At 45.4% G+C, this 72,089-nt stretch overlaps 1 protein-coding gene across 1 annotated transcript; it reads right to left on the bottom strand.

Moving 5' to 3' along the window:
* Window positions 1–35,447: 35,447 nt before the first annotated feature.
* On the bottom strand, window positions 35,448–64,843 carry LOC116075403 (collagen alpha-1(I) chain-like). The gene is made up of 3 exons (XM_031348521.1): window positions 64,808–64,843; window positions 61,202–61,664; window positions 35,448–35,482 (listed from the first exon to the last, which is right to left on the bottom strand). Exons 1-3 carry the CDS (start codon window positions 64,841–64,843, stop codon window positions 35,454–35,456), a joined length of 528 nt encoding a protein of 175 aa, XP_031204381.1. The 3' UTR covers window positions 35,448–35,453.
* Window positions 64,844–72,089: the final 7,246 nt, after the last annotated feature.

Below are 72,089 nucleotides of genomic sequence, written 5' to 3'. Positions count from 1 at the left end.
TTGGGGGAGGGGGGAGTGAGGACCGCGGCGCGTGAAGGGAGAGAGAGAGGAGAGAGGGGAGAGAGAGAAAGATGGAGTACCCATATATATATATATGTCGTGACGTAGCAGTCCAGGTAAAGGTGGGAGCTAAACCCAATGGATTCTGGGAATATGGTTGCCGTTGCCCTGGCGACAGGTCTGTGGACCCGCCCACATATCTGCTGCAGGCAGGTTCTGGATGCTAACACTGAGCCTTCAAGTGAATACCCAGCAGCTATTAACTCTAAGGGTTCAGTTTTAGACACACGGCGACACAGGGATACTTTTTTACGATGTGTGGGTTCACTTGAGAATTTCTTTAGACTTGCTAAGTTGCTAGAATGACAGGGAATAAATAATTTTAAGTTGTCAAATTGATATTCAAAAGCAAAGACTTTAAGCATAAAATAGTGTACAACAGCTGATTTGCTGGTGGGAGTGGCATTCACATAGCACAGTGTTCAAACCTACAAACGTAAGCCTAACCAACAGCAAGCAGCACCGCTGAGCTTCCTTCCGTACGCTCTATCCTCATGGAATCCAGTTCCACCAAGAGACTTGTTTGAGACCAGAAGGCACAGTAAGGTTTCTCTGTTCACGGCTTCTCAGACTGCACCTTCTGAGTGACTGCCCCATCCCTGCCCCTTTGAAGTCTTTCTGCCTACAGTTCCGCAGCAGGGCATGTGACTGTAGATGATCGGACAGAGGTCAGGAACTGACTTAAGGCCTATTCCTCTGTTGGATAGGATCCTAGAAATGGTATGGCCTGGCATACAGTGAAAAAGTTAAACCAAGCAGATTGCTCTACAAGGAATCTGGAATTGAAGGCTGATCCTGCTAAGCTGACAGACAATGCATCCTTGGGTACTGTGGGATCCATTGGGGCCAGGTCCCACAGGGCTACAGCTGCTCTACAGACCAAAGAATGGAGACGACAGACAAGAAGACACAGGATATGCAAGCTGCGAAAGCAGCCACAGAGAGTGGTTCTGTTCTAATGACTTCCCAGGTCCCAAGAGGCTCTTCAGTGATAATTTCTGTTCCTAAATTCTTTGAGATCTCTTTCTTTAAGAGCTACAAACTATATTCAATCAATCACCTACTTTGTAGATGAATATAGTCCTTACCCTCATTTTCCCTTAATTCTCTTTGCAACACAGACCATTATAGAACACCACAACCAATCAAAACGGACTGCTGTGGAATCCAGTCCCAAAGGGATCATCTACAAAACACTCCTGGAATGATTAATAAACAGGGGAGGAAGACTGCAGGCAGAGACTCAGGAAGTTTGCTATGAGACTGTGCCTTCTAGGGATGTCAACAGTTCTTAAACAAGAGCCGAACAAAGAAGGACAACAAAATCGAGATGCTAATGTGGATGGCTACACAAAGAACCACAGGCAACATAAGAAATGCTTAAGAGTGGGGGAGAGCGTCTTCCCTAGGGAGAGCACATCAACTGGTTATCCGATACTGAGTGGCCAGCTCTGAAAACATACATCCAAGTTACATTATATATGTTTAGGACACACACACACACACACACACACACACACAAAGACATTTTGTAAGTACAATTAATGAAAAAAAAAGAGGATATGAATTTCAAAGAGCAAGGAGTATATAAGGTGGTGTTTGAAGGGAGAAAAGGGAAGGGGAAATAATGTAATTATATGATAGTATAAAAGATATACTATATTATATCATATATACTAAATATATATAATATAAAATAAATATATTAAAATATATAGTAATATATACTATATAATATGTAAAATACACATATTTAATATGCATAAAATAGATACTATATAAATATATAAATATATTATATATATATATATATATATATATATATATACTATATACTATATACTAAATATATAAGAGGTAATTTTGTAAAGAGCAATTAAACTCTTTACCTGAAGTAACTTGATGGAGCTCTGGTTCTGGCAACCGAAAACAAGTTCTGACTAAGACAGTAGCCCACTGGGTCTCACAGGCTAATCTGCAGCATGAACCAGAGTGATATGAAATACAGTAACAGTTGGCCAAAGGAGGCTGGCAAGGCTTGGCACGGGTCCTCGTGGTTGCTGACTGAGCATGCTGCTGACTCTGTGTGTGTGTGTGTGTGTGTGTGTGTGTGTCTGTCTGTCTGTCTTAACTTTAGATTGAGAACAACAGTAAGTAGAAATGACTGTGTTTGGGGTAGAAAATGTTTCTATAACTATAACAAATGTTGGCCCAGCGAGAATATTTGAAAAAGGAATACTATGCACATGAATCCCTTAGTGGACATCGGGAAGAAGCTTGGTGGTCGGTGCATCTGACAGTGGCTACTTCCAGGTAGCCCAGCTCACCAGGCACGCTGGCTTTGAAACCACATTCAGAAGAAAGCTTTGTTGTGATGCCCAGTGAAAATGCTCAAGGACCTCAGTGTGTGGGCAATGAACGCTCAAATGTATACAAAGAACCACATGGAACTGAACCTGCCCAAGAACAGCTTCCTTAAGGGCTGTCTAATCCTCACGTGGAAGCCAGACAGGCCTGGAGCTAAATGGGTAGAAGTGAGAAACAGAGAGCAGCTGCAATCAGTGCTATCTCCGTGACTATGTGAGAGGCCTTAGGGAGAAACCGGCCATGGCTGGGTCGGCGGGAGGGGAAGGTGCCAGGCCTCTGGGAGGGGGTGGCAGATGGTGATGCCCAAGGCAAAACCCTAGACTCTTTCATCTAAATGAACGTGTTAATGGCTCCTGGGGAGCGGGTATGGGAGGGCTTAGCACACATGCTCTACTGTACTGCCTGGAAAGATCCCATGTGCTTGTCTGTGCCTTCTGCTTGGTGTGCATTTTATGGAACTGTGTAGAAAAAAAAAAAAACAAGGCAGAGCGAGAACAAATGGCTACTAATATTTAAGTTGATATGCTGAAAAATCCAACATGCTCACACAGCCAAGTGATCTCACTTCCTCTAAAGGGGTTAACTAGGCCAGAAGTGTCCCTTTTTCTTCTTTTATAGGGGTGAAGGCAGGGCAGTGGGTAGAACAGAGCCTCCTAAAGGTCAAAGATCAGAACAAGAACAGAATGAAGCTACAGAGAATCTCCTATTACTGGATTCATGCATCTTGGATTAATTACATGTAACCAATCTAGGTTACAATTTCTTCATCCATACTTGAGGGCTGTGTGCTCCTTGCTTTCTTAGTAATATTTGACAGTCATCTCTAAAATACTGTGTTCTTTAGATAAAAGACATTCTGAACATTTGCTGTGTAGAGGGAGTCACACCCTCAACAAAGTGCCTACTGCAGATGACTGAATATTAATTACCTTCACAGACACAGTGAGGCTGCTCACACACGGTTTAGTGCCTCGAAATTAGATAGATACTCTAACCAATCCATCTTCCAAAACGACTCTCCGTGAGCATTTACATTACTTTTTATTCCTCGCTTTAGCCAGAGGGTACCTCCAAGAGTGCACAAACTCAGTGTGCTGCACATAATCCGCAAGCTGGGCTGGTATTTTCAAGCTAAAGACTTGGCATTTTCCCTCTTACAGATCTGCAATCACCTATACGTAACCTATATATAACCTCTTACCCATGTAGTGACTAGAAAGACTGTACAAGGCCCTGTACGAGCCAATGACTGGGTTAAGAGCTGTAACCGTGACAGTGAGTCAACCCTGGGTCTCATCTTGGTGGGATCGACAGAAATAACTTAGGTTGAATCCCAGTACAAATAAATGGAACCCCAGGGTTACTCAAAGGCTTCGGCTGGCTTTCAACTCTGGCCCTACCAGAAGGTGCTTGGAGAAAGATGCAGAGAGTAAGGTAATTAAGAGCTAACACACGTGGCTCCTCAGACAGACCCCACATTTAGATAAATAATTAGCTACAGTCTTAAATGAAATATCTCATCTCTCCAGATCTGAATTGTCCTCTACAAAATGGAGATAATCATAACTCTCACTCGCAGGATTTCCAAGACGCATCAGTGACTTAATGAAGGCCTTCACATGCAAACTTGTGTTACCTGGACCTTCACTGTGTGGGTGCAAGAAGCACCATGGATACTAAGATGCCAGAGGGAAAGAGGTCTTAGCGGAAGTCTGAACAAGCATGAGGATGAGTAGGGAGCACCTACTGCTAAGTTCTCATGACAGAAAGGCCAAGAAACTGAGAGACAAGAGCTACAGGCAGACTGCAGGGCACCCTGCTAGCAGTTCTCGTAAGCCCTCATTTCTAGTCCTAGCCCATGTGGATGCCCCACTGCCATCTTCATCTATGTGCATGTGTGTTAGTTCTGCAAGAGAAGGTGCAAAGCTTGCTCTAAGGAGCTGAAAACTAAGGGGAAAATCCCACAACACACTCAAACACCATTCTTAGGAAGGACTTTAAAAAATAGGTCAAAACAGACAGGCATGGCGACATACGCCTTTGGCCGCAGCATGCAGAAGGAAAAGGCAGGAAGCTCTCCGAATTCGAAGCCAGCCTGATTCACATAGTGAGCTGCAGTCTAGGGAGGGCTACACGCTAAGACCCTGTCTCAAAAAAAACCAAACAACAACAACAAAGTGAAAGGACAATAAAACATAACTATTGGGTAAACTTCCATATAAGAAGTTTAGGGCTTATGAATTAAGTTTCAACTCAAAAGACATAAAATGGGGAGTAGAACGATAAAAGTGAAGTGGGAATGCCACTTGCACGGATGAGACCTCAAATTCTCCACAAGAAGAGAGCAGAGTGAAACCCTGAACATGAAGAGGGGACGCTTTGCTTTTTATTTTCCACTGGAAGCTTTTAGAATCAACTAACAGAAAGATATAAAATACTCACTTTGTATGAGCCTTTAAACCAACTCAGTCCATGTGTGGATGTTTCTCTTTGTGTGTCTATGTGTGTATATGTATGTGTATACATATGCATGTGTATGTATATTGTATGTGTGTATATGCTTTAAAGACTTCCCAATGGTTTCTCTGAAAAAGGAGCTTCTCTTAAAATAAATCTGGTAAGACAAGGTTCCCCGAGATGTTGGTGCTGCCATTGCCACCATCAAAACTGAGCACAGCTTCCAGTTTGTGGACTGGTGTCCCGCTGGGTTCAAGGCTGGCATTAACTATCACCCTCCCTCTGCGGTACCTGGTGGAGACCTGGCTAACATATAGAGAGCTGTGTGCATTCCAAGAAACACCATGGGCATTACTGAGGCCTGGGCTTGCCTACATCACAAGTTTGATGTGATGTCTGCCAAGCTTGTCTTTGTGCACTGGTATGTGGGTGAAGGCATGGAGGAAGGGTGTTCTCTGAAGCCCATGAAGACACGGCTGCCCTACAGGATTATGAGGAAGCTGGTGTGGATTCTGATGAAGAAGCAGGTGTGGAAGGAGAGGAATACCAATCCTTTCCCTGAATACCAATCCAGCCCCTGTAATCATGTCAGGCTTCCAGAACTTGAGCTTCAGCATTAGCTGGCAGGCATCAAAGCTTCTGATTATGTTCATTGTGTGAACACGTCTATCTGTTCCATGTGAAACTGTAAGGTTTTTTCTAGGGTGTCTCAAAGTAAAAGCTTTAAGAAAAAGAAAAAAAGAAAGATAAGGAAAAAGAAAAATCTAGAAAGATGCAGAGTAGGTGCCTGTCCTGGAAGGCTGCAGTCAGAGACTACAAGTCTCTCCACAAGCCCCTGGGAGCTGTGGACGGGCTTCTGCAGCAATCCCCACCCAGCCGACCAACTGTTTGAACACTTCCCAAAGAACAAAGACAACAATCATATTATTGATTCTGACTGCATAATAAGCAGCAGATTTGAACAGTGAGTTAGGAAGTTATAAATTTTAATTGTCTAAAAATATTTTCAGCTACATTTAATCTGCAGTCTAATAAAACTTTTGCTAGTAATAAATAAATAACACAAAATTACTTATTAAAGCATGTCCAAAAAAAGAAGAAGAAATAGGAGGAAGAGGAGAAGGAAGGAAGGAAGGAAGGAAGGAAGGGAGGGAGGGAGGCAGGCCGGCCGGCTGGCCTGGGAAACTGCACCCTCTCATTGCTGAATGAGATATACCCATTTGCTCTAATGTAAAATGTGACATATGTTTAATATGTTCCTGCTTCTATAAAGTATGAAGCTAGACACAGACACTGGATATTTTTGAATTTCAGTAAAGGATTCTCTCACTTTCAGAGTATTCCTCATCATTGAAATTTCCTATAATAGTTAAAATAATAAATACGGTGTTTATTATTTTAAGTTGTTGAGAGTACAGAATCTTTCTCTTGATAGAATTGCCTAGCTTCACAGAGTGGGGACCCCCTATCCCTTTACGTGTAAAAGCAGGAAATTTACACATGAGGTAGGAACTGGAATTTAGGTAAATTCATCTCATAACTGCTATGCTACTGCTGTGCTGCACATGTGGCTGGAGGAGAGGAATCCCAGTATTTGTAAAAATATGCCAGTACTACCTAGCCAAGTAGGAATATGAGTGGAGATAATATACTTCTATTTACCTTCAATATTTCAATGAACTATTTCTTAAATGCCTTTGATTTTGTTATGTTTTTAAAAGTACGGGGTCTGAAACATAAGGTTACCAGTACTAAAACCAGCTCCACTTGAGGTATGACCTTACGGCAGCGACTGTAATGGACAACCTTTCTTTAACTCAAACCTGACCTTGAAGAAGGGAGGAACAACAACACAAAAACTCTCTCTAGGAGAAATAAAATTAAGACTCAAAAAAACTGGTACTCCATAGATCATATGAAGTCACGGTTCCTCGAGTACAGAAGCTTGTTGCTGTATCATCAGAACTCAGCATGGCAAGGAAGTGCCAACTACAGGGCTGGCACAAGAAATAAAAGGAACTCTGGTAAATGAACAGCACCATATATAAATTACTGAGATTCAATTATACAACTGAATTTAAACATTTGTAAGTATGAGGATCTAGGTGATCGGGAAGCCAACTTAAGAAAATGGTGCCAGGTCCTACAAAAGTAACAGAGCTCTGCCATTGGCTGACATATTATCTTTTTTCTTTTTTAAATGGAGTATGTGGAATATTTCTGTATTTTCTGTGCAAATGGTAAAGTTGTTGATGCTTCTGATGCATAATCTACTGCCATGAGTGATCTTTTTTGTTTGTTTGTTTGTTTTTTGGTTTTTGTTTTTTTTTTGAGACAGGGTTTCTCTGTGTAGCCCTGGCTGTCCTGGAACTCACTCTGTAGACCAGGCTGGCCTTGAACTCAGAAATCTGCCTGCCTCTGCCTCTGCCTCTGCCTCTGCCTCTGCCACCCAAGTGCTGGGATTAAAGGCATGCACCACCATTGCACAGCAATTGATCTTTTTATGTAAATATCTACATGGATATATTGTTTGAAGTCTTAGAAACATTAGCTGTGATGTCAGCTTTGGGGTAAGTATCCCAGTTTATTGTGTTGAGCTGACATTGTACATAAATTAACAGTCATACTGATCTAGAAACACCGACATTAGTTTTTCCCATTTTTAAAGAGGTGATGCAAATGAAATTGTAATGAAAAATAATGAAAAATTGTAATGTAAAACTATATTCAACAACCCCAAATCTACAGTGCTTTATTAATGTGTTCAGAATAGGTTGTAAACTAACATACAGAGTTCTAACCCCATGAGGAAACCCTTCTGTATCCCTTATCTACAGAAGCATTTCTCTAGAGCAAGGAATGGGATCCAGATCATTTTACTTTTTCCTCTCTGTCTTACAGTACTGTTTGGATTTACAAACAGTGCTCACACACGTCCTATTGATTGTCGGTGGCCCTGTTCTTTAAGTGCTGTCCCCACCATTCAAGCTTTGGGGGATGCTAATCACATCGAGAAATGGCTGACAAGGAGGACAAACTTCAGACAATGTCTTCTTGATTTCTCCAATACTCTGTGTTTTCTGTGTCTGCAGTCCTCTTCTCTGGGAGTTCCTCCTAGGACACACTCATCACAGAGTGAATAGAGGCACATGCATTTTAAAAGCACAGATGTGCTGCTGAGGTACAACACAGCTGTTTCACCAGCCATGACACTGTCCCTTGTGCTGCGCCTGGCCTTCTTAATGCTCTGGCTGACCATCACAACCCAAGGATGATCTCCTCCTGCATTCCGTATTTATCCAAGTGTATTCACCATTGATGGTCTCCATCTGTTAGCTCCACACACAAAGACCTCAACTTACTTAACAAAGGAAACATTGCTTTTCTTGAAGGCTGGATGAGTTTGAAAGCAGACGGCCTGTACTGAGAACCCATGGTTTATGATCATTCTTCTCTTTCAATCTAAGAGAAAATGCAAGCATTGCCTGATAAACAAAAGCTAAGTGTCTCTTTGCGGATTGCACTGACAGCAATGTGTGTCCTTCACTAGGGCACTAGCCTGGTTCTGACAGTGCTGGGCTGCAATTTGGACCAGCCTCAGGCCAGGCTCTGAAACCCTGTATCTATGCACATGTGCCCTAAAGAATCAGCCAACTGTGAGAAGGGCAGAGAGAACACAGAGGGACCAATGACTGGCAAGCATCCTGCTCTGTGTGCCATTTATCTGAATTACTGAAGTGTGATGAAATTTACACATGCCAGGCTGAAGCACCGGGTTCACCGTACTGAGAATAAGCATCGTGTTTTCAGTCCTGTACAGAGATGGCAGCGTGGAGGGCTGAAAGAAACAGAGCTCCACTGGCTCTACACATGTCCCCTAGCTCCTAGGTGCAGCATCAATCCAGTGGGAAGGGGGTTCCTGAGGATAGCTACAGCATGTACCCAACACGCACATCATTCTATATAACTGAGGCAGAAGAGTGGCTGGGTTAATCTGATCAAACTGTTTATGGCCTTAATGACTTGAAATCAATCCTTTTTCCCCCTTGCTTTTGAGACAGGGTCTTACTCTGTAGCCTAGGACCTCCTGGAAGTACACAACTCAAGCTGCTCCAGTTTTCTTTCTCTTTTAAAGTCATGTCGGTGTACGGTAATAACCCCACGGGCGTGAGTGCCGAGTTACCTTCCACTGGAAGGGACAGTCTTTGCCACCAGGCTCCTTTGATGTCAGCAGTGTTCGTTTACAGGATGCTGGTTAACCCAGTAACCGCACTTTCTGACTGCTGGCATGGGGTCCTGGCTGTGGGCTGCCTCCGGGGTCTGGTTCGACCGCAACAATGGGACCTGACCCTGGGCCTTGCAGCTGTAGACTTGCTCACTAGTTTCCTCTGATGCTGCTGTCATGTGCCTTCTCTACCGGAGCTGTCTACTTGGGAGGCACAGCTATTTCCTTAGGGATAGAAAACTCAACAAACTGTGAATAAACAGCACAGAAGACCTCAAGCTGGCAGGCTCCTGTTCTGTTCCCTCTCCTAACTGTGTGTGGCGTTGACTCTGGCAGTTCTGACTTACAAGCATCACTTTCCTCTTTTCCGTTCCATTTAATTCCCTGAGTCCTCAGGGACCTCCCCATAGCAACCCATCACACCCACTCCCTCAAACCCTGGCTCTCAAGTTCATCAAGCTTCAAAAATCGTGATCTTATAAACTTGACTATCGACCTCTGAACTTCTGCTCCCAGCCTCAGGCCTGACTTTTAAAGTAGAATGACTTCTCTCACCATCTTGACTATGATCCTCTCTTGCTGAAACCAACCCCCTCTCTCTTCCTGTTCTCATCAGATGTCCAGAAAACAAGAGCAAGTCAAGTGTTCCTCTCTTTTGCCTTTTCAGTTCTCCTACATCCGACCAGCCACTCATAATCCTACAGAGAAGTAAAGTAAGCTTTTCCCAGAGGAGCTAGTAAACCCCTGTCCACATACAGGCATCTGCGTGCTGTTTCTGTCATTTAAACATCTCTTATTACATCATGTCATCTGGACTCAAAGTCTCCGACTCTAGTCTGGTGATAGATACTGAAGTCTTTCCTCTCTGCCCACCTTTGAAGAGCAGCTTTCTCAAGGCCTTCACCATAGTAAACAGAACGTTTTACCATCCTGTAACCCTGAAGCAGATTTCACTCTTACACACACACACACACACAGCTGAGGTCCTTGTGGACCCAGTTTCCTGTTTCTTTCCTGTCACATTTGTGCTTCTTTACTTGTTTTTTAAATTTGTTCAAGTAGAGAACTACACGAGCAATGGTTCTAACCCTGTCCTGGTAATAGTCCCACCTTCCCTACTTCCTCAAATACGTGAATAAAATTTTAAAATATTCCCACACACTCACCCTTGGTGTCGCCTCCAGAGGGTCTAGTGATGAGAGATTTTGAGATGATTTAAAAGTCTCATTTCAATCTCAAGAGAAAGAAACTCATGTGCTTCTAGAAAAAGAGATTAAGGACTAACTCTAAACACCCAGCCCATAAACCCAGGACCACTGCGTGAGTGTGGCACAGGCCCAGAAGGCATCCCACAGCTAGCACATGGTAGACGATTGCACTGGCTTCTTCTTTAATCAGAGCTAGTAACAGCAGCAGGGCACTAAATGGAAATAGACTCAGATTGTATGTGACAAGGCTCGCTTCATGAGCCTCAGCGACTTCCTACTGAAGAGACGCTGTTCTACGGTAAGCCGGCTTCTCCAGCCATTGTGCCTTTATACCGTCCTTAAAGACAGATGATACTTTTATGAAGAATGAACTACATACAAAATACTTTCTGTTTTGGCAAGACACTGAAACATAGACTTGTTTAAAACCTTCAAAACCAAACCATCAGATACCACTACTTCTTACAACCCGAACAAATGACATGCAAAGTTCTCTGTTGAACAAGTTATTTCCATAGAAAGGGTGAAGAGATGAAAACACATCCAGGGTTAATCATGGTTAGTCTAGAAAAGGGAGTAGAAAGATGGTTTTAATTCATCTTCTGGATAAGAGTGTTTTGCCTGCGTGTGTGCCTGGCACAGTGCGTGCCTGGTCCCTATGGAAGTCAGGAGACAGTGCTGGGTTCTTTGGAACTGGAGTAAAGGGCAGAGGCCAGCTGCCATGTGGGTGCTCTGAACTGAAGCTAGGTCCCATGCAAGAGCAACAAGTAGCCCTAACTGCTAAACCATCACTCCAGCCATGAAAGGGGCTTCTAAAAAGGACTATGTTCTTGCTGTTTTTTTTTTTTAAAACCTTATTAACCTTCTTTTTTTTAAGGTTTTATTAAAGTTTTTTTTTAAAGTATTTGCTATATTATTTTTTAAAGATTTGAAAAGTAAGTTTTGGGTATAATACTTGAATAATGATAAAAAATAATTGTTGAAGACAACAGAGGAGGCAGCAAAGTAGAAGAGGCCGGAGTCGCTGGGAGCAGGAGAGGCTGGTGCTGGGCGTGGCAGCAGACTAAGCAGGCCATCTCTCTGACCGTGGGGGCCACAGACTCCTTACCTATGGTCAGGGACATGGCTGTGTCACTGTGACTGCAGCAGGGTGAAATGGCACAGGAAATGAACTGCGGAAGATCAAATGCCACAGGACAGGGGACATCTTGAGCCAGGGGAGCTGGGAACAGTGACACCAGGAGACTGTCTCTGTCTCTTTAGTGTTTGTTACTAAACTAATCGTAATGTGTTTGTGAATAACCAACACTTGTGGCCAGAAGAAGGAGAAGGAACCCAAGAATCACTCACAAGGGAGACAGCCAAGAGACTGGCTCCAAAATGGCAAATCACCCTCTTTTAAAAGAGAGAACATAAATCTCGATTATTTTAATATGAAATATCATGTTTTTTAAATATTGGCAAAAACCACCTAGCAAAATCAAAACATGTCCGAGTACTGTCTCAGTACTGAGACATCCTAACGGCCAGGGACCGAGAAGAAAATGTATTCAAAAGTATGATCTCCCACCCTCTTCCCTTCTTAGGAATGAACACTTTTCACACAGTGTTCTTCCTTTCAAACACATGCACTATTTGAATTTAAAAGTCCCCTCCTCTTCCTCTCAGGATTCTACACTCACAAGCTCTGACCTTTTACATCATGCTAACATGACAGACAGCTGGGGGCTGTCGTAACTGTTAAAATATGTGTCTGGGTGGGACCCACAATTAACTAGTAAAAATTTAAAGGACAGCAGAAGGAGGGGCAGAAAAATCCCACACACAAACGTCTGTACCTTCAAGCTAACTTTCTGTTTATCAGACTTCCTCAGGAAACAGCTTCCCATTTGTAGCTGACTACAACACACCCAACGATTTCATTAGAATGCTATTTTTAATCAACTCAGCATATCAGTCGCTTGCTCGATGTGCCTCAGGACTTGGAGGCAAGCACACAGTGTCATTACAGGCCACTGGGAGGTACACAGCTCTGGTAACTGGAAGCAGTTTTAACAGGGTAGCGTCCTTACAAAGAGCTGAGACTCTCATGGAAGTGTGTGCGCTTCAAGGACCTCACTAGGAACGCTGGAAAATGGAAAGAGGTCTGGTTTAAGATGTGTGTTTAGTGATGGCCCCTGGGCTGGCATCAGGGTTAGCTGTCACTGCTGGACCTCCCCTGCTTCCCTCTGGTCTTCATGGCATATTAGGGTACAAATACGGGATGATGATAAATGAGTGGGCCTACTTCCAAATGACCTTTCTCCTGGAACAGCAAACACAATCTCAGGCATGTGGAAGGACACCTCTCTGTTCACCAGGGCAGGGCTGTCTAGTGGAATCTGTATGAGATCCCAGAGGGCAACCCTGAAGAGAACAGAGAGGCTGCCCTATTTTCTTAACACTGGGGACATGGCTGCCCAACATCCTCTTCTTGCCTGTGTACCAGGCATTCCTGTCTCACCGTTTTCAACTCACACTCAGTCCTGTTCTGGGTCATCCCCCTGCCTCACCTCTTTTGCCTTACTTGCTTTCATTCACTACTCTGGGTTTCCCTTGCTGTCTGCTCTGGGTTTCATTTAATTATTTCATTTAAAGTCTCTTCTCTGGACTTTCTTCCTCCTTCCATTTGATGTTCTTTCCCTACCACCTCCCTGCCTAGTCAACACCGGCTTTCAGCCAAGGTGCTGCCACCAAATGAACTCTGGTGCCGCTTCAGCGCATACAATGGGCATACATCATAAATGGGCCCATGCGTTTGCCAGAGACCGTCTTTAGCCTCCCATGCTTCTTATGTAGAGGAGCTGTCTTTTTTTCTGTGCACTACAAGCACTACCTGAGTGGTCAGACCATGCTGGTGTTAAAGGCCAGAAGGAGCCAGTCACCTCTGACTTGCTGGAACAGGGCTCCACAGAAATCTCTTTGGACTGCATTTTCAAACAAAACGAAAGCTCTATTTCCTAAGGCTTTGCCTATAGGTTTTTGTTTTTAACTTACCTACTATGCTTCCAAGATGTATGCTAAAATATACTTAGCTGCTTCAATGCTAAGAACAAATAGTTAGGATTTTGATCTGGTAACTGACAGAATGTGGAGTATTGAAGGCTTGTGTTATTTAGAGGTAGCATTATAAAGAAGAAAGATGGATGATTCTATGACCAGAGAACTGGGCTCCCATTCCGGCATTTTCTCTACCACACAGTACTGGTCAGCTTCCTTCCCATTAGTTAGCGGAAGATGCCAACACCTGCCACAGCACGTTTCTGTGAGGATTACATTCCATGTGGTAATTTAGACGGGAACCTAAGCAGCCAGGACCAGCAGCTGTGAGGAACGAGCATGCGTGTTCGTCCCCGGGCTGCCTCTGCGCAGCTGCCTCTGTGAATTCTGGTGCCTTTCTCTGCCCATCCTTTGGGAAGATCTTTGCTAATTTTGGCCTTTTGGTGATGTAATCAGGAAGAAAGGTGGTAGGAATGTGAGCCTTGGTTGGGAAGGCTTTGGACACACAGTGAGAGGGTTGGAATGTGTGGGGAGAGCTGGAAGGACAAAAGAGGCCTTGGCCTAGGTAGAGTCTGTCCTACGATAGCACTAAGAAGTCCAGTAAACAGTTTACTGTTTTGAAATTATCTCTAGATTATGTAATGTTTTACACTATCATCATAAAATAAGTCAGAACAGTTGAAGTGAATATCATGCTCATTTTTTTAAACTAATCATATAAATGTGGGGGTGGAAGTAGTGGAAGTGGGGGCAAAAAGAAGGGGAGGTGAGAACTGGGCTTTCACTCTGGTAAGAGGAACTTGGGGGACACAGGAAGGTGGCCACTGCCAGTCAGAGGCTGGAGGCGGGGCCCAGCTCCCACCTCTGACTCACGGCTAGCTTGAGTCATTAGCATCTCTGTGCCCAGTCTCCTTCCTCGTAAAATGGCAGGATGGGAGGACTGTGTTGTTATGGCATCCTAGTTGGCCTTTACAAACTGGTGTGGAAGAACACCAAGAGCCTCTGCTGCATTTCAAGCAGTAGAGTCATGCATACATGTGCATATGTTTACTCATCTAGACGTGTGGGCACACTTTGAGAACACACACACACATTTTGGAGGTAATACTGCACAAAGCATGAGATCATTTAAGAAGAAAGCTTTCTAAGGGATCATTTGACTGAGATGATACACACTTATGGTCAAACAACAAAACTCTGAATCTAAAATAAACAGATTCCTAAAAGCCTCACAGGGGGGTTAATAGCCTCCCTCACCCCTGGGGCATTTCCCTTTCTCTTACCAGAATACTTTGTTTCCGTGTCAAACAGAAACCTTCTTACACTGCTTCAGTCTTGGAGATCCTGCCTGTCTCTCATCTCTCTTCCCCAAGCTAAGTGGTCTTATTCACTAATTTAATCCAAATACCTAGAAGAGCCAATGGCAGCCACCCTGCTCACCTTTACAGTCAGAAATTGAATTCTGTGTTTAATTTTTGGTAAAAGTCACAAAGCCATAACACTAGAAGACATCGTAGGCTATGCAGAGATGAGAAAACAGGCTTGTGCAAGAAACTTGCTGGAGTTTACAGAGCTTCCCTCAGTGCCTCCATATACACCTCTGATCCTGGGAAACAGAACCTGGGTGGGAGGGGGCCAATGCGCTAGGCCAGCTCTGACCTTACTTGAAGAGGAGTCAGAGAACAAACTGTAGTGTTTATTTACAGAACAGCAAAGCCCCATAACATGATGACAGTCTTGCTAAGTGGCAGCTTTCATCTAAGGATCTGGGGACTTACGAGGGCCTCTCTTCAGCATGTGCGGTATCATCATCTATCTGCTCTTGGTCAGGTGGGTTAGGAAGCCAAGTGTGCCTTCACCTTACCGCATGCTGGTTAGAAGACACTCCGGGGCGCTGAGTCCTCATCATGGTTTTTCGAATCCTTATCTACATCAAACCCAGCTTCCTAAGGCTATCAAAGAGACAGCAGTTTGTCTTCTCTGGGGTGTCCCTACAACTGCTGCATCCCATGCTACTTTTGGGTGTGGAGAACTGAGATCCCTAGACTCGGCGTGCTGGGTCTTTCCTTCCCTCCTGCCAGGTCCACAGAGCCTGGAACTTCTTGAGCTTACCCTAAAGACCAAGCATGGCACATCTGGGGTCCGTGGAAGACAAAGCAGGGGAGGACTGTCAAAGCAGGAGCAATGACAGTGCTCTCAATTATTCCTTAGTTCTTTAAGATTTCTACAGCAGGCCAATGAGAGGGAGTGAGGATAGCAAGCCTGCAAGAGACCTGGCTAGACAACATTCGTCCTTCTTCGGGGGAATGAGCAAACAGTAGATTGGAAGCTAAAGCCCACCTCACCAAGCCCCTTCCTCACAGGCAGAAGGGCTCAGCCCTCACTCCCCTGGCCCGAGATGACAGAGGCCACCAGTGGAGACCAGTGCCACGGGGCCCATGTTCGCATGCTGTGCTCACAGCCCTTGTCTCCCGTGGTAGGTGGCTGTGCATTCTTTGGGCTCCTCTCTTCTTCACGGTTTCTGGGACTATGCTGTTGATCTTATACTCAGGCCAAGAGCATCATGACCCAGCCCCTAGCCTTTCTCCTCTGGCTCTGGCCCTTGAAATAAGTAGAGTTTTTTTTTTTTTTTAACTAAGCTCAAGACTCCCCAAGGTTTTTCAAGACACCCATATTCTGTGTTTATCATGGGAAAGATAATTTTGTGGCCAAGTGAGTTTAAGAGACCTGGGTATAAAACATATGAAACAACTGTGGACTCTCAAATAGTTTAAAAAGTTACTATAATATCATGGTTTGAATATGAGAAAACTTCCAAAATCTCATGTTTTGAACACCTAGACCCCAGTTGTTACTTTTTTGTGAGGTTTCAGAAATTTTAGGAGGTTAGACCTACTTGGAGAGGAAGCAAGCTACTAGGAATATATTATACCTTTGGCCTTCCCTTTCTCTCTGTGTGTCCTGGGCATTGTGCTGTGAAGTGTATAAATATTCCACTAAGATACACTTAACTGAGGTACCTAGAATCAGAATAGATACAAAGAGAGAGCAGAATGTCTACTGTCAGGGCCTAGGCAGAAGAGGAGGTTACTGTCTTGGAGGAACAAGGTTTCAGCTTTACAAGGTGAAATGTCATGGCTGCATAGTACCACAAATGTCCCTAACAACACTTACACACTGAAAAGTTTTCCATCATGGGTATTTCACCTCAGACACTTAGATGGTGTTCTTTCCGTATGAACTCTCGGAGCCTTTAAATGCTTCATGCAACAGGAATGCTCGAGACCAGAAATGCATTCGTCCACCTTGCTGCGGGATCCGTTTTTCACAGATGTCTCCAGGGACCTGTGTGCTTCAGAACTTACTGTAAGAATGAGATGCTGCAGGAGACACTGCTAGAGAATACCAGCTGCATCCCTCACTAGCTAATGGCCTGCAACGAGTACAGCTTTTGGCCTATAACCCCTCACCTGATACACAATCCCGTGGACTAATAGCCAAATCTAGTTTTAAAAGAAACGACACACACACACACACAAAAGAACCTGAAGCACACCAAAGGCTATCCAAGACATCGCTGACAATTGAAAGCAGACGCGAGCCCCTCCGCCTGGTCTCCTAAGGAGCCACTGGGTATCAGAGGGCAGAGCAGCAGACTGGGAAGAGCTATGGCCTGCGCATTTGTGTTACAGCAAACAAGGAGAGTGGGTCCTAAAGGCTGAGGCTAAGGGGCTTGCTGACTTCACTGCTGTCTGACCTGGGACAGGTCATGTGCCCACTCTGACCGCAGCTTTCTCGGCTGTCAAAATGAAGGAGTCGGAGGAGATAACCTCAAAGGTTAATCCTAGCTACGTGTGTCTATGAGATACAGAGAAGCTGTGGGGACCTGTCCAGCTCCTTCCTCAGATGGTAAGGGGTGGACCTTGTGCCTGGCTGGGTGTTAAACTGAAGTGTCTGCACTCCCTAGTTAGCCAAGAGGAAGTCACTTACTCCTCACGAGTAAGTGCCAGAATCAGGAGAGGACAGAGAGGGCACTGCCCACGCCAGGGTTTTGTCTTCTAATTCTCTTGGTACTTCTCCCTCTCAAACCTCTAAAAGTGTTTCAAAATTGTACGGATCCCAGTGGAGCCAAACAGACATCATAGGAGAGCCACTGAGTGGACAGAACTACAGGCCTACACAGGCACAAGGATGCTTGGAGCCATCTCCCACAGAGCGCAAGGACATTAACTCCACAAGGTGTGGGATACCCAAGCACTGCCACAGACTGGCAACCTGCCGAGAGATCTTCCTAGTCCAGCAATGTGTCAGCAGTGCAGAGAGATGGAGTACAATTTCCCAGAGGAAACCTAGGGAAGCATCCTGGTGGTTCTAGTGAGAAGGGAAAGAGATCTGCATCTGCTGCAGACAGACAGACAGACCGACCCACCAAAGATCACAAGGAGTGGGAAGCAAGATACCACACCAGGAAGGACTCAGCTGGCAGCGCGTGCCTGGATGAGGCTGTAAACGGGAGTAGTTTAGGGATAGGGGCAGGTACCAGGAGACTGAGACAGATTAAAAGACAGACGGTGAAGGCCTGCACTAAAGTAGCACTGAGATAAAGATGGCACTGCTGTCAAAGGAGCACACAGCAGTCGTGCCTGCCCAAAGGGAGCTCTACACGTCCCAGAGGCTGAGCAGAGCATGATGTCTGTCACTGTCTATATGACTGAAGAAGCAATGGAGTATACTGGAAGACCAGGGGTGTGAGAAAGAATCTGTTTCTGTCACACTGAAACGTAATAAAGATAACTGGGTAGGAGTGTCTGACCTGTAGGCAAGCAGACTTCTGAGAGAAGAGGTGATGGGGAACTCCGCACAGATCGGTACAATTTGCCTTTCTAGAGCGGATGTCTGTCTTCTGCTCTTGAATAGGCATTCAGGCTATCTAGCTACTTTTTGAAGTAGTACATGCCATTTATTCTTGGGCATTTCTCTTCTATTTGCTTGAAAAATCTCCTATGTTAGAGTGCATTAAGATTAATCTATCAAGTCAGGTGTGGTGGTGCACACCTTTAATCCCTGCACTTGGGAGGCAGAGGCAGGCAGATGCCTGAATTCAAGGCCAGCATGGTCAACAGAGTGAGTTCCAACCAAGACGACCCAGAGAAACCCTGTCTCAAAATCCAAAAACCGCCACCGCCACCGCCACCGCCACCGCCACCGCCACCACCACCATTACAAATACTACTATACCACTACTACCACTACTAAAATTATCACCAAGCTTGAGAACCATAGACAAGTTCTATGGCTGCTGTGGTATAAAGCCCCAAAGACAGTTGATATTGATTTAATTGGCAAGGATTTACTTCAGAAGTTTAACACTAAAATGTTAAAAAGCAGCCTCTTTCTGACAGGGCCCTGCCACGCTATTGGTGACGAGCTTACAGGGGCACAGCACCCTGCCCAGTGTGCCCCTCTTTTTTTTTTTTTTTTTTTTTTTAAGTGGCAAAGAAACAAAAGACATTTTTATTGTTTGCCAAGATCTAATTAACTGTAATATCTGCACATCCTTTTGGGGACTGATGCAGTGTCTTAGTCTCCACTGAGCCCAAAATAAAATATCAACAGGCTGTCCTCCACAGCTAGATAGGACTGCACAGGGCAGAAACCATTCCTGAAGTTCCTGTGTTGAAATAACATAAAATACGGTCACACATTGGCAGGGAGTTAAACTCCAGGTTGTGTCATCTACTGTTTACCTATCTGAAGGAACTAGGCACCCGAACATGCACATCTACACTGCAAGCCTCCTTTTCTAAAGCCCGAGACTTTATTCACAGGAAAACCCTACAGTCTTTAGCCTCAACCCAACTTCTCCCTTTTTAAAACACTTTTTATCGACTCTTAGTGAATTTCACATCATGCACTACAATCCCACTCACCTCCCTTTACCCTCGAAACCTGCCTCACAAAAAAAAAAAAAAAAAAAAACCAAAAAAAAAAAAAAAAAAAAAAACCTAAAAAACAAAAAACAAAACACAGATAAAAACCCATCTTGTCCTGAAAGCTGTAGTGTGTCACAGCTGTAGTCGTCCCACAGTATACCCTTTTGTCCATATATCATCACTGACAAATGTTCACTGCAATGAGTCCCTGATCTACTTCGTGGTCTCTGGCTTCTGCTGCACTATAAATATTAGCTTCTCAAGGGAACTCCTCTCAGATATCCCCTGTTGACCTGTGTCATGGAGCTCCTGCAATGTTGAATCTGTAGAATCAGCCCCTTCACTCGCTCCAGCAGTTCACAGACAGGGTGGATATTGGGGTGGGTCAATTCAGAGCCTTGGATCCGGGCCTGAGTGGTAGCTAAGCTGGTTAATCCGCCAGCACTCCCGTATGCTCACCACCACTGGCCAGCTGCAGCAGCCAGCAAGGAACAGGGAAAGGTCTTCCAGGCTCACTGCCCCAGGGCTGGCTCACCCACACCTACACACAGCTTTACTGTGCTTCCAGTCAAGGTGCAGGCTGCTCTCCCAAGTACTGCAGCCACTGGTTGAGGGGCAGGGCCAGCTCTCCTGCCTGCCATAGGTGTCGAGGATCGAGGGGGTGGCCTCTCTCCCTTAGCCATGCCACGGCCCATGCCCCTCTTAAAAACACATTTAAGCTTTTGCAAATATATGTTTTGTGTAAAAGCTGGTATGGATGACCTTTCCTAACCTTGATCTGTTAAGACCTATATTCACAGCTAGATCAAAGACAGCCAAAACCAGCCCCTGGCACTACTTTTAACAGTTCCAGCCTTTTAGTCCCCAAGAGGATGCAATCAAGTGGAGTGTGCAGTAATGATGACAAATGTGACGTGTCTGTGTTACTATAAATAAGTGTAACATATTCTCCCCAACCCATTTAATTACTTCTTGTGTAAAGCAGTGTGATGAACCAAACTGTCTGGATTCTGAAAGTGGGAGAGCCCTCCTGTCTCTCTTAGGTAGTTTTACAATCCTAATTTTAGACTTAACAAAGCCTTTTAAAAGAAAGATGGTTACATTAAGATGACGGAAGTATGTAAAATTTATCACAGGGATCCTCCTGTTATCTGATGGGTTTAATGGTTCAGTCAGACTCTAGAGAGGAGGAAGAAAGGATAAAGACAAGTCACAAGTGTCTGGGGGAGCATCATGGGCCTGAGACACATCTGTCTCTGTAAGCCAATGGGACTATGCCCCATACCAGACGTTCAAGAGAGGGATGTACAACATATCAGGTGACTCATGAGACGTCCTGAGGAAATGTGAGCTGATGTTAGAGATCCATTTCTTGATAAATCCAAATAATTATGCAAGCTAATGTAACACTTTTCCCTCAGACACTAGACAAAAGAAAACAAGCCCACATTTACTTCCTGGTGAGCTGCTGTGGCTCCTAGAATGTGGTGACATCCTAACACCCAAAGACAGCACCAATTGACTGGTTTGTATGCAATTCCCATCCCTGTATTCTGGTTTGCTTCATACTAACTTGGGCTGGCATAGGGCCGTGAGGAAATGTGGCCTTGCTCAGAAAGGTGCTATCCCCACCAACCCACCTACAGCAGAGCCTGGGACGGGAAGTGACTGGAGCTTACTGTTGCTGATCTCCTATGATTTTAATTAGTTAACACATTCCAAGATGCCAGCACTTAAAATACACAGTGGAATCGCTGAGTCATTTTTGGACTCTTGTGATAGGAGGGCCCTAGAGATTCTAGCCCTTATCTGACTCTCGACATGCCCAGTAACTTGCCCCAGGTCAGCCAGAGGCAAACGAAGAGTGCCATTCTGGAGGGGACATAGGGAAGAGATTTGGATGCTACTCTGAAAAAGAGCAAGATGTACTTCTGCTGCTTGCTTGTTTAGATTTCACAAGTCTGGGGAGACCTCAGATGCTCCAAGTACGATCTAAGTAGACAGAACAACTTGAGCCCACATGAATATGGCTTTTACAGAACAGATAGGTTCTAAAGATATTCCCGAAACCTAGGGCAAGATTATCCAGGGTTTCTGGTCAAGCTATCGCTGGCTACTACTATTCAGAAATTGGTTTCCTTCTTGTATCCTGAACAAACTTACTCTGAGGTACATGAGACTCTCCATCTCTGTGACCTCTGGTCCTGTTCCCAGCAGCCTGGGGTCTCAGCAGTACCACCTCTGGGCTCACATTCAGCCCTGGAGACTTTAGCTATCAGTGCCTTTCTCTTCAAAGAATCTAAGTCAAGAACACTAGCCTGGCCCGGTGGTGGTGGCACACGCCTTTAATCCCAGCACTTGGGAGGCAGAGGCAGGCGGATTTCTGAGTTCAAGGTCAGCCTGATCTACAGAGCGAGTTCCAGGATAGCCAAGGCTATACAGAGAAACTCTGTCTTGAAAAAAAACAACAAAACAAAAAACAAAAAATGAGAAACAAAAACAATACTAGCCTGTTTAGCAAACACACATTTGTTCCTCACCAAAGGAAGCTAACACGAATGCCCTCAGGTTAATAGGAATGCCATTACACACATATTAAATATGTGTATGTCAAAATACACATTGAAAACAGTTGAAATAGTTATAGAAAATTCAGTTTTCAAATTTCCCCTCTTGTGGTAGTCACTGTTCTATTGCTGTGAAGAGACACCATGACCAAAGCAACTCTTATAACTAAAACATTTCATTGGAGGCTTGCTTACAGTTTCAGGGGCTTATTCCATTATCAGCATCATAGCCAGCATGGTGGCCTGCAGACAGACGTGGAGTAGTAGCTGAGGGCTAAACCCTGATCCATAGGCAGAGAGAGACTCTGAGCGGTGGGCTTTTGGAACATCATCAGAGCACACCCCAAGAGAACCACTTCCTCCAGCAAGGCCACACCTCCTAATCCCTTTAATCCTTTCATACAGAGCCACATTCATGACTATCCATCCAAATACATGAGCCTATGAAGGCCATTCTTATTCAAACCACCACATCACATAAGGCCAAGTAGTCTTTCCTCCTCCTCAATCATTTCTCTAAAATTACCATCAGTTGTCAGTGCTAAAACAGAAGTCTCCAGAGGGCGGGCGTAATCAGAGCCACGCCACAAGAGGACAGAACAGAAACCAGACAAAAGGACGTGTTCACAGCTTCTGGGTGCGGCTAGTTTCACCAGGGAAGAGTGGAGAGAGGGGGCTCTGGCAGGTCAATTGACAACAGCTTTGTGAATGGGGTAGATGAAACATCTTTTTAGTTCCTGAGGCGCCTGTGCCAAGCAAAGATGTTTGCCCATCGTCAAAGAGCTGGTTAGTGGGAGAGCAGCAACTGAAATCCAGCTAGACTTCCCTTAAACCCACCCTTCTAATTAATTTTATCATAAAACTCTATAGTCACATTAGCAAGCACAGACAAGGAAATCCCATAATCTCATATGCCAAAGACAACTGTTAGCATTCCAGTGTGGTTTCTGTAGGCTTTTCCCACACAGGAATTTTGTTTTCAAAATTAAGCTTATATTCCACAAGTGATTTCCTCTCCTGCTTTCTTCTTATTTAGCCACCTAAACAGCTGTCCAACTTTCTTATTAATTTTGGCAGTCAACGTTTTAACTAAGAGCGCGCCTTTACTTCATGGGGCTTTACAGGTTAAATGAGGCAAACTCAAGTGTGGGACATTAGGGTTCTTTTTCACCTTTCTGGCAGTGTGCAAGTGTTAGTTACAGAACACCATGGTATTTCCTCAAATTGGAAATATCACCCTCAAAAGTGTCTAGCAGGCGATACTACTAGTCAACACATAATGAGAAGCTACAATGTATTTATCTTGAAGATGCAGCATCAGTGATCTCGCTGGCCTGGACTCAAATGTATCTGACGAATGTTATTAATAATGAAGAGGGTTCAAAAATAACAAGTTAAAAAAAGCTGCCCTTCTCGGCCTCCAGAGACCACGTGCTTTTAATGGTTTAATGCTCTACTTTCCAATTCAGAAACAGCAACAAAAGAAGCTTCACATCCCCTAGTCTACATTTGGAAGAATAGGAATTCTTTGAAAAGCAAACATACCCCTCTGGCTTAAAAATCAGTGGTCAAACCCTGCTGAGTCAGTCAGTTACTAAGGACTGGGTCACAGCTCAGAGTCATTTGCTTTTCTTCACACCAGAGACATTTGGTTTTTCTCATTCTGGTCAAGTGAATGAGGAGCCCCTGGGAACTTCTGACTTTTCATCAGGTAGGAAGTAGAAGAGACTGCAACGTGTAACTGTGCATAAGTGTAAGTGTGTTCAATAGGAAAGACACAAAACATGGCTGGCACAAGGGGCCACTGTGACTGGAGGGAGGTAACTGGCCAAATATTTGCATGCTCCTGTGGCTGCTGTGAGAGCTTCCTCAGAGTCTGAGACCATCCACCTGACCTGGCTCCCAGACCTCTCTGAGCCTGGCAGCACCTGCTCCCAGACAGAGCCTACAGGTGAGGAGAGAACTGGGCATGCCCACTGCAAGCAAGATGGACTCTGCTCCTTTGGGGCCATGTGACTCCTGTCCATGAGGTAGCTTGCTACTGTTTCCCAGTGACAATTTAAAACCCTCTCGCTCTTCCTCAGTATCCTACGGTTACTCCATTCCTCAACTGGAAGCTGTACTTCACCACAGCCCGATGCTGTCCCTTTCCTGTCAGCTGTACTTCACCACAGCCCGATGCTGTCCCTTTCCTGTCCAATGTTTAGCTAAGCCTGCTTTCCACCTTTTCTTTAGACTTCTCCCTCCTCTTCAAAGTTAGTTTCCTCATAGGCATGTCAAACGGTAGAACCTTCGGAAACCAATCTGGCATTCTCCAGTGGACTGGAGGGTGCACGTACACTCTGACTCAGGAGTTCTACCCTTGGGTAGCTCTCATAGGGAAGCTGCTGCAGTATGCACACTCAAGGATGTTCACAGCAGCACTGATAAAAATAGCAGAAACGTACAAAAATAAAAATAGAAATGACCCGGATACACACTGACAGGAGAAGACACTTAAAATCTGTGGTACATTCATAAAGTGGATACCATGTAGTAAGGTAAATTAACTTCACGCACAGTACACAGATAAACCTTGAAAAAGGCCAGTGGTATAAGAAGATCACTTCATATGGCCCTGAGAGAAACAACACTTCACAATAGGTTCTTTATGGAGACTGACTGGAGGCCCTGTACATACTAGGAGAGTGTTCTAACCACTGAGCAGTAACTTCAACTCTAAATTAAAACTTTCAGAGAAACCTATTCTAACTATTGGATCTAGGTTGTCTGTTACTTCCTCAGAATAGTTCACACCATCCGCATCACAGCCAGAAACAGAACAGCACACATTCTCTTCCTCCAATGAGTTTATTTCCATCAGGCACGGGAGACCATGTTGAACTGAAACATGAGCATGAAAGGTGGTCGCAAAAAAGTTAAGGGAAGGCTGACGCTGGGTGGAGGGATGCTGGGGAGCACCTACAAAGTGAGGGAAGGCTGACGCTGGGTGGAGGGATGCTGGGGAGCACCTACAAAGTGAGGGAAGGCTGACACTGGGTGGAGGGATGCTGGGGAGCACCTACAAAGTGAGGGAAGGCTGACGCTGGGTAGAGGGATGCTGGGGAGCACCCACAAAGTGAGGGAAGGCTGACGCTGGGTAGAGGGATGCTGGGGAGCACCTACAAAGTGAGGGAAGGCTGACGCTGGGTAGAGGGATGCTGGGGAGCACCTACAAAGTGAGGGAAGGCTGACGCTGGGTAGAGGGGGTACCCACAAAGTGAGGGAAGGCTGACGCTGGGTAGAGGGATAGAGGGGGTACCCACAAAGCTCGGCAGTCAAAGACAAAGGGCTGGGCTAGTAGGTCTTTCTGAATGCCACAGGAAATGGTAAGAGAACCAGTACAAAGTAACAGGTGAACCAGGAAGACTCCAAACAGAGGTGGCAGACTACAACAAAGTAAGGCTGTGGGAGAAGCACCTGAACCTGGGGGTTCCTTCAGGTTAGTGAACCACACTGTTGACTGTAACCCAGTCAGGAGACAGGCTGATAGGAAAGGAAGCAGAAATGGGCCATGAGCTATCTCAAACCTGCGCTGACAGAGAAGGAATGGGGTCTTCTGGGTTAAGGATCAGGGATAAGGATGGCTGCCTAGACTTTTATGAAAACGGGTATAAGACACTCACTGAATTGGGTTTCACCTTCCAGAGACAGATGGAGACAACGGGTTAGAAAAGTTGCATTCCCAACAGGTAACAAGTACTTTGTCCTGAACAACACATTTGCTCTGTCGATTTGAAGTGATCATTCCCCAAGCTCTTTACTTTTACCTCCAAGCAATCTTATTCTGATACAGTAAAATCTATAAAACAGACCCTGATCGTACCCTCTGCATCATTACAGAACAGAGACATGCAAAAGATACTGCACTGGTAGCCGAAACTAGTGAAATCCAAATATGAGGAACTACAGTAAACACCCTGGGTTCCTTCCAGCGGTTGATGGGCTCTGATATCTGACCCATGACCTCCCAGACTCACAGCTCAAAGTGGCCCACTACCACACTGCTCACTCACCTGCATATCTGAGGGCTACTCCAATGTTTTCCCACTATCAAATTTGCTTTTACTTTTTTCCATAAGCAACAGCTGAATGCACGTCCAGCTCTTTCATAAAGGGAAAAAGGTGCTTCTTCTATCTTATAACAGTAGAACAAGCTAAGTGGCAGTTAATTAACATTTCAAATTATTATCTTCTCTGGTCTAGAAGGTCTATTTTTAAAAAATGTTCTTCTAAAGATGGACAAAGTCATCCCCAGACAAAGGTTCTCTTTGCTTGTTTTAAATTACTATAACACTGAATCCTGACGGAGCTACAGAAGAAAGCCAGGCAGAGAGGAAGGAAGGGTTCCTCTGCCCTGTTGTATAAATCTACATTAAAGCTGGGAAGTTAGCCAACCCCTGGCCAACTCAGCCCGGTGACAGGGAAAGGCCAGACATGACCCAGCTCTAACCGGGGGCTCCCCTGCTTCAGGTGCTGTGGCATGAGCCCTGTCTTTGGACACTCCACACGGCATCTATGATTTCCTGATAGCACTTCATGGTTTGTCCACGCTGAGGTCAGGCGTTGCTCAGGACTCTCGATGGACCCGCCCTTTCTACAGAGTTGTACACCCCACATGCAACTCTGAGGCGATCTTAGTCGTTTCAATTCTCACTTGGAAGGGCCACAAAGCTGACAAACTGTTGACTCATTCCTGTCAACAAGACAGCATGCAGGGAGTCATGTTTCCTTCACTTTACATTCTGACTATATTCGCGACTGAATGGCATACCTACAACATCTTCTGAGCAGTAGCCATAATCACCGGCTAGGAGCTCTCTATGGAACGCACAGACCTGGAGAACCATCTTTAGTAGAGGGGAGCCCTTAAAGAAAGACTAGGAGCCAGGAGTTGGGAGGATAACTGGCAAAGTGCTTGTCTTGCAAGCATGAAGACCCGAGTTTGACCTCCAGAACCCACATCAAAATGGCAGACGTGTTAGTACACTCTTGTAATCCCAGCAGCAGGGAGGCAGCGACAGGAGGATCCCCAAGCCCTGGAACTCCCTGGCCATTCAGGCTGGCCTAGGTGGTAAACTCCAGACCAGCGAGAGACGTTATCTCAAAGGAGGTGGACAGCTCTGGGGATGACATCTGAGGCTGTCGCCTGGCCTTCCACACGTGTGTAACACACACACACACACACACACACACACCCCACACACATAGCTTGCTACATCTGAGCATAGAATTCCTGCCCCTCCTTTAAGAAACAAAGCACTCAGTACCTGTGCTGGGCAGTTTTCTGTCAACGTGACATAAGCTACACTCATCTGAGAGGAGGGAACCTCAACTGAGAAAATGCCTCCACGAGAAGCAACTTCAGGAGAGCCTGTAGGGCATTTTCTTAATTAGTGATTGGTTGGGGAGGGCCCAGGCAGTTGTGTTTGGTGTCATCCCTGGATTGGTGGACCTGTGTTCTGTAAGAAAGAAGGCTGGGAAAATCCCAAGGAGCAAGCCAGTGAGCAGCACCCTCCATGGCCTCCGCATCAGCTCTTCCTCCAGGTCCTGCCCTGTTTGAGTTCCTGTCCTGACTTCCTTCGATGATTAATAGTGATGTGGACGTATAGGCCAAATAAGCCACTTCCTTCTGAACTTGTTTCAGTCAGGGTGTTTTTGTCAAAGCAATGGAAACACTAATTATGTGACAGGAAATAGGCTCAGAATTTAAAACCACAGACACCAATGAAGGACCTTTCAGTACAGTGGCTAACCCAGAACCCTCATCACAGACTCAGGTCAGGGCACTGTCACATGATTACTAGACCCTGGGTACAGCAAAGCACTAGACAGTCACTCAGAGGCCTAACGTTAATAAGCTTGATGGGAAACCCTGGACAAGTGAGGATTCTGCTCTGCGGACTGTGGAGAGAATAAAGGATTCCACCCTAGGGCACCAACATCCCAGGAAAGCATGCTCTTGGGACAGAGTTTTGCACATTGTTCCTCAGTCAACATTTTCATCAAGTTGTCCTTAAAGAAGTCATGAGAAATGGATACACAGATTAAAAGGGGGAAAAACCCATTAATTAGAAAAAAACAGAGATTTCAAGGTATTTCGGCAAGTTAAAATGATAGCCAAAACTGACTCAAAAATCTACACACAAGCAAATTAAAAGAGATAAATCTGCTTTTGACTTTAACAGGTCTACATGTGGGATGGCGTCAACACCTGCCTCTCACCATCCAATCTGCTCAGCTAGACAGCTCACCTTGTTTACCAGCTCTGCTGGTGACTCCCTCCCAGGAGATGAGAGGATGAGGATCTAGGCCAAGGGCACTCAAAATGACATCAGTGCTAGGGCCGTGACACTGGACTGGGGTTTTCTTTTACTCTTTAGGCTCAAGCGTCTAGAGCCTGCTCGTGGCTCCATGATGCTCTCAGGCAGAGATTCTACTGCCAAGCATCTGTCAAAGAGTTCCCCTCATGCCACACTTACGACATTGTTTGAGCTAGGACCATCGCATGCGCATGAGCATGGCCCAACCCATGGATCTATTTTTCCTCTGGACCCTAAGCTGATCACACCCGGCTGTTAATAGGGAACCAGATCTTCTAGCATCCAGAAGAAATGAAATGAGTATGCAGGATCTTCACCCAACACGAGCTCCATGCAAAATGGAGCTGCTACCTAGATAAGTGCGGAGCTTGGCTCCCACTGGGCTAGCATTTGTGGAAAGATACAGTCTGTGAGATGACACAAGTGTACACAACGGAGGAGGTGACATGAAGGCGGAAGAGAGACAACAAGACAGGCCTCAAGCCAAGGACACATGAAGATTCCAGAAGGAGCAATGGGTTCTCCCCAAGCCTCTAGAGGTAGCATGAGCCTGCAGACAACGTTAATGCTAAACTTCTGATCTCTAAAGCTGTCAGGGAATATATCGAGCCTCCAATTCTGCAATAATTTGTGATAGCATCCACGACAAACAAACAAACAAAAACTGGTCGAGGGCTGGAGAGATGTTCAGCAGTTAAGAGCACTACTCTTTTCAGAGGACCCAGGTTCAATTCCCAGCGCCTACATGGCAGCTCTCAACTGTCTGTAACTCCAGTTCCAGATCTGATACCCTCACCAGACACACATGCAGGCACTACACCGATGTATAAAATTAAAAAAATTTTAAAAACTGGTTGTGGGTTAAAAGTGGGCATTAATAACCTTCTTTAGGGCAAAATACTGACTTGTATATATTTTTATGGCTGGGACACAACCAGTCTCACAGCAGGTGCAGCTGTGCTTCTAGTAAGATTTTAGAAGCAGTAAGGAGCATCTTTTAGGACACCTCTTCTACTGACTTCATTAAGAATCAGTCGTTCACATGCCATCTCTGCAGACAGTAAGTCTATACAAGGCATAGAACCAAGTACACCAGCCTCTATCACACAGAAATCAGACAGCAGCTCACAGCTCTTGAGGAAGGCATCCATACCAGAGAGGTGTCAAAGCAAAGACACCCAAGTGGCTGAGGCCTTGCGGTTCTCTGCTCTAAGGAGGGCAGTGTTTCCTCCCAGTCAGTCCACGTCCTGCTCCATCTTCTCTACTGATGAATGCTGCTGACATGAGAATATGATACGACAGTCCCTAAACTCAGCAGCAGGAAGACAGGCATATCTACGGCCTCCCCATACCTACTGCCCGCAGCATACTGGCCATGCCTGAGGTCACTCTCTTGCTGTTCCAGGGGCCACCAAAGAAGACCGGGCCAGGTTTAGAGAGACATTTATGGTGTGGGGCTTCTCACTGTCCCTGATAAAAATACCATTACTATTTTTACTACCGTAAATAGTCCCTTTAAATTCAGTGAAGAGAAAACGAAAGATGAGTGTAAAATTGCCAGTTAAATTATGCATGGCTAATGTCTGCCCTCTGCTTGACTGAGCTTCAGAGCATTCACCAGAGAGTGGAAAGACAAGGGTGCACCTGGCCTGAGAAGTGCTTGGGCTCTGACCACTTCCTGGGTGTCAGTCCTTGGGTAGGTCATTTCTCTTCTGTTGAGCTTCATTCTCCTCAGAGGCAAAATGGCACAAGCGGGCACAGCAACGCTGGCCCTGAACACAGACTGACCCACTGGTGCTGCTTAAAGAAAGAATGGATAAAATGTTCTACGTCAGGACTAACAATCCACCTCAAAATGTTCCTCTTTACTTGAATTATGACAGTGACGTTTTTATTTGTAGCTCTTTTCTTGCAATTATCATCAATATCTCCCAGGCTTTATAAAGTCTAGAAGGGCTGTTTATTATCTTGGGAAGTTTGTGCTGGCAGAGGGCATGTTTTCTCTTCTTAGACAGTAGCACTTTTACAATCCAGAGATTTATGTAAGAGAAAGTTGGTCAGTTATTATGGGTGATACATAACTACTATTTATGGCCTGGGACTAAAAACGATTGCCTTTGAGTCTAAAACTGAACTCGAAGCATGCTCCTTCATTCAAAACTTACGGTCCCCTTGATCCTCAACTCAAAGCCATTCTCTTGCCTGACCCCAGTCAGCAGGATGGTGGGCTGTGTGAAACATGATCCTCAGTGAGACTGAATTTGTCCTCAGCCTATTACAACCAGAATGGGCCAACCCACCAGTGAGGGCAGGGGGATGAGCAAGTCTCTCATCCTACAGTCCCCTGGACTGGGCGGCCCTAAAATACATGTGTCAATCTAAAAGCCAAAGGCCATGGCATACCGCACATGGGAGATGACCTCTCCAATCCCCACCAATGGGCAGGCAAGACAAGCGTGGGCCCATCATTCCATCCAGGAAGCCATGGCTTCCTCAGAAGGCTGGGAGTGAGGCTGGAGTTCTTTCTCCTCCTCTCTCTCTCTCTCTCTCTCCTACCTCCCTAAAGTAGCCATCACATGTACAGGGAGGTGGTTCACCCCAAGTCATGGCCTCCCCACACTGGCACAGGAGGCATATCTGATATAGCCTTCAAACTAGCCATCTGAAACCTCTGGATGATGGGCATCATCGCTGCTGAGCATCCAAGCTCAGAAAATCCTTTGCTCAAACTGCAGAAAGACCTGCTAGCCTGGGTTCCTGTGGCCCAGCTGTACAGTAATCAGACTGGCAGGACTCAGTATGTGGCCTCCCATTCAAAAATGCAACTGTTTGGAACTGGATGATCTCTCTTCTCACAAGACTTGTAGTTCCACTATAAAGTCCCAGGCCCCACACCTGCCTTGGGAGTTAAGATGCAAATGATGCGGCTCTGGATGTACAGAGCCAGATGCAGGTCTCACCAGGTCCGAGGGAAGCAGCCTTCCAGCAGGAGCACGTCTCTGGGAACTCTGGGAACTCTGCTTTGGAAGGGCATGGTGCCTTTGGACAGGCAGAGTCCCCAAGCTCTTCAGGGCAGCTTTCTAGCTGCAGGGAGTAGCTAGAAGGATGCTTGATCTTCCTGAGATGCAGATGTGGCAGGGGCTTCACTGTCATGGAAGGCACTGGAAACACTTTTAAACTTAAGAGACAAAGGCCATCCGGGGCACAAGGAAATCAGCCTGCTACATGGAGAGCAGCTATGACTGAAGTACGTGTTATTGTAATCAAATCTATTTAAACAAGGTTTTAAATTACTAAATTGAATCAATTTAATCAGCTTTTCATATAAAAAAAGACATTTTTTTTTACCCAAATATACCAAAATGTGTATGTAATTTTATTTTCAGAGGACACATTTTATGTATTTAAAGTAGTAAATTTATAGAATCTACACTCAGAGGAGTATCCCCCTGACTGCTGGAAGAAATGCAAACAATAGAACTCCTTTGATATTTTCAATTTGCTCTTGTGTCTTCTTTTATCTCTGGATTTGCTCTGACTGCCAGGACTGCATTACTCTTAAGAATTAGCTATTCATTTGTCTACTTGACACTTTGTAATTCTGGAGAGAAAACCAAAGAATGGCCATCTTATCTCCATATAATGCTATTAACAAGCACAATTTCTACAAATAAAATCCCTAGATGGAGAAGAGAAGCCACTGTTTCTTGAGTGTATAATAGGATTGCTTCCATGATTTTTACCACGTACCAAAGTGGCTTCCCCTGGCTTTCTGCCCTTTCATCTGGCTCTCACTCACTCATTTGTGCCTGCAGCTAGCAGTTTGAAGGATCTGCTATGATTTAGGCATTGAGTTCAGCACAGATTTGGCCTGGCAAAGATTCCAGTTCAACGGGGACCACAGCTCCCACACAACTGCAGTGCCATCTTTGAAAAAGACCCTGGCAATCAGCCAGAAACTTGGGTGGAGGTGTCCTGGAAGAGCTCTTTGAAATGCCACTGCTTCCTCACAACTTAGCCCTACAACTTTTTAGAAGGTGGTACACATATACATTGACGGGAGCAAGTATGGGAAAAAGAAGGTTCCGGATGCAGACAGACCTCACTGGGATTCCTGCTGTAACCACAGAACCTGGGGTAGCTTCGTGGTTGGGGGCCATGTCCACGTAGGTACTACTAGGTCAGCGGAACACACACAGAGCACATTATTCAATCAGCTACTCACATCAGGTAATTCAGAACTGATGCTGACGCATGTGTGAGCTCTGGCATTCAAAATAAAGTTCCTTTCCATGCAGAGTTGCCTTCACAAAAATCCACAACCAAGAGAAAAAAGTAAAAACACCCATCCTACAACAAACACCATGATGGCAGCGGCTTTTCCCTGCTCATGTGGTTATCAGAAATGATTTGTTTATACAACAGGAACTCCTGTACCAGACAGACTTGGCACGCATAAGCATCAGCAAAAGGAAGAGCTGCTACACTGTGCTCAATAGCCCTCAAACAACGATTGGAAAAAATTCTGAGTTAAGGTTTTTGCAACGGGTGAACTCCCGTAAGGCGTTAAGTGATTTTTTTTCAAGTCATTAGGCGCTTGACTAAGGATCAGAGCCCTCAGTGGCAGCCAGAACCCACCCTGCCACTATAACGTTATTTCCTACCTCTTAGCACCGCTTACTCTGTAATCCCCAGTACTTGGAAATGCCCACAGGACAAGGTAAGTCAGATCTGCTCAATACCTGGGCACTCAGGCTGTCCCTGCAGGCCCTGTACCGACAGGGGCAGCCAGAAAAGCCTAGCTTCCAGGAGCCCCCATCCGTTGGTAGGCCTTACAGAAAATTCTATAGCCTTGTGACCAACAGCCCTTTTCCTATTTTCGTACACTATGTACATCAAAGAAATAAAAAATACATTAGGTTTGTGTTTCTAAATGTAAAACATGGATAGTTTTACTTAGTTCTGAAATGAACAACTTTTTTGTTTTTTGGGGGGGAGTTGGGGGATAAGGAGAAAGAAAAAGTGGGTCCTCACCTTGTAGCCCTAGAATGGCCTAGAACTCAGAGAGATCCACCTGCCTCTGTCTCCTGAGTCTGGGAGTAAAAATGTACAACACTTTGTCCAGCTGGGACCACATTTGTGGTGGGGAGTTCAGAGGTTACAGGAACGATAATTAGCTTACGGTCTTACAGAACGTGGAAAGATTTGAAACACTTTAATTCCTTTACCCTCCCCTTGACTCCTTTAAGCTCCATGTTTGCCTGGGACTAGGGACCTAGATTAACTCTACAGGCTCTCCGGCTGAGTCCCTCCTGATTCACTCTGCCTGGCCTGAGGGTGCAGAGCGAGCCCACAGCCTGGGCAGCACTGGGATGTCTCTGGGCAGCCAAAGTTCTGCCATGAGCTTGATCTGGCTGATCAAAGTCACAGCGCACTGACCCTCCATAACAGAGTCTTTAAACTCCTGACCTCAAAATCCAAGTGCACAGAGACTTCCAAAGCTTCTTCCGTCTTGTCTCAACTACCGTCCTTTTATGTCCCTAAGACGCTCTTGTTTGTATGAGCTGAAAAGCTCACTGATGCAGCAGTTCACAGAAGGAAATTCTGTGGAAGCCAGAGACCTGCCTAAGACAAGGGGTCAGGGTTACTTATGAGTGCTCTAGATCAATGCGGCAGATAATATATTTCTTTGACTCAAAAGAAAAATGCATCACCCACATTCAAAGGGGTTCTAGGTCAAAGAGAAAAATTTCACCCACACCGAAATTCAAAATGAGAAATAATTCTACGTCATCCCTGATGATGGTGGTGGTAGAAGTGGTGGTGGTAGTGGTGGTGGTAGTAGTGGTGGTAGTGGTGGTGGGGTGGTGGTAGTGGTGGTAGTGGTGGTGGTGTGTGGGGAGCCGTGAAGCTGGAGAGGCATTTGCCATGGCAAGATGGCGCCTACTTCCGCTGTTAACTCCTAGCAAACAACTGTTTGCGCATGTGCATAGAGAACTGTTTGCGCATGTGCGTAAAGTGAAAAAGACGCCATGTCACGGCCCATCCCAGGGCGTTACGTAGGGTAATGAGCAAACAGCCAATCATGGGCAGACACGCCACGCTGTGGGCAGACACGCCGCACTGTGGTGTATATAAGCAGTGCGGATTTTGGGCTTGACCCCTTTTTCCCTATGGATGGGACAATAAAACGTTGCTGCAGAAGGAACCTAGTGTCCGCGTGTCTTCTTGCTGGTGAGACGACTGCACGGGCTACAGTGGTGGGTTGTTGTTGGTGGTGGTGGAGGTGGAGGTGGATGTGGAGGTGGTGATGGTGGTAGTATAGCTGGGGGTGGTGGTGACAGTGATGATGATGTGACAACCTCCCTCACAGAGGCAAGGAATTGAGAACTGATGGAAATGACACTCTAGGTGATGTGGTGGGACAGAAATGGACTCCTTAGGAGCAGCCAGCATGGCTGACATCCATTCAGGAGGGAAGAATTCAGAAAAGATGCAACTGCTCTTGTAGAAGGAGTGGAGGAGTGGCCCCTTCGCCCAGTCCACCAGCTACTGTCTGGGTAGCTCAGCCCTTTCTAAGCTTCCAGATCTGCTCCAGTGTCACTCCATCGCACATTATCCCCTAAGTGGGTCCCTCTCACATCCTTTTGTGCCTCAACTGAGTTCGATATAACATCTAAAACCCAGTGGGTACACAGACACATAAATGTTAACTGAATGAAAGAATGACCTATTACCAAGAAGCCATAATTCAAAGGCACAGCTCAGGCACAGTGAACATTAGCCATCTGGGGTGGGAGAGAAGGTGACAGGGAACGGACTAACAGGGAGACTTTCACTCATCTAAAGGCAGAGCCCTGCTCTGGATGGCTCAGCACCCATCCCTCAGCCATTCCATCTCACTTCGGGAGAGGAGACCTAACCTGGAGCTAAAACATCTGATTTCATCACTATCCAAACTGAAGTGATTCTGTTTTGTATGCCAATTTAATCTCCAAGTCAGTTTCTCTCTTAGAAACCTATGAGGCTTGGTGGGGCCATGCCTATAACCCCAGCACTTGCAGGTAAAGGCAGGAAAATCATGAGTTCAAGGCCTCCCTCAGGTACATAGTGATTGTGAGGTCACTATGAGCCCCTCTCATTTGACTGCAACCACAGGGCTCCACTGAGACAGGCTTTCTAACTCACAAGGCATTGCCTTCAGCATAGGACTTGTCAACTTACTTTTGCCACGATTAGATCAGCATCCTGTTTCTTTCAAACACTGTAAAACAAAAAAATAAAGAAAAACATTAAAAAAGAGCTACATGGTTTCTATATGTAAACTACCCCAAAGCACTGCCATACAGCTCCCACTTGTCAAGGATGATCAGTTTGCCTACAGATTGTCCTCATTCACATAATTTCTGCAGTTGCCATAGACACCTGCCTGCAACAGCAAAGACCCATGGGACAGGAGGGATAAAAGGTAGAAATCATGACACACACACACATGTACACACACACACACACACACACACACACACTCACACACGCTCCTAGGGCCTCTATAAGTCATGCATGGTTGGTGGACATGAGGAATGAGTATCTCAGCTCAGTAAGATGGCTCACACCCACCATCCCACCATTCAGGCACTCAGGAGGCTGAAACCAGCGATCATACCCTGGGTCGAGGGCAAGTCTGGCTACAGATTTTCCTAATTCAAAGGAAAACAAAACAAAACAAATCTCTTTCCAGGCCCCAGCTCAAAATTTGCCTTAATTCTTCTGTCTTTGTCAACCCAGGCTGTCTTTTCTTCTCCTTCTCGTGACAAAGTCTCACTCTGCTGTGCAAGCTGGCAGTGAACTGAGAATTCTCCTGCTCAGCTCACCAGGCTCTGAGCCATAAAACGCATTCTGAGGCAGCTCTGCAATGGCCGGTTACCTGGTGTCAGTGCCTCCGCTGCACGTTCACTAACTCAGTCTCTACGGATGGGTCTGTTGGATGCTAGCCCCAAGATGGCCCTAGGACCTTCTGCCAGCACCCCCGGTGACACTGCCAGCACCCCCTGGTGACACTGGGAGCTGGGATTTTGATGATGTGCATTCTCCCTTAAAGCTTGCGGGGTGAGGCAGGCAACTTCCAGCTGGTGTGTACACTTTCCTTTGCCTACACGCTGTAGTACCATAGTGTGTAGTTTGTTACTTGCCTTTAGCTGTCTGAATAAAACTTCTGTTTTAGTAAAGTATTTTAAAAGAACAATAACCATGGTTGAAGGATGTATGGAGAATGTATGAAGTCTTGAGTGGAGGAAACTGAAGGGGAAGGGGCAGAAACATTTTTTCTTTCTTAGTTGTCATTCGTATGCTTTTGCAGCAATATGATCTTTAACATCTCTCCTCCTAGCCCATGGTTTAAAACACTCCCCAATGAATTACTATTCCCATCAAAAGCATCCCCTTCCACGCATACAAAACAGAATTTTTGCAGTGTTTGACACGAATGCACAATTAACAGGAGCATCACTGTTTCAACAATCAAAGATGACTCCCCAATGGGGGGAGGCGACCATAGGGAAGAAATGAGAAACTTACATACGGCCTTCTGAAGGTGGGCATTCAAACTATGAGCTCACTGCAGACAAGCAGGAGACTTCCTCTGGTTAGATAGAGGCCTAGCTCTCTGGCTTTTGAGACACACTGACCTGACTGAACCATGACGCTGCCAGTCTATGGCCTCTCTACTGGCTAACCCACTGGGGATCCACAGTGCTGAGCTGTGCAACACTGGGACCTGCTCTATCCAGAAACTTTAACTTAGCGCCTACAACCAGAGAAAGGACATCCAACTGAAGGCAGCATTTGTGCCAGGGTCTTCCTTCCTCTGACTCTTCCACAGGTTAGGAGGCCTGTTCTGACTTAAAGGTGACAACACAAGATTTTTTATTTTCAAGGTGAGTGACTCCTTCATCCGATACAGAGGGCTTTAAGAGTCCTCACCTTTTCCAGCAACCGAAAGGACTTTAATACTCTTTTCTCGAGCCTGCTGCAAAATTGTGCAACACCATACGCCCAATCCATAGCAAACTGTCAAGGAATGCGCCTTCCCTGCACAACACGCCAGCAACTGGTACCAACAGGAAAACCGAAAGCCCATTTGGAGCTGGAGCTGCTGGCTCACTCCTGCACAGTCTTATCCATCCATCCATATATACATACGTACAGTACCATCCAATTTCTTTTTCAGGCTTATTAAACAGATGGAGTTAACTAACAAAGAGTCTATGAATTTACAGCCATAAACGCAGAGGGGGGTGCCACAGTTTTGACTTCAAAGCCTTGCGTGCAAGGCAGCTTGGCGTCTTTTTAGGCACCAGCTACCTTGTTTCAAAGAGAATATGGATGAATAAAATAAATGTTGAAGAAAACGTATGTGGCAGCCCCATCCAGAATGAAGAGTACCATTTGCTTCTAAAACCACACTGTCTGTCTTTATAGCTGTTTCTGAAAGTCAGAATGCGGTTTAGGCATAAAATGTCTAAAGGAAACAAATATTTTAATTAAAAATGACCTGTTTTTCTAAAATCACTTAAAAAACTGACCAACTATCCTGATTTCTCTATATCCAAGCCTGACTATAGGATATACAGATTTTACCTTTAGATTTCTAGGAGTAGGGGAGATTTATCTTGACTTTTAAGCATACTGGTGTATGCCAGTAGAGATGTGGATATGTAGATGATGTGGATATGCATATGTAGATGTGGATATGCATATTTAGACAGAGATATGCAGTGGCAGAGTAAGTAATAAAACTGTACTTGTTCACACATTATAAATAGTTGCCTGTATAATCTGTTGTGGGCTTTTGGGATAGTAGGATATACTCCATGTCTTAATCTTTGCTGTGGTAGTCCTGATGTTTTTGGATCACAGTGACCCTGACACCACAGTGGAAAAAGCTAATCATAAATGCCTAAGCATATGGCCTACTGCAGGAATAGAGACCAAAGGACAAACCCCACTGACTTCCTAATCCAAACCCTACCGACGCTACTGTACACACAACTGCTTCGATCACATACCCCTCCATCCAGCCTCTGGGGGAATACATAAATACTCTAACAATGAAGCCTTCTGAGTGTGAAGGTACAAGTTTGTAACGCCAGGACTTAGGAGGGGAGATAGGAAGGTTAGAGTTCAAACACGTCCTTGGCTTCATGGTAAAGCCAGCATGTGATAATCACCCTGTCATGGAAAACATATATAAATACTAAATAAATAAATAAATATCAAGACTACAATTTTACAGTCTCTTGACATGGCATCTTCCAGCTTTGGCTGGTTTGACATTTCTGAGCATGCAGAGACACCAGTTTGCAACAGGCACAGACAAAGAGAACGCTCTTGCGCTCTTGCGTTGGTTCGCCTTGCAATGCTTGGCTGGTCTTCACTGATCTTCACTTGTTGTGACTTCGTAGAGAGAAACACTTGGTATTCCGGCTGCTTCTTGCAGCTTCTGATTCAGCACAGTCTCAAAGTTTCTCCTGGACCAAGCCGCTGCTACTAATTCGCGTTTGGTGTTTGATTACACTGGTCTGCCACTACTGTTTTGTGTTTGGAATCGCCTCAAAGAATTACTTCTAAACAGGTCCGAATCCCTCATTTCCTATTAACCCTTCTTCTCCCCTACCTTCGGTCAGTGGTGGGCTAGAAGGGAGGGTGAAGTGTTTAAAAACCCTTATTAAAGTAGGTTTTGAAAGAACCTAGGCCTACACTGAGACGTCCTCAAGAGTTAGGAGCACCCTTCCTCACCAGAGGGTTGTGTTGTGTTCTCCATCTCCCTGACTCAAGAAGTGGCACAAAAAGAGATGCAGCCTGCAGGCATTACCAGCACTGGGCCGAGCAGGGTCATCCTATCTCACCCAGCCTGTGGGGTGAGTGTTGTTCCCTGCTAGGCAGTTTGCAATCATCCTTGAGTCTTCCTCTGGCTATACTTCTACGAAGAGCTAGCGTTCCCTCTGCTGTGTTCTCACTGAACTTTGTCATTGTTTTCTGGCTAGACTGGCAGGCAGCTCAGGGGAGCACTGAGCGTGGTGTCTGGAGCACCCGGGGGCTGCTGTGTCATCTCTGCTAATGGCTGAGCACAGCAGTGACAAGGGGCAGTGACAGAGTAACTAATGAACCTGTACAAGCCCACCTCACTCGTCCCTGTGTGTGCACTGCATTGGGGTAGGGAGGCAACGTGTACAGAGCGCATGCTACTTCACAAACTGAACCTATACACAGTTAACCACAAGATAACTTACCTCTTGAAAAGTAGTCTTGGGGCTCTAGATTTAAAATAAATGACAAATATCCTATCGGAAAATTTTGCTTATTTTCCCACAAATCATTCGTGGTGATCCTCTTCATTTAAAAAAAAAAAGGTGATTAAACTCAACCCTATGCGCTAAAATATATGAGTAATGTAAAAAAAATGAAAATAAATAATAAAAAGGTGACCAAGGAGGCTAAGGAGAGGGCTTAGAGGATGAGAGTCCTATGGAAGGCAAGGCCTGCTCAAATCCTAAGTGCACACATAAAGGCCAGTAGGCATGGCCAACTGCTGTAACCCAGCATCGAGGGGTGGAGGCAGGAAGATCCCAGGATAACACTGAGCTTCAGGCTAAGTGAAAGATTCTGTCTCCTCCCTCCAAAAAAATGTGGAAGGAGATGGAAGAAGGCACTCAAGCTCCCCCTCTGGCCTCTCCATGCTCATGACGGGCACACATACACACACGCACGCGCGCGCACACACACACACACACGCACGCACATGACTAAGTTACTGAAATGTAATCAACTATTGTTATAACCATATCTTTTTTGTTTGTTTGTTTGTTTTTTGTTTTTTGTTTTTTTTTTTTGAGACAGGGTTTCTCTGTATAGCCCTGGCTGTCTTGGAACTCACTCTGTAGACCAGGCTGGCCTTGAACTCAGAAATCCGCCTGCCTCTGCCTCCCAAGTGCTGGAATTAAAGGCGTGTGCCACCACTGCCCGGCAATAACCATATCTTGTATGTGAAGGAGATTTAAGGTCCACGAAAAACTTGGGAGCATTATTTTTTCTTAAAAATGGAAGATTGAGAGAAAAATGAGGCGTGTTTTCCCCTGTCACAGTATCCTCTTCATTGCACCTTCAACACTTCTCTCTGCTGGCAAAGGTTTAAAATATTCATTGACCTGCCAGAACCACCCACACACACATTACTGGACACACATCGCATCTGAATGGCTTCTTTCTGCTCCAGCGATCACAGCTCCATTCAGTCACAACTGAAGGAAGAACCTCAGAGCTCTACGGTGTGGTGTCAGTGTCCACGGAGGGTAAAATAGCTGTTTGATAACAACGTCCATATCAAGCCTGTCAACAGGGACAAGTGTTCCTTCGGTTATTCTTAACTCAGAATCCAAAGCACAAAAAAGACCAGGCAGGGACAGACTCTGCTGTAATCCCACAGAAAGCTTAGGGGCTGACAGAACCCACACAGAAGCTCCTCAATGCTCTCCAGTGCAGAGTGCCCCTGGCTCCCTGCCGGGGAGGGGGGGCAGCAAGGGGAGGGCAAGAACAGGCCCACTTTCACAGTGGTCTACCCGAGGTCTGTGCAGCTGCAGACAGACACAGTGTCTGTAATCTTCCATGGTCACGGCCACCATGATGCCCTGTGTGCCCACGTCCTAGCTCAGACAAGGCCGTTCATTGCAGGGCTCCCCATTTCCCTAAGAAAAATGGGTTTTCCTCGAACCATTCATTCTGGTCCCAGTCTAGTACTTTCCCCTAGGTTGTGCTGACACAGAACCCTAACAAGGCTAAACTAGAGTCCAGTCGCCGCCTCTGGTCCCGGCTTCCCTACTCCAGTGCAGGCACAGGGATCAAGTGTCTGTGTAAACGGTGACTCCAGGCAATGACAAAGCTGGAGCATAATGGTATGGTGGCATCAAGGGAAATCCTAGCGCGTAGCAGGGGCAAAGGTGGCCAGCAGTCTCTCACGCTTCGAGGAGGACACAGGCTTCAGCCAATGCGACGTGTGCTCATTTACTCTTTGTTTATATAAGTGGACAGTCCCTATGCCTCCTTAAGAAGGTTCTAGGTACTCACTGAAAATTGTGTAAAATACAAAAGTCAGGGGCTGGGGAGACAGCTTAGTTGCTAAAGCACTTCCCTTACAAGCTCAAGGAGCTGAGTTTGACCCCCAGAACACACACAAACACACACACACATAAACACACACACACGAACACACACATACATACACCCACATATATACACATACACACATACACATATACACACACATACATACATACATACACACATACACATATACACACACATATACACATACACACACACATACATACACATACACATATACACACACATACACATACACATACATACATACACACATACACCCACATATATACAGACATACACACACATATATACACACATACACACACACATATACACACACAAACACACACACACACATACACACACACCCACATATACACACACATACACAAACACACACACACACATATATACACACACATACACACACATACATACACATACACATACAATACACATACACATACACACACATATACACATACATACACACATACACATATATACACATACACACACAAACACACACACACATAAACACACACACACAAACACACACACATACACCCGCATGTACACACACACATACACACACACATACACCCACATGTACACACACATACACACACATACACAAACACACACACATACACACACATATATACACACACATACACACACAGAAACACACGCACGCACACACACATCTGGGGTGTAGTGACACATGCTTGCAATCCCATAGCTGGCCAGGCAGAGGGAAAACCATACCTGGTGCTCACTGTCCAGGCCACCTAGTCTCCTTGGGAGTTCCAAGCTAATGAAAAAGGGGTGGAGAGCATTTCTGAAATGACACCTGAGGCCAGACACACCCCATCTACACAAAGGCGGATCCAGTATTTATTTCTGTGCGCATGCAAATCTAACGTTTATCACTAACACCTTCATCCCGGACACCACAGTGGGGAGCACACACGTTTCCTGAAGGGAAACTGTAGGAGAAGTTTGCCAACTAAGAACAATGTACTCAGATACCATCAGTGCAAGGTCCAGTTCTATTAGGCAGTCTATGCTACCAACCTAATGATGCCCCTCACCACTGACAAATCGAGTACACTCTAGAACAGAAAAGTCTGGTCCCCAGCCAGGGAGAGAGCTGTTGTTGGCTGGGAAACCAAGCGCTATCCCTAGCCCTTCTGCTTACGTGCTCTGTGACTGGGCCTGTGGGTGCAGCCAGGGTCAGGCAGGTATACAACGTGTGCAAAGCAGATAGACAAGGAGGAGCTAGAGAATGTGAGTCCTTCCTATGGTGTCAGTCGCTCGCTCGCACACTGCTCTGCCTGGGGGTAGGAGAGAGGGAAATTTCTGTCCTTTGACATTTTTTATTTTTTTTAAAACTCAGTTCTTATGTAGAAGTATGATTCTATGTTTTAAAATGTAATGTCTACTCCACGAGGACTATGCCTCAACTTCTCTTTCTGTCAGGAAGGAACCTGAGTGACTCTTGCTCCTCTGTGGAGACTTACTAAGCGCATAAAAGAGGCTTGTACAGTTATATCAAAACAACGCAAGCACACTCACAAGCACTGAGCAGAGTGGCACAATCCTTCATATCTGCTTAAAATTCGGGATTAGCACACACATTTGAAAGCAGACGTGCACACTGGCTTCTGAATTTAAAACCCCTAGAGGATGAATGTGGACAACTGCGGATTTAGCATCAGAGTATGTCATACAAGCCCGACTGGAAGGTCCTGCTGACAAATGCAACATGGAAGCAGGCAGTATAGATGACCAGCTAAAAACTGCAAAAAACGGGAGCTGAAACATGGGAGAGTGGCCGGAGAAGAAGGCCGAAGGGAGTGTGAAACACGGGCAGCACTAAAGGAAAGAAACACAAAAAAACAAGACGGACCAAAGGCATGGTGTCGGCAAAACACCAAAGTGTGCTGGATGCAGCAAAAATGTATTAGGATATTAAGAAGTCAATATCCTAGACACAGACACACAGACATGCACATGCATACACACATGGATACACACAGACACACACACACACACATACTCACACACACATGCAAACACAAACAAAAAAGACATGTCTTTACTACAACACATACTGCCCTACATTTTACACTGTGCCAGTTCTGCATCTGTCCCTTTTAGCCTACTTCTATCACAGTCTCTCTTAGCTAAAATACATTAGTTACTATGGAAACGATGTCATAGTGTGTAAAACCATTTACTGTCCTTGGAAAGGCGCTCATGATAAAACTGAACAGTGGCATGCTTACAAAAGAGAAGCAACAGAAGACAGTTGCTCAAGAGGATGGTCTCAAAACCACGACTTCAAAGGATCCTCTACCCCCATGTCCTATGTCCCTGGTAGCATTCACTGGTCACGCCATCAACCAGAGGTGGTCTGTGCCAAGTTATACAGGCCACGTGTGCTTAATACAAAGCCTCTCACCTAACGCACTGCGAACAATCAGCTCCCTTTGGTTTACTTTCTTCCAAGAAGAGGGGAGAAGAGCTGGAAGACGGAACAGGTTGTCCAGGGTACATCTGCTCTCTTAACTGTCTTTGGAGATAGAAATAACACTAGAAACCTAGAGATGTAGACCTGAATTTCCTTACCACCATGGGTAAGAAATAAGGGAATCACCTTCAGTTTTTCCTTCTAATTTCAAGTCAAGTTCACTACACTAAAACAACGTGCAGGAACCAAGCATGGTGGTGCAAACTTGTAATCCCTGCGCTTTGGGAGCTGAGACAGAAGAATCTTGAGTTCTGGGCCAGCCTGGGATACTTAGTGAGACCTGTCTCCAATTAAAAAAAAATTTGTTTTTCATTTTTCATTTTAGTTTTGCTATGTCTTTTTTTTTTTCAAGAAAAGCTAGAAATCTCAGATTCTGTGTAAAATTGCTCTATTTAAAAGCATGAGTCTGCACTTTTAAAGCTGCTGTGTGCGTCATAATAAGTTCTATGCCTCAAAATATGTATAAACATATATATGCAAACACACATGCACAAACTTGGCAAGAATCATGCTTGTTACCCCGACCAAGCAAGCAGCATGTATGTGTCAGAGGGGCCGTGGAGAGCAGGTCTACATAGGAAGGGAGAAATGATGTGACCGCGGTGACGGGCTTCCTTTAGAGCCCACTGCTGTGGAACTGAGCCTGGAAGGGCGAAGAGCAGGAAGAGCTGCAGAAACAGTAACAAGAGAGGGCCCAAGGAGGGCCAGCGGGGGAAACAGTAACAAGAAAGGGCCCAAGGAGGGCCAGCGGGGGAATGCCATATCAGACCAGGGTGATTGTAAGGTGGGGCTCACTTCCTCGCTCAGGGTCACTTCAACAGCCACCTATTATGGCGTGGTGTCACCTATGGTCTGGCACTTTTTTTTTTTTTTTTTTTTTTTGAGACAGGGTCTCTCTGTGTAGCCCTGGCTGTCCTGGAACTCACTCTGTAGACCAGGCTGGCCTCAAACTCAGAAATCCTCCTGCCTCTGCCTCCCAAGTACTGGGATTAAAGGCGTGGCCACCACTGCCCGGCTGGTCTGGCACTTTTCTAATGCAGAATTGCCCACCAGTGAGACAAAAGGCACAATGAAAGGAGTTTTACTTCAACGGTTACAGTCTACCTCTTTCCTGCCCTTCCCAATCATGTCACAAGGGGTCTTCCTTTCAATGCATGAGTCCCTGGGACAAGAGAAATTCAGGTCGGCTAGCTCCATCCAATCCTGACTCTCAGTGACACATGCATTCCTCACTGCTGCCCGTCACAGAGATGTTATCGTGCCCTGGCCATGCTGAGCCTGAGATGCACAAAATGCCAGCCAGAATTCAAAGGAGACACACAACATAAAGCAAGTGTGCATTAAGTACCTGCAGGATACAGACCTACTGCAGGGCTTTTAAGAACCACTCTCGTTATAGCACTTCTCTCATTTATTGAATGGTTATGCTTAAATCTTCCAGTATCTTTTCTAGCCACAGTGAGGCCAAGAGAAGGGGGAGAGGGAGGGAGGGAGAAAGGGAGGGAGGGAGAGAGAGAAGGAGGGAGGGAGAGAGGGAGTGGGGGAGGGAGAGAGGGAGAGAGAAAGAGAAAATGCAAGTTTAGCTTTTTAAAACTAAGTGCGGCACCTCTGGTTTTCTTTTTCATGCCACGTACTTTATCTCTTAGCTACAGACCCACCCCCAAATCTTGTTTTTCAAGGAAATTGAAGATAAATGTGAATCAGCACAAAATGTATCTTGATATTTACTATTCACCATGGGAGTGTCCCCGACTGAGATCACACACATCACAAATCTGCTGAAGAAGGACCACCGAGCACTTCAGATGCAGAAAGCCTCTGCAGTGAGACAGCTAGTGAGGACGGCTGCATCCAAGCTGCATCCATGCCCCTGCAGAAGGCTCATTATCATAACACTGCAGACATACCATGCCCCTAAAGCAAATGAGCTGGTCTAAACTGGTTTTGCTTATTTGGAGACTAGGCCCCTATGTGTGCATGTACATGATGTGAACAGAAAGCTTTTTCATGTATTACCTTTATTAGAAGAAACCCTTCAACAGTTAAGGGAGTCCAGGCTTAGGCTAGTTTATCATGAGTTTTAAAGAAGGTCAACTGGAGTGCCTATGTATCTCAGAGGATGGGAATAAACCTTCTGGAAGTTTCATGTGTCCCAGGTGAACTGCCTGTGATTGTTATTCTTCGGTAATGGTAAAAAGTTCTACTCAGGAGATGAAATGACTTCTTTTTTTTCTAGGGATGACAGATATGTAAACTTGTGATGTTGAAACCTATGGTCTTACTTCTCAAATTATTATGGAGCAGAAAGTTACTTAAATTTTGGTTATGACATACCAAATTCATAACTGCCCTCAAGCAAGTGGCTAAAATCCTACTAAACACAAAAGGACATGAGGGAGCAGAAACCAACAGGTCACATGATATGCTCCTGTTCAGAAAAACTGATTGCCAAATTCTTTGTTGAATGTAAAAGGCCCTTCACAGTGGCACACACGTCATGAGATCAGCTGGGTGGTCCAAGGCCCTTCACAGTGGCACGCACGTCATGAGTGTGCGTCATGACATCAGCTGGGTGGTCCAAGTATGAGAAACCACACTAACTCCGCCTGATTCACCGTAACACTGTGATTAACGGGGCCTCTCAAGACAAGCTGTATTTTGCTCAAAACCATTTGGAAATCTCTGAAGAACGCACAGAAGGAAGCATCTCAGTGAGCAGAAGACATCCAAGTTCAAGCGAAAGCAAGGGAGGAAACTGAGCACACACAGGCCTCCAGGATCCCATGCTCAAACTGCATCGTGGTTACGGCAGGCTTCTGATGGGGCTCCTGCTTAGAAGTGGACACAAGTTTAAGCGCCACACTAAGATGAAGTAAGTAGAGAAAACTGTGGTCCTCCTTCACCTGTCAGAGCACACAGAAGCGCCACAAACAACCTAGTAAGTTGTCAACTGCCGGTACTTACTGGAGGTAGTACGTCTAAAGTATGGGAGAAAGACTCATGATACTGCATGGCAAAAGTGTTTACACAGTTCATTACGGGGCGGGGATGCCTGGGGAGAGCCTCCATTTGGTAGAACTTGTTCCGTGCTCATCAGGGAATCTGCACCTGCAAAGAGCCTCTTTTTCAAGCAGAGTTACTATGGTGTATGTATAACTGCTACTCACAGGTATCCATTTCAGGAAGCAACCATAAACATAATTCTGAAGAGACTGAAGTAACTTCATGAGAAAATTAAAAACTCACTCTTCATTAAAAAGAAAAAAATACCAGTGATATGGCACTAAAACCTGATTTAGTGAGCAGCAAATATCACAGCATTCTTGCTAATGCACAAATACTCAGGGTAAGTGATGGTTTCTCTAATGTGTACATACATGTGTTTTTAGGTTTTATACATGTCATTTTAGCCTTTAAATAGAACCATTTCACAAATCAAAATTTTTTAACTTGCCAATTAACACATCAGCATGCACATATACATACACATACACACACACACACACACACACACACACACACACATACATTTCTAGAATTATATTTAGTGACTCTTTTCAATTAACTCATGGCACCCCATCTCTAACTCTCCTGTCTCTCACTGACAAGGGAACGTATTTATGGACTGAGATCGGCCCAGAGGGTCACGGTGATTTTCTGGCAGGAAAACCCATAAGCATTGTCCCACCAGGCAGCTCTCACCACACCTCCAACCAACAAGTGTTTTTAAAACAGACCTAAAAGTTTCCTTTTGGACTGGGCAGTGGTGGTACATGCTTTTAATCCCAGCACTGGGGAGGCAGAGGCAGGCGGATTTCTTTGTGTAGCCCAGCCTGGTCTATAGAGTGAGTTCCAGAACAGCCTGGGCTACACAAAGAAACCCTGTCTAGAAAACCGAAAAAAAAAAAGTTTCCTTTCAAAAATTACTAGTTATTTCAGGACACAGCAGGTTTTCAAACACATCTTCCTAAGTGTAACAGCGTCCTTGTATGCATGTCAGTGAGAAATGAAACATAATTAAAGAGTTTGTCTCCCTCTCACTTGAGTGTTCTGGAAACTACTTATGAATTATACTTGGAAATGAATCCCTGCATAACGGATGCTTTATTTAGTACATGGGGACTGAATAAAAATGAAGGGCATCTCCCCTTGTGTTTAGGGATAGAATTTCTAGCATTTCCCCATTACGTTTAAAATACTTAAAAATAACAGAGAGAACTAGGCAGAAATTTTATACACATAGTAAAATTTAGTCTCCACCACCAGGGCAAGGCCGAGAAAGGCTTGCACTTCTAAGATAGGTTTCCCTGACCTGAGGACCTCCTCCTGCAGCACTGAGAAGAACTCGCAGTGTGCAGAGCCCTCGCTGTGATCTGTGGCTCCAAGTACACAGCTCTAGCCTGAAGGGTACAACTTTTCACTCCGTGCTTGAAGCAAGCCGGACACAGGTACACTAAGCAGGGACTTCCTCAAAGGAGTGTTCCTTAAGAGCATATTCCTGGCCCTCCCACAGAGTGAAGACACAGCCTGACTGCTGAGGCTTCCAGGGCATCTCAACCATGTATTCTGAAGTACACTACTTTATTTCTTAATGGTTGGGTCCAACTTAATTATTAACATCGCATTTCTGCTTATGACAGAAAAATACCACCTTGCTACAGTCTCTTAGGAGTTAGTACATTGGTTGCTTCAGGCAATTAGTCAAATTAAACTAATGTCTAAGTGCCTCTCAAAGCCTCTTGTCCTCCCTTTCCCCCAGGGAAAGATTACAGACCATGGCAATGGTAAGGAGAGGGTTCAGTCCAAGCCCTGATCGCTAAGCCCTTGCTGGGCCCTATGGGATAGCTCTTCCTCCTTTCGGTATGGGCTTGGGTATGCTGGCGTACTGGTCAACTCTTTAGGATTTGGCGGTATCTAGCCATGCTCTTAAGCCAGTCTCTACGGGTAAGTCTGGAATACTTCTCTGCATGCTCCACTCTGATCCCAGAATTCTCAGCATCTCTACACGAACTCAGAGAGTACATATGTCCCTCAGAATTCCCCCCATGCCATGGGCAAGCTTTGGGGTACCAAGAGGGGACAGGAGTTTCAGAGCTGGTTCTGCCTAAATATAACCACTACTTCAAGGTGGTTTCTTTCTGAAGTCCCACATGGGTAACAGGGCACACATGTACTCTACCTGCAGAGGTTGCTCCAAAGGTCTGAATGACCTCTTAGAAGAATCCCTGAGGAAGGGGCATTGGGTCTCAGTGACCATCTACTCCTTAAGTCTAGACTTCTCCAAATCTCCATAAGCTCTTCTCACTAACTCATTCAGTGGGAGACTGTCCTTCCCCTCCTGAGCTTCATAACATCCATTCCAGCCTTCTGAGGTTTGATTCCTTGGGATCCACTATTATTTTCCTTCTAAGAAAGCCTGCCTCTTAAATAAAGGCTTGGGCTAACTCTGGTCTCCAAAAGATGCTTGAAAGGCCTGCTTGAATGTCCAAAGCTGAGCAATACATTCTTGTCCTTGGCCATGTTCTGTCCTCCTCTTATAAAGAATCCTTAGCCCCAATGGGAGAAGAATACCAGGGCAACAAGAATTAGGAGGAATCAAAAGAAAGCTGAGTATCAGTTGAAGATATTATTCTGGTCAAACTAGCTGCTCATGATGTAACATCCCCAGGGTCCCAAACACTCATCAAGGATAAAAGCAATACATGCACACATCCCTCTTTCAAAATATTTATTAACGCTTGAACCAAGGGCAATGGGGGCTAAGGGTTTCCCATTCTTAAATTCTTTACATCTAGTGCCCATACAGTCTATAGGTTTTCTACTGCAGAGTACAAATCCGCTTAACAAAGAGTTAGCCCTGCATCAGCATCTTCCTGGAACCTTCTATCTCTCTGAGTTTCCTTAGACGAGGAGCTCTTCAATTCTGTCTCTCTTCCTAGCTTCCCAGCGATCAGACCCTTCCCACTCACTTCCAGCCAAGGACCCATCCCTGAGCTCTACTTTCAGCTGATTCAAATGGTGTTTTCTTTAGTGTCTTAGAGCATCCCAGTCACTTGACTAGTCAAATCAGTACTAAACTCTAGGTCAGCACAAGGTCAGCTTCTCAAAGTCACAAAACTGCCCTAAGGAGAGCCAGACACCATGATCCATCTAGTCACAGCTGCCCATGGTCCATCTGGTCACTACACACAGAGAAGCTGAGTGCTCACTGAGCTTTCTCTAGACTCCCAAGTCCTCTTCTGTGCATCATGCCCCCTCTTCCTGCCTCACCAACATCGCCCTTGTTGGTAAAGGACAAAGGGCTACAAGAGCCCAAAGACAATCATTGAAGGGGCAGGGCCAAGGTGTTTCATCCAATGAAAAGAGAACATCTGTCACAGCTGGAGAGATGAGGAACGGGGAAGAAGACAGGCCTGCCTTAGATGTAGTGGACTAGGAGCTCCATCCCTTCTCTCGGATCATACTTGGAATAAATGAGCTGTAATCTAGCCATTTCCAGGAGCTGCCGGCACTTACAGAGCACCTGCTTGTGTTTCTTCTACCATGCTCTCAGATTCTTCCCAGGGACCCCTTACCGCTTTCCACAGAGTAATTCGGCCTCTAAGAGAACTACCTCCAACTCCAGCCATAAGAAAACAAGAGTATGTTCAATAAAGACAAACCTGTGAGAATTCTCCAAAGAATTCTTCTTACAAAGAAAAGGGTGCAGTGTGCCCTGCTGTCTCTGCTTTTACCTCCACTTGCAGGCAGGCAAGCAAGGGAGTCACAACACTTTCGCACAAGAAGATGGAACATCCAAGTTATTACCTAAAAACAGAATTGGGGGGCTGGAGAGATGGCTTGGCAGTTAAGAGCACTGGCTACTCTTCCAAAGGACCAGGGGTTCAATTCCCAGCACCCATGTGGCAGCTCACAACTGTCCGTAATTCCAGTTCCAGGGGATCTGACACCCTCACACAGACATACATGCATGCAGAACACCAATGTATATAAAGTAAAAATAAATTATAAATCAGAAACAAGCCAACAGAACATAGATTGTAAACCGAATCTGAGGACTCATGAGCAGAGTGGATCATATGAGGTTCTGCCCACAACGGGGACATTTTCTTAAGATAAACTCCATCGACAGTTTTAGGAACGATTCCTAAAACCATGCAGGAACACTAAGCAGAAAACACTGATTAGTGTACAGCTCTCTGCGATTTAATGCAACCTTTTGGTCTAGTGCTACGAAAACAGACAGTATTGGCAGTGATGCGCACAAAAGAGGCTAGAGATGAACAAACGGAGTAAATATATCACAATGGTGACATTAGAAGGCAGCAAAGGGTAAAGACCATCTTGTCACAGCAGAGTGTGACCTCCTACATTTAAGGTAGGAGGCAGGGAGATTTTAAACTAGACTCTGCATGGCTAAAGCGAATAATACGCCCCACCCCCACTTCTCAAAGATCATAATAGCCTTTCAAACAACAGTGAACACCCGGCACACCCACTTTTGCTTCTGCAACTGTCCTACATCCATAGAAAATGTTCTTTCCATGCCAGCACATGAAACCCAGCACTGAGGGGAGGGCTAGGTAGGGGAACCATTAATGAGGAACCCCAGTGCAGCTCACAGGTGGCTCCGGAGACTCTTACTGAATGCCTGACAAACACCACCCATTGTGCTGTTATGTCTTTTGTTGGGGAAAAAAAAATGACTGGACTGATCCCTCCTGTAACCATGGAAAACATTTTATAAAAAGCTCATTTCCTACCATCCCTTTTGTGAAAGACACAAAAAAAGGCTGAAGCCAAGCTGCAGTGTCGAATCCTTACTTTTCGGGACAGAGTCCACTGTCCCTGCTAAAGAGATCCTTCAGATGATGCCACGTGCACAGGGTCCTCCCACAGGCTGAGCTGCCCTGTGCAGAGCTCAGGAGGCTCAGCGGACGGCCAAGTCCAGAAATGGCAGGTCCACTGTAGGTGAGGCCCTGCTTCCTGTGCCTCAGAGGCACTGAGGCACAGCCACTGAAGGCCCGTCAGTTCCCCCTTCTTTTACCACCCACTACTGTATGTTCCCAGTTTCCTCCAGGCATGGAGCCACTCTGGAAATCCTCCCTGGTCTTGCATGTCCCTCTGCAGTGTGGGAACCTCCACCCCTTGTCCTCTCTCCTCCTCTCCCTTAGAAAACACGGTAATAGAGGGGAACACCTGACTACTTCCCTGACCAGCCCAAGTTTTCAGCAAAAGGCGACAGCTCCTGAACAGAGTTCTTTAAACACACGCCATTTTCAAGATATGGCAGATTCACTAGCCCTACACCACAGTCGGCAGGGAGCGCCGCTCGGGAGGACGCCAGTCTAATACCATGATATCTGGGAAGCCAGCTGCGCCTCAGACCTTGCCCATCCAAAGCAGCATCTCCCGACCTTCTACTTGTGACACTGCTACAAGCTGCAAGTAGACGAGCCAAAGGATGAACCAGCAAACAATAGGTTGGCACAAAAAGGCCCAACAATCTCCTTTGAGAAGTCGCAACTCTCATATAAAGACTTTAGGAACCTGGAGAGCCATTCTTAGCTGAACTGGTAGCTGCAGTTATTAACTTGGGCAAATCCTAAAGCTCTTTGAACCTTGGATGTCTCATATCAGTCTTTAAATAACACACAGCATCATGTATTAGAATGTTACAAAGAGAGATAAGTGCTTAATGTAAGAAAATAAGGAGACTGGGATTCTAATTGGGCCTTGACAAACGGGAAGAATTCTGAGGGAAAAGGAAGACTAGGGTCCAGGAAAGGAAATAAAAGCAAGGCCACATGATCCATGTTAAAGATTCCGTGAGTGGGCAGCCATCTTGGCTAAGCAGTGAGGTGAGCCTGGTATAACTAAGGAAGGGCATGAAGGCAGGAGGGTTACAAGGCCATCCTCGGGAATCTGGTCTTTCTCTTCCTACCCTGTGGGTGGTTAGCACACAGGAGGACCAGGATCCTCCTCCCCACTCAATCCAGAAAGAAGCATGGAAGTAAGGCACATGTTCTCTGCAAGCCAGAGTCACAAGGACACACACCCCAAGGATGTGGACCAGACCAAGGTGTACAAAGAACTGGCTAAGAGCGACGCTGTCGGGGAGGAGTGATAAGAATGGCCACATGTTAGAGAGTTCGCTGATAAGCCAGCTCAGATTCCTGTGTCTAAGAACAGTTAAGATGCTGTGCTTGCATTTCTGGGTTAGAGAAGAAGCTAGAGCAAAGGGATGCCCTCATGCTGAGAGAAACTGGGAACAGAAACCAGTGCTTCTCAAAACACTCCGATGTTGCTCATGCGGTGAAATTAAAATAAAATTGAAACAAAAACCAAATTTTACACTTGCCAGTATTTGAGAATGTCATGAACTGAACAACGCGTGAAAATGGAGGAACGGATGGGCCATCGGCTACCCTTGGTGGGTTTAAACTGGACAGGTTGTCTCAGATGTACAAATCCTAGAGATCACTTCTGGGGTCAGTAGGAGGATTGGAGAAAGTTCCTCAGACTTTGTTGTGGCAAAGAAAAACTGGCTCATCTTAAATTTTCCATTAAAGCCCTACTTTTCCATATAAAGCAGATGGACTCCTTACACAACTTCTAAAAAGCCTGCTATTTTGGGGTACCTCAAAGATGGAAGTTCTGAAGAAGATAAAGTCTCTGAATTCACCAAATAAAATCCCACTAGCACACTCAAAAGAAGTAGGCACTCAGAAACCTTTAAAATGCAAGTTGAAAGGTCTTCTTGTATCAGAGGCCAAGGCTCCTCCACCTCTTGACTGGGGGATGACTTCTAGAGTTCCTACGTGTTCCCATCACAAGAGCTGGGTCTCTTCTTGCTTTATTCTCTGCCTTCTCCCTCCTCCCCCTCTCTTCCCACGGCTCCTCCCAGCTACAGAAAAGATTTCACAGTATTCTACTCTCCCTGGCCTCCTGTAATCATAATGTAGCCTGGGGACGTGCACTCCGGCAGGTACTCCGCACTCCTTGACACACTGTGCCCTTTTAATGAGAGAAAACCTGGCTTTATTACCTGTTTGCTGTTCTACAAAGGTGGAGAGCAGAGCAAAGGGCCAAGGCTTGCAATGCGCTAGCTCTGTGGTGCTGCCATGGGAGCTCCTGAGTACACTCCTCTCACAGGCCGAGATCTCTTCTGAAGGATGGAGCAAAAGGAGAGAATAGGATATAGACACTGGAGCCAGACCACCTGGTTCCGATGCCCAGCTCTGACACTTACCACCCCAGACAAAAGCCACCTTCTTGCTTCAGTTGTCTTGCTAAGTCAGGCTAATAATGTCATGGAACAATGCTGTGTCTTACCCTCTCAAACCACCCCCATATATCCCTGATTTACCCAGGGCTTACATGGCGTTGTAAAAGTCCAGTCCTCCCTGTCCCCCACCCATCTGACTCCCTCTTCAGCATGAGTCAGGCTGTGCTGTGGTGACAGGAGGTAGCAGGCAAGTGCTGTGAGAGTCCTGAAGGAGGGCAGAGAAGGGGCTTCTCAGGAAGTGAGTCCTCATTGCTACATCAGGAGCGGGCTTTCACGGTCGGGTAAAGGTGCTTGTATGTGCTCTAGCACACGACATAGAAACTGCAGTGGACAGGAGGCAGGGAAGAGATATTACAGCCTTCAGAAGCAGGAAGCACCCAGGCCCCACCTCACAAGCTATTAGCTGTGTGACATGCACAAGTGACCTCACGGCTTTGCGCCTTGGTCTCTCCGTGTGACTAATGGGGATAATAATATTGTGCCTGTCACATGGAGTTGTTATGATTAAAAAGCTACTGTGTGTAGAACAGTGAACACAGGCCCCCAGGGTTCAATAAAAGGCTGGTGGTATCTGTCCAGCATACTCAGCCAAGAATGAGTAGCTGTGGTAAACTGGGTACATCTTTTACACCCAACAAAAATGGTGAGGGGCATACAGGCCCAAATCTTGCAACCCTGAGGAAAGGCCTTCTGAACAGGAATGAGCATCAAGCTAAGCCCTTCTGATACTGTAATTTTTTTCTCCCCCAAAAGCTTACAGGAAATAGGTGCTCAATCTCTACTTTCCCAGGACAGCATGGTGTTACTTCGAGATGGCAGACATACTAATGCAGAATGGATGTGCTTCCCAAATGTACCCAAGAAGAGCAAGGTGGCTGCCTACCCTGAGGGAAGCGCACCGCAGGCCTGTGGAAACGGACGGAGAGCAACAGAAGCGCCCTCATCCAAATGCCACAACTCCGAGTCTAGCAAACACTGTTAAAGTTTCATGAGTCAGTCAGCATTATCTACTATTCCCACATTTTTATTAGGCCGTAAATCCAGTTGAATTTATATCCTTCTAGGATTACTGCGCCCTAATCAAGTCCAGAGTGTCACTTATCCCTACGCTGTCCATGCTACGTGTCACACAAGCCCATCTAGATAATGGTGACGAGGCTGCTTGGGTTGTTTTGAGCTAAAAATTAGATTTCCTCAACTACAAACTCTCAAAGATGGTCACATTTCTCTGAATAACCTAAGTCTTTTTTTTCCCCCAGAAACCAAATGCATGTTTTTTTTCTTTCTTTGTGGTTTCTTTTTCCTTTACAAAATCAGGATACATTCTAGAGTTGAACTCATGGGGCTGAAGTATAAATAGGTTACAATTTTGGTTGTCTGACAAAAACAAAGAAAGCCTTTACAGGGTTGACTTCAAAACGCCTTAATGTTCTGTTCTCAGGGGTAAAAGGGGGAACACCCTCATAGAAGTAGGGGGAGTGGAGATAGGATAGGGGGTTCCTGGGGTGGGGGGAACCAGGAGAGGGGATAACATTTGAAATGTAAATAAAGAAAATATCTAATTATAAAAAAAAAAGAAGAGTCTGTATTTCTTAAAAAGATTCACCAAAGACGTTGTTTCAACCACACCGTATAAGCCAATGTCCTAGCTTCCCTAACATTTCTTGTTCTAGACAGGCAATCTTCCACTAAATCTCATCATAAACACTCAAAACTCCCTAGTATACACACAATACATTTTTAAACACGCACATATACATACACATGCACTCACACACAGATCATGGACATACTAAGATATTAATGTAATTTCTGCTCTCTAATGCTGGCGTGTATGCATGTGAGCGCGTGCACGCATACATGCTATATAATAACAGTAACAAGCACATAGTGATTTGTAAGTTCTTTACATTTGTCAATTCAGTCGGTCTCCATTTAGAGATGAAGAAATGGGAGCAGAGAGAAGACTCAATGGTTAGTAATGTGTTATGCTCTTGGAGAGGACCCTACCTAGTTCAGTTCCCTGAAGCCCCATCAGGCAACTCACAACTGCCTGGATCTCCAGCTCCTGAAGATCTGACCCCTCTGACTCCGCTCCTCAGACACCTGCACTCACATGCATCTGTCTCACTAGCATCCCAATTAAAAAAAAAGATAAAGGAATGGAAGTGAAGAAAGATAAGGTTACACATCCAAGATGATCAATCTGAGACTCTACCCCACCCCTCTCCTGAACTGAAGGGCTCAAAATCTGGTGATGTTGGTGCTTCGCATATGTTAGCAACTCTCTCTGGATTTCATTTTGCTTCCAGAAATTAGCCTGTTAACTATATGATCCTTAAAGATTCTGGGTTCCATGACCTTTAACCTTGAAAAACTCCGAGTGGATTCTCTGTGATTACACATCCAACTTCTGCACTTGTCTGTGGAGAAGCAGGTGCCAAGAGAGATACCTCTCTGGTCGCTGGACGATTCTCTGGTCTGGTTCCCAAACTTCCCATGCTAAACCCCATGGCACTTTTCATCTGTACCTTGTCACCCCTCTGGCCCCAGTTACTACAACCCCCTGGCCTGTCCCATATTTGGGATCTCCTCCACTGAAGGCCTGCGCCCCTGCTTTCTGGTACTGGTTCACCTTGGCCACATCTATTCTTTCTATTAGCACATTCTCCCCAAGGGACATATCCACAGCTTCAGGTATTTTGTGATTTGCTACTAGCAAATTTATGTTTGAATCTTGGGCCTCTTCCGTAGCTCCAGGCCCAGCCATCCAGTCACCTGCATAACCGTCCAAATGGCCACAACGAAGTTGTCCTTCGCCCCTTTACTGGTCTCCATGCCTCCAATCATTTCAGTGATGTCTCTACTCTGCCTCAACTTTCCTCCCTTTTTCTGCTAAACTCTTTCCATCCATCCCTTCATTTGCATTCTCAGATTCTGCAAATAATTCTCCCACAATGGCCCTCGTCCACCCTGGCCAAAGCCCCACTCTATGACCACGTTAGTTCATAAAATACTAATGAGGCTCATGCCACAGCTCTACTTGAAACTCCTCGAAGGCACTTTAAAAACATCTTTTCAATTTCTCCTTCAGCTCAGTCTTAGCCCTCTGTCCATCTCTCCACTGTTCCCATCCAGCTCTGAACTAGTTACAGCATCCCAGTCTGTGTGGGGCTTTTTTCCTGGAACAGAGGACTTCCCACAAAATCCAGCTAACCAAGCCTCACTCCCATCTACCTCCTCCTGCTCCTAGCAGTGTAGGGCAAAGATACTGTAGCTGCATTAACTGATTAGTTACTCAAGACTATTGAAGCTTCTAACTTCCCATCCGTAACATGGTGATTATCAGAGACATTGTTTCATATCATCATTGCTCAGATTAACATGTAAGTGGAACATGACCCAGGGCAAGTGCTCAATAAATGTCAACGATTGTGTATTATGGTCATCTTCTCTAGTAGGCTGTGGCCTTCTGTGGAACAAGGGCTCCGATGCATTCACTGCCACAGCCCTACCTCAATTGCTTTCTTGCATAAAACAGCACAGTGTTTGTAGGACAGATAAACGTAAGGAAATGGTCACTGAAAAAAATAAAAGTACACCATCAGCTGTGATAACTGATAAGGGCTGGACTCCTACACTACTGTGGAGATCTGTAGATACCAGGAACCATTTGGAACACTAGCGGTTCCCCTACTCCAGGTCCTGAAGCACAGTTAGCTTCCACGTAACATGCTGGATGAAAAGACACAGCCAAGAAAGCTGGTGACGGAGTATCACCTGGCCTACATGCTGCAGGAAAAGTCTAATTCCCAACTAAACCAGGAACTGTCTTGAAAGAAAGCTGTGTCGGTGACTAGACAGCACCACAAGCTCAGGCCTTAGGAACCTACAGATAAGACTCTCACTCCCTTGTCTGCACTGTCCAGTCCCCATGAAGCCCTCCTCTGCTATCACCAAACGCCACTTTAGTTGTAAAGGAAACTAAGTAAAATGGTACTGTGATTTGTAAGCATCTTCCCTAGTCTCTTTGGAGTTTCTAGAACTGCAAGAAGAAAACCAGGCCAAGACAGGTACTTCTGGGGGTCAAAGAACCACATCAATGACCACAGGGCCAGGGTTAAATGACGGCGTGGCAAGGGACTGTCCACTGATAAGTGGTCCCCCACAAGGACAAAACGCCAGGTTTTTAAAAACATGCTGAAGATGAAAATACTTTAGCTTATAAAATCAAAGCAACCAAACAATGATGGCTTTTGTTAAGTGTTATGCCAGACACTTAACACACCTTTGCCTTTCTCAGGCAGAGCACATGGCTAACCTACACTTCTCATTGGATTCTCCTGCCATTAAACATGGTCATATAGCCATGACTCTTCTAGACATGGAGTGGAAGTGACGTGTGCAGACCAAAGCATTTTAAAGGTAGATGCACCCTCCCCAACTCTCCATCCCACCAGTCTGTCCGTTGAAACAGGTTACAACAGGTTATAGAAAGCTGTGGCATGATGGGGAAAACGGGACCCAGAATCACTCACAACAGAAGAAAGCTACCTACTGAGCAGAGACACCTATGTGGGGCTATCGGCTGGACAAAAATAAATATATTTTGGTTTTGCACCATTATACGTTTTCAGGCCTGTTATAGCTACTAACATGAGTCTCTTTAAAAGATGTTGGGTGCATATCATTGACCTAATTCACATTTGTCACTCGTTAAATGAAACCACCAAGTAACACCAACAAAGTAAAACTTGACAGAAAAATGAAACAAGCCAGATTAGGTTCTCTACCCAACGGCAGAAATGGACAGAAAACAAAAATGGAATCTGATGACGGGGTTGGAAGACACATTTGGAGACATGGTGGCTTGTCTGGAGCAGAGAGACTGGTGACAGCTTCAGAGGTGGCATTTGTGCTGGGTCTGGGCTTCAAGAACATCAGATGACGGGGGTGGGGGGGACTGCAAACCCCTAGAAAGCATTGGCATCTGCTTACACTCATGCAATCTTATCATCAATAAGTGCCTCTCACTTGGTTAGTATAGTGTAAGTCTATTGTGGATTGACTTTCCTTCCTGGGTCTGGCATCCCAACAAACCAGCCTTTGTTTTCAGACATTCAGTATTAACCCTTCTGCTGTTTATGTATATGCATATATGTATGTATGTATGCATGTATGTGTGTGTATGTGTGTATATGCATATATTTCATGAAAGACGTCAGCTTATTGCATCACAACTCTTTTCAGATAGAAGAGCTAAAGAGTAAACTTGGGAAAGTCTTGTTCCTTTCAACAGTTGAGGCCCCACAATCCAGGAATCAGCAGAGCAGACCTAAGTTTTGACATACTAAGCCCGAGACTTACATTTCTACCTTAAGAGGAACATCATAGGTTCTGAATTCAGACATCTACATCCCCTGTTCCTGTTCGTAGTTAACTAGCCCCAGTGCTTGGGAGTTGAAACCACTTCCTGTGAAGTCTGAACGTGTGCTACTCAGGGGGCAGGAGCCGGGGAGACAGAGCACAAAGGGTGATATCTACTGCAGCTGGTGGTAAGAGGACGGATGTGAGCATCCAAAGCCAACCTTGAAGCAGACAAGTGGTACCTCCAGGGTCTTCTGAATGCCAGCCCAAGGCCTTGCTATCCACAGCCCCAGCTGGGCAGACCAGAGCACAGTTCAAAAGACTTCATTCAGCAAAGCAGCCTTGGACTTTAGAGAATCCAGTCAGGCTGCCTCACTCTTGTGAAACAGTTTAATTCTGACTCAGATACAAAATTCTTCTGATCCCCCATCAATTTATCCTATCTCAGGTATCAGTACTTATCCCCCAAGAAGAAAAAAGAGGGACAGAAGGGATGGGAGAAGGTTCCTTGAAAGTATACCAACTCCTAAAACAGCTGAAATAATCCCCCACCACCACCACCTTAAATTGAGGAAACTGCAGTTGCCACTCAATGCTACCAGTCTGTGAACACAGCAAAATGCCTGCACCTGCTACCCGGGATCCGGGAGCCTTCATTTTTTGGTAAAGACTAAGAGATCAACTGCTTCACCAGAAAGAAAAGGAAGCCCCAGGGATGAGACACAAGAAGCATGGTGCCCTGGGTACTTTATGTGTCTCTTCTCTATGAACTGAAAGGGCTCTTTGTGTGACACACACACACACACACACACACACACTCACACACACACAGAGCGAGTCTGATTTATTAGAGGAAGGAGGGGCAAAATGGGTGATTTTATTATCCCTCCTCCCAGTGAGTCCCAGCAAACGCCTCCTGGGCCCAAGCGTGGTGGCCTCTTTCTAGCCCAGTCCCTGTGGCCTCAGAGATAAGAGAGCCTAGAGGAGACCAAACAAAAACATCTACCGACCTAGGGAAGTAGGGAGGAAACCCAGCGAGGTGGAAAGGGAGGAGAAATAAGCTTGAGAGAGCAGGGGTGGGGGACGGAGGAAAAGGAGACAAGGCCAGGCACTGGGGAAAGGGGAAGGGTGGGTGGGTGGGTGGTAGCACAGGAAGGGTGAAGGGGAGGGTGGGGGAAGTGCAAGGGAGGCTCCAGAAATAGGCAGGAGGATGCGCTGGGGAACGCGAGGGCCGCCGAGGGAGGAGGCCGGGAGGTGGAGGAGTGGGGCAGGGGTTGGGTGGGGAGGAAAGCAGCACGGGGCATCAATTATTAAGTGATTACATCATCCCTGACATTAAAACAACACACACAGCCCGGGTCCCCGCGGGGGGCCGCGAAAGGAGGGCGGGGGCGGAGCTGGGCCAACCTCGCCCCCAAGCCAATTCCTATTTTTTCATCCGTCGCCCGCCGGCGGCCGAGGAAAGGCGTCCCGGTGCCCGCGCAGCCTCGGGGCGGCACCCCGCATCAGTGTCCTGCGTCGCGGGGCGCCCTGGAGGCTGCGCGGCGGGAGCGCCGCGGGGGCAGCCCGTGCGGGGGCGCTGGGCCGGGCGTCTCCGCAGCATCCTGAGGCTCCGCGCATCCCCGGTCGCTTACCTGCGTGGCGTGGCGTGGCGCTCGGCTCCGGAGCACATTCACATGGTCCTCTCCCCGCCCTCCTCCGGCGCGGCCCAGGCGGCTCCGGCGGCTCCGCGGCGGGGCCCAGGAGCTCGTGGGCCTTGCAAAGCGCCGAGGGGGCGGCGCCGGTATCCCCGGCCCGGCAGCGCGGTCCCTCCCTGGCGCGGGTGGCGGCTTTGTGTGCGCCCGGGGTGTCCTCGGAACGCTCCGGCTGGAGGCGGCCTCGCTGCGCTCTTGACCAGCGGGCGGGTCTCGGAGGCCCGGCGCGCGGCGACCCCTCCTCCTCTCCGCGGAGCCCCCTCCCCGCCGGCTGCGCTCCTGACAGATGGCGCAACTGCACCGACGCGCCGCCGCCGCCGCGGCTGCTCGCAGCTACTCTCGCTGATGCTCGGGCTGCTCCGGATCCCGAGGGGTTCGAGTGGGGGCGGGACACGCCCTGAGACTGTCAGGTCTTTCTGCCCTATCAAAGGACCCGCTGAGGGCTGAGCGCCGGCAGCCATTGGTGGACGCGTCGGAGGCGGGACGGCCATGGGTGGGGCCGCCGAGTGGGTTGAGCGTTACTGTGGTGGCGGGCAGCCTGGCGTGCGCACGGCCACAGGGTGTGCGAGAGGATGCGAGGTTGGAGGAGGAGAAGGAAGAGGTGTGTGTCTGAGGATCGTGTGGAGTTGCGAGTTGGTGGGGTAGGCAGGAGAGAGTCCAGGGAGTGAGCTTTGCTAGTGGAGACTGGCACCTGCCAATCCAGCCTCACAGCCACGGGAACCTATTTCTCCAAAGAAATAGCCTCGCCTTTGAGAGTGGGAGGATAAAATGGAAAGGTGTTAAGAATGGCGGTGGCAAATTAGGGAAGTGAGGAGCAAAGTGGAGAAGTACCATTGCAGAAACTGGGAGAGCTAGAATCAGCAAACGCGCAACGAATAATAAGAAAGTCATAATTTGTTAGTCTCATTTTCTTGGGTACCCAAATATGCCCCCCACACACACACACACGCACACATACCCCAGGAAAAGTGAAGGGGAAGTATGACTGAAATTCAAAGGGCCTGCAACCCAGAACCCCCAAACCACACAGGAGAGATTGCTTTTGCTCTTCTTTAGCTGTTTAGCAGTAGCCATTGCTTGTCTGGGTTCTTGAGGCATTCAAACTTCCCTTGGTTTTCTTGTTTTCACTGGTGGCTGAGCTGAGCTTTTTGCTCAGATTTTCCTTGATGAAATAATAGCCGGGTTGGTCTGCAGTCGGTCTTTATTTCCGATCCAGCTTTTCTATGGCAGGATGTAACTTCATAAAAAGAAACACTTCGCCTTCCTGATTTTCTTTATAGGTAATTCCTGTTTACTGAAAGCTCTGTTTCAAGACATGTTCAGAATCCTTTTCTTTAATGATTTTGGTAAGAGGCTCACCCCTCCCCCTCAGCAAACCTAATCTTCTAAGAAGTAAGTTTAAGCGAAGCAGCCTTGGCTTCCTTCGGCACTCAAGGTCTGTGTTATCTTTCCTGCTCAGTACATTTCCCCTGTAGTTTAAAAATACCAGTCTCTTTTGCTGACATTTTTTTCCTTTGTCTTTTCCGCGGTGCTCTTTTGAGAAATTTGCTACTATTCAGTAAATGATCCTCACGTGATGGATGAGGAAACTGAGGACAAGAGAAGGTGACACTGAGGAATTCCTTGTGGAGCAGATGGTACTAAGTCACTCCATTGTTAATAATTTCTTTAAGAGGAGTCTCGGTTTTGGCATCTGCAGCATAAATGGCTTCTTTATGTAATTAGTGGACCAATAGAAGGCAAAATGGCTAAATGACAAATTAACCAACTCCCAGCAAGACTCCTTCTGTTTTTTTTTCTCTTTACTTATGTTTGCAAAAACAAACAAACAAAAACAAAACCCCCACAACTCTTCCTAAGGATAGCTTTCAAGGGGCTCCTTCTCCACAAGAGGGTTTGCTGATATCAAGTGAAAAAGCTCTGGGACGATGTCAGCATCATTTCCCATTTTGTCTGCTCCCAAAGGTCTTCAAAGTGGACTTGACTTAAACACTGTCCCCGGCCTGCCCAAGGCAAGGCATGCTTGCTTTAAACCTGCAATTTTGTTTTCTTACAGGCAGTATCTATTACACACGTTAGAATGGAGACATTGTTCTAGAATTTCTCTAAGATTTGGTTGTGACTTGGTTGGGTTTTTGTTTGTTCTGTGTCTCTCGCCTTTAAATCCCCTGTTTCTATTCTGGTGTTCTTTTTTGTTTTGTCTAATCTATATTTCCTGTTTTGCTTTCGATGTATATTTAGTGTTATTAGCTAAGCTGTTTCCCATCTTATGAGATTTTTGTTTTCTTACCAATCAACAAGAAAATAAAAATGGTTACTGCAACTGAAAAAAAAATGTGAAAGGAAGGGAGATGGCTGGGTGAATAAATGGCTTGCTGTTGCACACATGAGAATGAGTCTCAGTCCCCAAAACACACATTAACGAAGCTCCAGGATCAGAGAGAGACCTGTCTAAAAAATATGTTAGAGAACCAACTTAGAAAGCCCAGCATTGACCTCTGGCTTCCACTGGCATTGCATACATGTGCAAATGCAGCCCCAACCACATATGAAAACTCTAAACACATATGCATACACAGCCCGCACAAAGACACACAGCTATGTACAAAGGAAATGCATTCTAAAGTGACCACACATCAGCATATGCCCAAAGGACATGACATCATACTACACAGCTACTTGCTCAGCCATACTCATTGCCATTCTAGTCACAATAGCTAGGACATGGTGACAACCTAAATGTTTTTCAGCTGAAGAAGAGGTAATGACAATATGGGACATGTACCCAGTGGAATATTCAGCTGTAAAGAAAAATGAAACCGTGGAATTTCTCAGGTAAATGGGTAGATCGTTTTGAGTGATATGACTCAGACCCAGAAAAAATAAAAAATCCCATGCTCTTTCTCACCTGTGGTTCCAAGTGCGAGTGCGTAATCTACAAAGCCCAGGAAAGTAGAAGAGAAAATGGCAGGAGTGGGGAACAATATAGAAAGGAGTGGTAGGGTACAGGCAAATTGGAGGAGGAAACAGGAAAAATTGAAAGGGGTTAATTTGGGAGAGGGGAGAGAGATAAATACAGAAGGAAGAGGCATGTGGGTAAAGTAATAGTAAGGGTGTCAAAAAAGCCATAGTCATATTACTATCTATCTATATAAAATTAAATACAAAACATAACTTGTATACATATACATTATTTAGTTTAAATGAAACTTTTCCACTGGCCTGACAATGCCTTGCCCTCACACACAAGATACATAGACTGTCTCAAAACAAAACAAAACAACAACACCAGGCATGAGAAACCCTCTTTTGAGTTGTTAATCAAGGTTGTCCAAGTGACTCCCAAAACAGAATATTGCTGTCATTGTTGGTTGCCTCCAAGGTAGAAGACAAGTCCCTATTTCTTGAGGCACCATGCACTTCAGACATAGGACCAAAAGGATGTGAGCTGGGTCTAATCTGAAAGCCTCTGTGATGATGACTAGCTTCATGGTACCAGAGCATTCCATGCAGGCTTTCAAGGGAGAAAGCATCCAGTTGCCCTACCCAGCTGTGATGCCTAGGAACAGGATTCACCAGCATGGCACGATAACCATCAGGGTGCAATAATGGCACACATACCTTGGTGATAACCAACAGCTTTCTAATTGGGCTTAAGGCCTGCTCAGAAAGAGAGAAACCATGTCTGGTAATAGAAACCTAGTCAGCTCACTGGGGCTAATGAAGTCAGGGATCTTAGATGAAATCCAATAACAGCCACTTTCCTAACCAGCATGATTCCTAACTACATTTTAAATGTCCCACAGGTAGATGTTCTTCTCACCCCATCAAGGAAACTTCTCCTTGCAGTACATGGAGATCATTTCAGAGACCATGGCAGTGCCTAGTCTCAGCCAATACACCAACACAGTTCCTGCACCTAAGGCTCAGGGATCGTTGCAGAGAGGATGTTGAAGGGTTAATACGCTAGAGGATCAATCAGGACACTTGCTGTGAGATGACATCTCCCAGAAATGTCAGAGAGATTAGACTCATGAAGTCTCAACAACAAGGATACCTAAGAAGCCTCAAACAGTGACAACACTCATGGACATGCTAACATGGAAAAATGAGAGCTCGAGGGGTCTCAATTCTAGACAAAGAATTATGAACAACAGGAGAAGGCAGTGCGCAAGAGAAATGGTGTTCTCCACGTAAGAACCCCCCAGGTGGTTATCCAATGCCAAGTAGTCAGCCTTGAGATCGTATGCATGCAGGTAATGTTATGTGGACTAAAAATGTTGTGATATATATATATCTGTGTGTGTGAGTTTAAATATGAATGCATATATATATTTAAAAAGAGGCCATGGATTTGAGAAACAGTAGGGAGGAAGACAAGGAATGGGAAGAGTTGGAACCAGGAATGGTAAAGGGAGAAATGATGTAACACTAACTTCAAAAACTAAAATAAAACATTATAGAAGGAAGAAGTCCAAATGTTTATACTTTTTCATAGACAAAATCTGCAAGTATATATACAAAATTTATCTGTGAGTTTCTCTTAAGAGATTAATAAGTCAACCTGCTACTTCCAGGAAGATACCCGAAAGCAAGCCATGAGACCAGCACAACACCGTGCTGGAAATGTCAGCTGGTATAACACCTTTTTGTCTGGCTGAGGCATTAGAATGTGCCCGTCAAGATCCAGACCACCAAGATCAAGGTCACAGATTTCTGTAGGATTATTTTTCTTAAAGAACATGTCTCAGGCTGGAGAGATGGCTCAGTGGTTTTGAGTACTGACTGCTCTTCCAGAGGCCATGAGTTCAATTCCCAGCAACCACATGGTGGCTCACAACCATCTATAATGGGATCCAATGCTCTCTTCTAGTATGTCTGAAAACAGTGACAGTGAACTCATATACATAAAACAAATAAATAATTCTTTTAGAAGATCATGTCTCACCTTTTATCTAATGTAGCAGTCACATCTGCATAAGATGGAGATCTTATATTATATATGGCTACTGTTTTCACAAGTTTAAATGGTCTGTCATCAAGCTGCCAATAGAAAGATGAGCAAAAGGCAGAGAAAATCATTGTATCAGTCAAGGTTTTTCCCTTGCAAGCATTAAAAACATACTATGTATAATGAAGCCAAAGAGGACTGTATTAGGAGATTGGCTCATGGATTCAATGGGTAGGTGAGAACTCGGCTCAAGAAGGAACAAGCACCCAGACACACACCTGGAAACTGGCCAGGACTCCTCTCAGGGGACCCCCTATTACCACACTACAACCACTATAGGAGAACAAAATCTAGATATGTATCCTAACCTGTCTCCCCATCTGTATCGCTTATTGACAATTCCAGTCCTTAGGTGGAACTACCCAGGTGACTCGGACAGGAGGGAACTTAATATTCTAGTCCTTCAGTGCATATGGAACACAATGAGATGGGTCCCCCATGCAACTCAGAGAGTGGTACTCCCTCCCAAAGAGAGCTGAAACGTTAAGCCAGAGTTACCAAACCGATACAATAGTTGCTCGCCGAAACCTGTGTTCTGGGATTGATGTTCCATATTAAACAGGAACTTCTTCCTTTCTACTCATGATTTGTCCTCAGTAAAAAGATCACAGGCTACAGCTCATCTTAGCTTCCTCAAACAATGCCTGCTTAGACATAATAGGAATGAGCTTTTGGCTTTTATTTCATCTACATTTCTCAAGGGAGGGTTGATTGTCTCTGAGAGTTAATTATCTAGGATTTACAGACAGTCTTTTGGCATGAGGACTCCTGAGAAATAGGAAGATGGATGGAATATTGCCTTCTCTCCTGCCTTAAGCTTAAGGGGTCCAGTCAGTCTTAGCCTCTTCCTATTCATACCCTTCATGTAGGAGAAACTCTAGTGGTCATTCCTGGCTCATAATGGCTCCCTTTCTTTGGGAATACCTTCCAGTGTCCCCAAGTGGGCTCTGGGTGGCTGTTTATATGAAATGACCTTCTGTAAGAGCCCAGGCTAACTATAGTCACATGATCAAGCCTAGACACGCATCCCAGAATGAGCCAAGTATTAGTTACTGAGAAATCAAAAATTAGACCAGAGTTATGCAGATGTGAATAAATTAGTCAGAAAATGCCAGTTACTGTAACAAACAATTCTATCTCCATGATTTTACATAACAAATTTAGATTTCTCTCAAGTCACAGGGTAGCTGTTCAAATGTGGTTCAGAATTTAAACCTGGGTTTCATTGAAATCGTTCTGTTCAAACAACTGGGAAATAAGGAGAAGCTATTGCATGGAAGGATTTAGGGCCAGTCCTAAGTTTGCACACACCATTGTCTGTTGGCCACAGGACTGCTCCTCTATGCAAGGGAACCTGAAATGTAGTATAGTGGCTTCCCAAGCAGAAAAGGAAATGGCTTTGGTGAATATCATACTATGTTAGGAGCCGGTGTAAGTAAACTGTGTTCAGGGAGACGGTGAATAGATACACATTTCACTTCAGCACCAAATGCATTTTACATTTCACGAAGGTATATAATAGAAATTCATAAGATAGTTCTAAACAGTAGAAGTACAACCAACTACCACCCTCTAAATTTCATTTTGAATATCACTTTGCTTAATTGGCCAACATTTTGTTTTGTTTATTGTATGATCTAACAGTCCATATCAAGCCAGATACTAAGAAGACAAGGGATATTGTTGCCAAGGTGTGTGTCAGATGGCCCCAATCTTAAATTTACAACCATCTGTTCATAGTATGTGGAGGGTAAAACTTATTCTGTGACGGCCATCTTCCTTTTTCTATTGCTGTGATAAAATACCCCAGTAAAAGCAATTTAAGGGAAAGAATTTTTTCTTTCAGTTTGAGGTCACAATTTATCATGGCAGGGAAGACATTGGGGGGCAGGAGCTGGAGGTGACAGCTGGTCACATTCCACCCACAGTCAAGAAGCAGAAATACTGAATGCTTACGCTCTTTGCCTTCTGTGAGGATCACAGCCCAGGGAATACTGCCCACTCTTAGGGTAGATCCTCCTACCTTACTTATTCTAGTCAAGATAACATTCACAGGCACATAGAGTAGTTTGCCTCCTGGGTGACTCTAAATCCTGCCAAATTGACAAGAAACATTAACAGTCACACTTGAAAAACCCTTTACCTAATTTTTATCCTTCAGAAATGTTAGTTGTACTCTTTCAGTGTGCTGTACTCCTAATTTTCTCCAGGTGAGTAAAAGCAGGGTGTGAGTCGGTCATACTTCACAAGAGATGAGGGAGAATTGAACATTTTCACCCAGTCCAAAAGACATGGTCTACTTTAAGGCACATCCATTTTAAGGATCCCAGTTTACTCAACTAATCACCTATTATCCACATGGAAATCATCTACAGATTTTGTGTTTATAAAAATGCCTAAATGGTTGTCTTTTTTCATACAGCTTTTAAGTTTTATTTGTTACATGTATTTATTTGTGTGTGTGCACATTTGTGAGTGCATATGTATACACGTGTGCGTGTGTGCCCATGGGCACAGTCATGCACAAGCCACAGCATGAGCATGGATGACTTTGAGAGTTAGTTCTCTCCCTTCCACCATTTGGGCCTTAGATTGACCTCAGGTTGTCAGGCTTGGCAGCGAGCACCTCTCTTCTCTGAGTCATCTCACTATTGGCCATGCATGATTTGTACATGTACACAAATCTGTCTGCTAGGAGCCTGAGAAGCTGAGTGTTGAGTAGACACTGAGGCATGTTAGGGAGTCCAAGATGACTTTACATAGTCAGAGCTTATGAGCTGTATCTATGTGAAAATACACCCAAGTTTGTGTATGTATGTGTGTAGCTATGCGCGATTGGTAGATGCCTCCCTGGAATGTATGAGTCTGGAACCCTCCGTCCCTCTTATGGGATCCAGGTTTAAGTTTCCTGTCTTGCATATTAGGCTCAGCTGCCCTAAGATCTTAAAGCCCCAGACTCACTTAAGAAAGAATACTGCTTATTCCATTCTGCGGAAACAGAACCAAAACCAGAAGGAAAGAAAACTGAAGCGGTCAGTGAAGGTAACAAATAGCTTGACGTCATTCAGGGACCTTGGCAATTGAACTCATTTTAAACCAAGAAAACCAACTCTACTAAGAATAAGTTTTGTAGAGCACCTTTCAACTTAAGTAAAAGTTGTTTCATCTTGTATCTTTCTTGTTTCTTTCTTCCTTCTTTCCTCTCTCTCTCTTTCTCCTCTCTTTCTCTCTCTCCCTCTCTTTCTCTCTCCCCATATCTCTCTCTATCTCTCTCTCTTTCTCTCTCTCTTTCTCTCTCTCTCTTTCTCTCTCTCCTCTCTCTCCTCTCTCTCTCTCTCTCTCTCTCTCTCTCTCTCTTTCTCTCTCTCTCTCTCTCTCTCTCTCTCTTTCTTCCTTGTCTCTTTCCTCAGGGTTTCTTCCAGAGGGGACAGGGAGTCCACAAGAAGACCAACAAAGTCAACTAACCTGGACCCCTGGAGGCTCCCAGAGACTGAGGAACCATCCACAGAGCATAACAGGGCTGGACTTAGAACCCGCACACATATGCAGCAGATGTGTAGCTTGGTCTTCCTATGAGTTCCTAACAACTGAAGCAGGGGCTTACCTGCCTCTGTTGCCTGCCTGTGGATCCTGTTCCCCTAACTGGGCTGTCTTGTCTGGTCTCAGTGAGAGAGGATGTACCTAGTCCCACAGTGACAAGAGATGCCAGAGTGGGTTGGCACAGGGTGAAGGGGAACTTCCCCTTCTCAGAGGTGAAGGGGAAGGCAGAAGGGCCACATGAGGGGGTGGCTGCAATTGGGATGTAAAGTGAAGAAATAAATAATAGAGTAAAAAAAGACAGGGATTTTCTGTGTAGCCCATTTTGTCCTGGAACTCACTCTGTAGACCAGGCTGGAATCCACCTGCCTCTGCCTCCTGAGTGCTGGGACTATAGGCGTGTGCCACCACCGCGACCAGCTCAGCCTTTGTGCATTTTTATACTGTTTGGGCTAAGGTCTATGTGCTCCTATGCATTAACTCTCTCTTTCTCTCTCCATAAAGAGAAGCAGAAACATTCTATTTATACTCAAATCTGAAGCCACACAATGGTATTCCTTTCAGCACTAATGCTTAATATTGTTCTGAAATCCTTGTAAATACAATAAGAAGGAGCCACATGTATGAAAAGATGAGGAGACAAAATTCTTTTTTTTTTTTTAGTTTTTCGAGACAGGGTTTCTCTGTGTAGCCCTGGCTGTCCTGGAACTCACTCTGTAGACCAGGCTGGCCTCGAACTTAGAAATCCGCCTGCCTCTGCCTCCCAAGTGCTGGGATTAAAGGCCTGTGCCACCACCGCCCAGCGAAACAAAATTCTTTCTATTTTCTGTTAATGTAATTGTCTACTTGCGAAGACCAAAAGAGTTGATTGTGATATTATTAAAAGTAATAAGTGAATTCAGAATGGGAGCCAGCTTCTAATGATGCTGAAGTGAGGTTCTAAGAGCAATGAGTGGAATAAAAGTTGCATGAAGTCTAAATACTCTTAAAAAATTTTTTTTTAATTTTTCATTATATATGTGTGAGTGTTTTGCCTGCATGTATGTCTATGCATCATGTCCATGCCTGCTGCGTGCTCAGGTCAGAAGAGGGTGTCAGATCCTCTAGGACTGGCATTATAGATGGTTCTGAGCTGCCATGTGGGTGCTGGGATTTGAACCTCTGTGGGAACAACAATACTCTTAACCGCCAAGCCTTCTCTACAGCCCATTTTTTTTTAAAATGACACAAACTCTTTATCTAACAGTTGCAGGTTATGGGCAAGTATCTAAGACCTAGCGGCAAACCCAGTCTACCTTCCAGGCCTCTCGTCTTAGTCTAGCAGCTAGGCCAAAGCATTCTCTTATCCCGGGCCTTTCATGCTATGGTGATGGAGTGGCTAGTAGTCTATAAATTCCATGAACACCTGCATACACCGTCTCTTTGAACCAGCCCTGCCCAACACCCAGGTTACCCTGGCAGCTTGATGGGCTTACACATGACTAATGTGCATGATGGTGGTGATTCAGCAGGGCCACCTTGATAATTATAAACATTGCCTTGTATACATATATGAGAGTGTATGTATATATATACAGACACAGTATGTCTATACTTATATGTGGTATACACACATACAGGGTGTGCGTAAATCTAGATAATGTATCTATATTTATGTGTATATATATATACATATATATATAAATGTATATATGCTCACATGTACACACAGTAATCTATAGCCTCTAAGAGCATATATGTAAGACAATTTCACAATTATAATTACTGCATGTCAAACACTTGTGTTTGGGTATGTTCTTATGTGGACACATATCTTCCAATAGTTATAAAAAAAAAATCAGTAGATTTCGTATGTATCTAGTTAGAAACCACAGTTTCTTACAGTAGTACTTAGAATACCCACTAGACACAAAAAGGACTTGTGTCTTGCTTGAGGTTTCCTCAGAAGCTGACCTGAGACAAAGAATAAGTGTTAGGGATGTTTATAGGAGAGTGGTTCCAGGTCCCCAAGTCTAAGAGTGAGGATGGGAAATGGGATGGGCAGGGCGTGAGCAGAGGCCTCATCAAGCTGTCTTCCCAGGGTTAAATATAGCAGCACTCCATGGGAGCCCTGGGATTAGGTATCTGAGGCACTCCAACAGAGGCGGGATGGAGCCAGATGTTTGCTCACTCTTTCAGTCAGGGTTCTCAGTGAAACCAGAACAATGCGTAGGAGCACACCATAAGGTTTAGTAGGACTTGGCTTATACAGAACGGAACTAAGGGATTGTAGTAACTGCT

The sequence above is a fragment of the Mastomys coucha genome, unplaced genomic scaffold, assembly GCF_008632895.1.
Source record: "Mastomys coucha isolate ucsf_1 unplaced genomic scaffold, UCSF_Mcou_1 pScaffold3, whole genome shotgun sequence".
Taxonomy (NCBI): Eukaryota; Metazoa; Chordata; class Mammalia; order Rodentia; family Muridae; genus Mastomys; species Mastomys coucha.
Note: the sequence above shows the minus strand (reverse complement) of the source record. Positions and strands in the feature narration are given on the sequence as shown.

Bases quoted from the DNA above. Each gene is read 5' to 3' on its own strand.
- LOC116075403 (XM_031348521.1), bottom strand. From the start codon at position 64,843: ATGCTGGTGAATCCTGTTCCTAGGCATCACAGCTGG. The intron at 61,665-64,807 runs GTAGGGCAACTG...AAGACCTGACAG, and splicing joins TTCCTAGGCATCACAGCTGG to TCTCAGGGCGTGTCCCGCCC. The intron at 35,483-61,201 runs GTAAGCGACCGG...TTTGTTTTACAG, and splicing joins CGCCACGCCACGCCACGCAG to TGTTTGAAAGAAACAGGATG.